This window comes from Tenrec ecaudatus, chromosome 7 (assembly GCF_050624435.1).
Source record: "Tenrec ecaudatus isolate mTenEca1 chromosome 7, mTenEca1.hap1, whole genome shotgun sequence".
NCBI lineage: Eukaryota > Metazoa > Chordata > Mammalia > Afrosoricida > Tenrecidae > Tenrec > Tenrec ecaudatus.
The window spans coordinates 34,471,998-34,544,086 of NC_134536.1; positions in this window are offsets into that span (position 1 = coordinate 34,471,998).

Genomic DNA, 72,089 nt, shown 5'->3' on the forward strand with positions numbered 1-72,089 from the left:
CCTAGAGATTCCTGGCCCACAAGCGGGGAGGGGGTGTTTCTGGATAAGACCAGCATTTCAGAAAGTCAAGGAATAGACAATGAAAGCCAATGAGCCCATTGTCTGAGATTCATCTCAGTGCTTGACAAGGCTAGAACATTGTTCTACAGCCTCAATAGAAGCCCCACTCTCATTGCATCTCCTGAAGGGCAGATCAACATCATCTCACCAGGAAGATCGAGCTCAGCTCACTGACAAAGAAAGGACATTTTTATTGTGCTATGCTCTATGTCGGTGCCAGATTACTCTAAAAGCAAGGTAAGCACAAGCTTGCTTGCACTTGCTTACTCATCTATAGTAAGCAATTTCACTTAAAAAAGTATCAAAGATTCTGCTTTTATGTATGGCTGGAATCTGTCTCTCTCCTAACCGCACAACAGCTTCCTCCTCAGTCAAATCCTCTTTTCAAATTATGATCCCTGGCAGAGATGAAAGAAGCCCTGGTGGCACTGTGGGTTAAGCACCAGGCTAAGTGGTCCAAAGCCACCAATCCCTCAAAGGGGAGGAGACTGAGGAGGCTGTCTGCTCTCGTAAAGATTTACACTAGCTGAAAACCTACATGGGTAGCTTGGATGTGAAATGGACTGACTGGTCATGGCTTTGGTTTTGGAGGAGACAGAGTTGGAATCCACTAAGAAGGGCAAGTGCAAACTTTCCTGTGCGTATTTGCTAATCTGCATGGAACATTTTCACATGGGTTTTGCTGCTACTCGCTACAGATTAGGGAGTAGCCACAAGTAAGCCCATACTTATCTTGCTTATTGAGTAATCCATCCTGGTGTTGGTTCAATGTCAACCAGTGGAACACATACTGGCTCATCAAGCCCCAAGGGCCGGCCCCACCACAGGGCATGACGTCCCTCACTGACCCATATCATCACAGGGACAACACGGAGGCACAGTGAGATAATTGTGCCCGTCTCACCCTACCACACTGAAGCAAAACGCTAAGATGTGCAGCAGAGCAGCAAGGGGAGCAAAGCAAGGAAGTCCAGGGGGAATCCCAAAAATAGACTTTGGGGCCAGGGCATGACACCCCACCGGACACAGCCAGAAAACACTCATAAATGTCAACAACAGACCTGGAACTATTGACAAGCTTTTCTTTTTGTCATTTGTTTTGTTGTTGTTTGGTTTCTGTTATCTTTTTTGTTTTGTTTTGTGCTTATTATTGTTTTTGCATGTCTATCTAGATAAGATAGGTGGGATAAACAATCTGGAGGAGAAAACAATGGAACCAATGGCTCTGGAGGGATGCAGGAGAGGGGGAGGCCAGGCAAAGGAAGGGGGGTGTCAACCAACACAGAGACAAAGCCAGGAGGGTGTAGGATGCCTGGTGGGGCTTGATCAAGGACAATGTAGCTGAGAGGAATTACAGAAACCTGAATGAAGGCCAAACATGATAGTGGGACAAGAGGAAAGTAAAAAGAAACAGAGAAAAGAACTAGGAAGCAAAGGGCAATTATAAATACTAAATATAGACATGTACATATGTAAATATATTTATATATAATCCTAGGGAAATATATCTGTTTACATATATTTATATGTTAAGTAGATGGACATTAGGCCTCTACTCAAGTACTCCCTCAACACAAGAACACTTTGTTCTAATAACCTGGCATCCTGTGATGCTCACCTTCCCTACATGATCGCTGAAGACAAAATGGGTGCATAGCAAATGTGGTGAAGAAAGCTGATGGTGGCTGACTATCAAAAGATATAGCATCTAGGGTCTTAAAGGCTTAAAGAAGCGACCATTTAGCTAAGAAGCAACAAATTCCACATGGAAGAAGCACACCTGTGTGATCATGAGGTGTCGATGGGATCAGGTATCAGGCATCAAAGACCCAGAAAAAAAATCATATCAATGTGAATGGGGGGGCGGGGCAGAGTGGGGACCCAAAGTCTATCTATAGACATTTGGATATCCCCTTATAGAAGGATCACAAGGAAGAGACAAGCCAGTCAGGGTGCAGTATAGCACCGATGAAATATATAACTTTCTTCTAATTCTTTAATGCTTCCTTTCCCCCCCTAACCCACTATAATGACCTCATTTCTACCTTACAAATCTGACTAGACCAGGGAATGTACACTGGTAAAAATAAGAGCTGGAAACACAGGGAATCTGGGACAGATATATCCCTCAGGATTGATAATGAGAGTAGCAATACCAGGAGGGGAAGGGAAAGGTGAGGGAAAAGGGGAAGCTGATCACAATTATCTACATATAACCCCCTCCCAGGGGGAAGAACAACAGAAAAGTGGGTGAAGTTAGACATCTCATCAAGGGTTCATAAGGGAGTGAGGTAAATGAGGAACTGATACCAAGGTCTCAAGTAGAAAGAAAATATTTTGAAAATGATGATGCCAACATATGTACAAATGTGCATCACAAAATGGATGGATGGATTGTGAAAAGAGCTGTATGGGCCCTCAATGAAATGATTTTTTTAAAAAGAATTTGAATCCCTATTCTGATGCTTACTTTGACTAGGGCTCAATTATTCAACAGCAATAAAGGCCCTCTTTCCTGCGTATAAGAAAGAGCTTTATATCAGAGTAATTAAATATTAAGAAAATATCACAGCCCAGTCCAGATCAAGGCCCTAAGGCTGATATTAGCCCATATGTCTGATACCAGTCTTTAAATTCCTCTTCCGGCTCACACAACAAATGCAAGGGTGCCAAATGCAGGAAGATCACAGGTCAGTGGGTGGGAAGTCTTGTGGATCCAGTGTCAGTGAAAGTATCTCAGTGCTGGCAGGGGTTTCCACGTGGCTCCTTCAGCTCCAGGCCTCTATCATAGTTCCCTGAGTCTTGTCACCAGGAAGAAGAAGCAGAGAGTGTCTCTCTATAGCTGGCCTCCAGTCAACTATTTATCTCCATCGAGCCTCCAAATGAGGTCATCAAGGTGTGACCTGATTGACAGGCTAGACTCCACCCCTTCTCAGGTTGACAGGACATTACATAACTCCCACATGCATATCTGAGAGTTTGGCTCAGTGTAGCTCAGATCCTTATCATCTCCTGCCTAGATAGTAAAGTAGTTCCCTACTTGCTCTTTGCTTCGTCAATTTTCAGTCCTTTTCAAATAATTCTTCCACATTGCTAACTAAAAGCAGGTGTAATTGTGTCAGTCTTGTGGTTAAAACTCCACCTCCTAAAAAACAAGGTTAAGCCTCCTTGACATCTAAGACAACCTTTGCAAGCTGTGTCTTTCTCTCTACCCTACCTCCTGACATGCTCTTCACCTTGTACTTTAGAAACAAGAACACTAAAATCCGTACAACTCTTCCTCCCAAGGTACAACGGGGTTATTTAAACACATATATTCTGCTTCTTCCCCCCCCCCTTTTCTCTATTGGAAAGATTTTATACAAGATAAAGAGCATAGCAGGAGTGCTTTCAGTTCAGCCTGGAGGGGTCGGAACGAGTCCTGCTTCAGACCTCACTACCTCCCAGGAGTGTTTCTCTCAGTTCCTCAGCCCTTGCCCTCACGATGTCCCCCCTCCCCCTCTCCCCAAGTTTCATCCTTCAAGAGTTATCCTTCCCAGCAGCCCTTAGTTTTCCAGCCCAGGTTGTCCTAAAGCATCCTCCCCTGGGAGAAGGACACATGAGGGAGGAGCAGCAATCAAGGGCTCAACTACTGCAGCTTCAGCCAGGCTAGACCTCAGCAGGCCCTGGTTAAGCAGGCAGGGGTTGTACAGTTGGTCCCAGGGTGATGAAGGGCCCTCTCTAAGCCCAGTCACTCATCTCTGTCTGTGAGTAACCATGCAGTTCTAGAAGAGGGCAAGGCCTCTGCTTCTATGTGGAGGAGAAAAGGAAGGGGACTCAGCCTCCAAGAAAGTAACTCAGAAAGTTCCAGCTCATAAATGATCCTGTAGTATGGGAGAACAGATACCATGGGGACCAGTGGTCCTTAGCATGCCCTAGATCAAGTTCAATGTAGCAGAAAGAGAAAGCTACAAATAACAGCCAAAACCTACTTCCTAGGACAAGAAGTCTAGAGCAGCCTGTAAACATAAAAGCCTGTGAGTATCAAACTTGAAGTCATTACAATCAGATTGCTTCCAAGTCATAGAAGAGCAATGAGGGCTTTCCTGGGAAAGTAGAGACACAAAGATGCAAAGAACTGAGGGCAAGGTGGGTAGTTCGCAGCTGATCTATCTGGGAACCATGGTGGCACAATGATTAAATGTTTGCTAACCAGAGGTTGGCAGTTCAAGCCCCCTCAGAGACTCAGGTAGAAAGACCTATAGGAATGTTCCCATAACGATTATAGGAAATTCTCTGGGGAAGTTTTACTCTATCCCTAGGAGTTGGAATCGACAAAATTCTCAAGTCCTTTGCATAACATGATTTCTCTAGAGCACAGGTTCTATGTGCATAAATTGTCAATATTTAATGTACAACATTAACAACTATATGAGATTGCCATCAGGCTAGAATTAGTTTGATTTTTATAAGACTAACTGGTTTTAGTTTCTGATAAGTCTACTAAGCACCGTGGTATAAATAGGGCCACCAAAAAGACTGATGTGGTTTTCTTCTGTGTGGTAGTTACATACTCTGGTGTCAACTTGAGACTATTAAGGGTGAAGGGTGGAAGTTAGCCCGTCAATCAGGTAGCTGCTTGATGACCTAATTTGGAGGCCCTATGGAGATAAATAGGTCACTGGAAGCTTGACACATTTTCCCTGCAAGATATTCCTGTTCACAAGGCACATGGAGCTACCCTGATAGAGATAGAGCCCTGCAGGTGGAGAAGCCACGTGGAGACCCACACCAATGCTGAGATACTTCCACTACCACTGGATCCACAAGCCTTTCCACCCACTGGCCTGTGATCTTCCTGCATTCTGTATCATTTCATGTGTTGCGTGAGTCTAAAGAAGAATTTACAGAATGGTATCAGATATATGGGCTAATATCGGACTTATGGACTTGATCTGGATTGGGCTGGGATGTTTTCTTAATGTACAATTACTCTTTATATAAAGTTCTTTCTTATACACATCTGAGTGTCTATGAATTTGTTTCTCTAGTTAACCCGGAATAACACACTCTGTAAATAGAGATGCACCTCTGGGCAGGGAAATCTAGGTTTGGTGTTTGGGACAAAGGATTGGCATCCCAATTCACTTTCCACAGCTAGAACTCTCTAAATGGAGTGTGTTTGGAGTGCCCAGATGGAAATCATGGCAATTAAAGAATGGTCCAAGGAAGTTAAGGTATGTAAGTTGGAGAAGAAATGGTTCATAAGAAACTTGAGTGATGCCCAGGGTATGGAGGGACACCATGAAAATAATAGAAGTAGACCTTGCTTTGTCTAGATGTCCACACATAAATGTCTAGAAATTAAATAGATATCTACAGAACAACAGGTTCCTAGAACAAGGTATTCAATCAAAGACCAGGGGTCATTTGGTGGCAATATTTTATTTCAGTATAAGGAACCCTGGTGACATAGTAGGTTATGTTTTTGGCTCCTAACCACATGTGGTAGTTACATAACCTCGTGTTAACTTGAGGATATTAAGAGTGAAGGCGTGGAGTCTAGCCTATCAATCAGGTTGTAGCCTGATACCACCTTGTGGGTGTGGCCTTCTCATGGGGATTCTGGGAACTTCCGTATTTCCTCTCTGGAGCAGGACACACTCCCTCTCTCTGCTTCACATTCCTGTTGCCAACACACATCAAGCCACACTAAAGGCAGCCAGACCCCTGGAAATGTGTCCACTGCCATTGGATCCACAAGACTTTTTTACTCACCGGCCTGTGATCTTCCTGCATTTGGCATCATTACAAGTGTTGTGTTAGTCTAAGGAGGAATTTATAAACTAGTATCAGACTTATGGATTTGATCTGGACTGTTTACTCAATATATAATTGCTCTTTTATATAAAGCTTTCTCAGAAACACATATGAATGTCTCTAGTCAACCCAGACTAACACACCCCAAGGTTAGCAGTTTGAGCCCTCCAGCAACTCTTCAATTTTCAGGAGAAAGTTGAAGCTGTCTTCTCCTGTACATATGTACAGCCTTGGAAACCCTAGAAAGAAGTTCTGCTCTACCTTATTTGGGAACTAAATTTCTTTTGTTGTTTTGTACAACTATGATTCAAGAATCATATATTAAATGAACTTAGTGGATCATTAGCAATATTCCCCCTTAAATAAAATATAATAAAAAATATTAGAATTCTGTGTAAGTACCGTATATACTCATGAAGAAGTCGAGTTTTTCAGCACCTTTTTAATGGAGTTTTTGTGATAAAATTAGGTGCCTTGGCTGATATTCGGGTCGGCTCATACTCAAGTATATACAATAGATACAATGCATCTTGTATTATTGTATCGTATTTTTGTATTGTATACAATACATATAATGTATTGCATAATATTGTTATTGTGGCACTTTTGTTCCACACATGTCAGTGGAAATTGAGTGCTGGCTCTCATGATAAGACATCTCTATTCTTGTGGATTGCAATTTTTAAAAAGTCTCAGTGTCACTGTTCATAATTCTCAAGATGTATTTGGGTGTCAGACACTCCTGAGCTGGCATCTCAGCTCAGCACCTTCCAGTTTGGTGATTTTGCAAAATTATGTAACCTCTCTGGCGTGAGGCAACTTGTTTGGAAAATCAGAACTCTGTCTGAAATTTGATCACTGTTACACTTTAACATGAGATCTCTCACTGCTTACATTTATTCTAAGGCTATGGGAAGTGTTTGCTTGGCTCTTTAATTCTGCACAAACATAAGTAATTTCTCAGAGCTTTCTTTGCTTTTTCTTTTTTTAAACCTCCTTCCTTGCTTCCCTCTCACACGGACACTGGCAGGCCCCAATACAGGTGGCCCTGAGAGGATGGACTGACAGGACAACATCCTTGGGAACAGGTTGGGGGTGTGGGCAAGAATAACAGAGCTGGTGCTCAGTTCCTGAGTGCAACACCGCGGTTCATTCCCAGACACCCAGATGTCCTTCCATTGCATTCTGCAGGGGGTTGGAGGGAGAGGAAGTCTTTCCATTTTTCCTCAATGGTTCTTTTGCCACCGCTAACTTTGGCTATGGGTGACTTCCCAGCTGTGATTGCACATTTGTGTTCTCAGAGAACTGCACATCTCAGTCCCTCGTGTGTAAGGCTCATTGTCTGTCATGGACTGCTGTGCAGACTGCTGTGGGTACCATGGGTGCTTATTGCTGTGTGGGTAACAGGACGAAGCCTGGTACTTTTGTGCTCTTCAGACACCCGTGTTATTCACGGGCACTGTTTATACCAGAGGAAAATGTTCTCACAGTGAGACCAATAATTTAGAAAGTATTTAAACGGGAGATTGAATCGTTCTTATTAGTGCCTTAAGTCATGATCTCTTTTTCTGAATACAATGTAACTTTGTTGTAGAGAGTTCTTCGCCACCACAGATTTGGTGTATTGCAAGCCAAGTCTTGTTTCCCCATGAACAGAGCAAACGCTCTATTGGCACAAGACAAAAAGTGTAATATGCAGAAATCTCATTCCTGGCCTCTGGAATAAGAAGATGAGCTATAAATGAAGGTGGGGGTTGGTGTGGAAATCAGTTCTCATTTTAGAAGATGAACCAACTAAAATAAACTAAAGCATTAGATGTCATTGCAGGTGGTTTCAAAAATGCTATCACCCACTAACATGAAACATACAAATGGTTTCCAAACTAGAGTACTGAACTGAAACATGCAAAAGAGATTTATATATAATCAGAGGAATATCTGCACGTCCCAGGGTGTGTGAGATGGAGAAATTCCTCTCCACTTTTGATTAGAGACTGCTAGCAAGACATGGGTTTTTAAATGTCATTTGCAGCACTCAGGAGCCTTGGTGGCATGCATCCGTCATGCCTGTTGTGCAGCTAACCACATGGTCACGTTCAAGCCCACCAAACGATCCCTGGGAAACAGATGAGGTTGTCTGCTCCCGTAAAGAGTTTTAAAAAAATCAAACTCCTTGTCACCAAGTTGATTTTGACTCATAGCAACCTCAGAAATCCTAGGGAGCTATCTACTCTGTCCTCTAGGGTCACCGTGAGTCAGAATTGCCTTGATGGCAGTTGGCTTGACTTAGTTTTAATTTTGGGTGTTTGGGAGATAACGATTCTTCAGTCAGGTATGCAGAAACAAAACCTCTACAACTGATGCAATGCTTATCCTTAGCCTCATGATGCTGGGTTGTGTGTATGCCCTGGGAGAATGTTCACACTGCAGTGAAAATGAATGATGGCATCTGGTCCTTGAGTTCTCTTCCCAAGCAGGCATCTCTCGAGTCATCCCAGAGCCATCTGCCCGATTGGCCCAAGCAAACTAATGTTGCTTCATCCTTGATTGGAAGGCAAGGCCCCAAGGGCATTCAACTCTCTCCTAGGTACTTCCCTGACCTGCTAGGGGGCTCAGGGTTCATTCAGTGGCTCCTAGACATCGCTGATGAATTTTCTGTTTTCTTCCCAACCCCCTTTATATGTGTGATCTGTCCTGAATGAGGGCAGTGTGGGAGAAAAATGAAACTCGGAATCAGAGTTCTGGGTTACAGAATTGGCGCCACCCTGACTAGCTGTGTTGATCTAAGGAAAGATTTTACTTCTCTGAGCCCTCATTCTTTCTGTCTATAACAATCACACTAGTGCTTGTGTCTTAGGTTTGAGGGAAAGGTGGGGGGGGGGGGGGTTTCTATGCTGTGAGCCAGGTGAAGATTAAACGTTGCAATCATTATCACCTGGAGGTCACCGAGTCTCCCTCTGGGGAAGGAGATGGCTCTAAAAGAAATCTGGGAACCCCAGGACAGCAGTTCTCAACCTGTAGGTCACGGCCCCTTTAGGGGTTGCTTGATTCATAACAGTAGCAAAATGACAGTTATGAAGTAGCAACGGAAGTAATTTTATGGTTGGGGTCGCCATCACACGAGCAACTGTATGAAAGGGTCATGGCATGAGGAAGGTTGAGAACCAGTGCTCTAGGAGGTGGCCAGGCAACCACCATCCATTCCGCATTTCTCAGTTGCGGCATCTTCCCCAACACAGATCTATGGGTGGGAATGTGCTCTCCAGAAAGATATGCGAATATGACTTTGTCTGGAAATTGAGTCTTTTGAAGATGCTACTGGTTAGATTAGCATGAGATCCTACCAGAGCCAGCTGGTGGCACCTTGTGGTGGAATCCAAAGAAACAAATACAACTGTGATGTAAGGGGCTTAGTCTGGTCGACCCCCCTGCTGAGAATGTGTATTGCTACCCAGAGACAAGGCTTTATAATCCTCCTGTACCAAGATCATCCAGGTCATTCTTAGAGATGTTGTTACATTTTGGGTCCCTTCAGTTGAACTGGGGTAGAAATGTGCATTCTCAGGAGGACTGGAAAATGCTGAACCTTTCCTTCTCTGTCAGGTTTCTACCTTCCGTAGATTATGACTATCGAAGACTTTACTGTACAGGCAGATGCATACTATGGCAATACCTGCAATTTTGCTTTTAGCATGGATTAATCATGATCCTCTCAAGCTCTTCTCTGGCACCTTTCAGTTCTTCCACTGATTCTGGTGAGGGTTTTTGTTTGAATCGTGGTAAAGACGTGCATGAGACATTCTCCATCTCAGCAGTCTTCAGGTGTACAATGCAGTGACACGCTCTACTCCCGTAAAGGGTCACAGTCTCAGAAGCTCGCAGGGAAGTTCTAGTCTGTCCTACAGGGCTGCTGAGTCACCACCGACTCAATGATGGTGAGCTTTGAGTTTGATCGTGCTGTGTAACCAAACGCCGTTATCCGCCGCTTACAGATTTTTCCCTTCACCTTCCACAGAATCAGAGCATCCCCTTGGCAATACATTTCCCCTTCCCCTTGACTGATTCCTACCTCTGGCAATCACTAATAAACTTGGATGAGCAGTTCTTTAAAAAAAGTTTTTTTAAGAAGTGAGTATATTAGCCTAGGATAGATTGTATCTGATATAATTTGCATCTCTAAATGATTCAAAGAAAAATGCTTTTCAAAAGGTCAAAAACCAATGTTTTAAACATAAGAAACAAGGAAAGGGAGAGAGAGAGAGACAGGATGAGCTAAAAGTTTGGGCTTCACTTTGCCATGCTGAACAATTAAAGTCACTCAGATATTACTGTTTAGGTCTGATAATTAAATATATTTCACACCTCAATTCCCTAATGTTCACAGAAATGAAATGTACGAAGGCAGATTTCATAGCAGCTGGCTATTTCTAAATTGCAGATGAAAAATAAACAAAGGATGAGTTCTAAGCTACATTGCTATTGTTAGATGCTGTGATAAATTAGGTTTAATCTCAACCTGGGTGGGCCAGGAGCCTCCTACAATGTGCTCTAACATTGAACCGTCAATTCCATGATAGGATCTTCTGGAAAGTAGCCAAGCAGTTAATCTGCTCTCGATCTGGACAAGACTGAGGAAGGCTTCATTCTGGGTGTAGCCTACTCACAGTGTACATGGACAGGACATGTAGCTTACATCGGCCGCTGGGTCTGCATCCTGAATCTAGTTCATCAACCTCCTACTGTATCATTTCAGATCCTAGAGCTGCTGACCTTGGATTCACTCGGTCCAGCTCAGAGTCACTCAATTCTGCATCTTCCAGGCTGTCATCTTCCTGATTCCTCTTCCGGCTCCCCATTCATCGGCCCCTGCAGCAACAGAAGTCAGGGCAGGCCTTCAGTTTACATCTGATCCATGGACTTGAACCATGGACTAGCCACTTTTACAACTGTGTGAGCTGTGTCTTGAGATAAATCGACACACAGAGACACACATGAATTACTTCTCTAGAGAACCCAGACTATCACAGCTACCCTGGAGTCCGGACTAACTCATAGTCATCGGATGTACCACAGAGCAGAACACAGTTCTGTACCATCCTTACAATCCTTGGTACATTTGAGCCCATTGCTGCATTCACGGTGCCCATCCATTCTGTTGAGAGTCGTTTCCCCGACACTCTGCTTTATCAAGCATGATGACCCCTCCAGAGACTGGTCCCTCCTGTTCACATGTTCAAAGGATGTGTTTATGGTTAGGGAGAGTATTTGTTAAGGTAGCTGTGTCTAAGAAGATAACACGTTGGGTGATTAAAAACGTTTCTCCTCTTTGGGAGACAACTGCATAAGGCCTTAGAAATGACCCACACCCCCTGGCCAGGTGTTTTGGAGTAAAGGGAGGCTTCTCAGGCTCCTTCCTCCAGTGGGAAACCAGAATTCAGACCAAAGGGCCCAGCGTGATAACTAAAGTCAGATGCCCCGGTGCCTAAGGCTAGCACTGGAGCCATTGGAAAAGGACCGAGGTCCAGGGTTATCAATGCGAGATGAGGTATGTTTGCAGAGCTGAAAGGCATCACATGCGATGAGGGTGGCCATTTCTCAGAGGTCCTTGAATGCAAAAGTTTGGACATCCTTGCATCTAAGGAGCATTCTGGCATCCTTCTTCCAGGGGGTTGTTCTTTCTTTTGACAGTCCACTCAATATCCTTCGCCAACACGATGCCATACCAGGTGTCAAATGAATTCACCTCCATCAAAACATATATCTATGTATCATTTTCAATATTTGTCCCTTTAAATTCCAGGAGCATGTAGTAAGCTAAGAATTGCATTCTGAATGCTACCAGCAAGTCTATTTTTCCAGAATATAAAAAAAGCTAGCATACACAGATAGTCCAAAACAGATGAACTAAAAAGGGGGCTAATGACTCAACATTGTTTGACACTTACCAGTGGGTTGACTTGGTTTCAGTTCCAGGCACGGGCAAAGGTTCAAGTTGGATCTCATTTTATTCCAACTGACTTTCCCACCATCTTTAGCTACAGCGTGACAGCACTCCCCCACTGTGCCTCAAATACCAAGCAATTTGCCAATACTTTGATTAGATTTAACAGAGAGACCTCAAATAAACACTTCGATGCCCTAAGAAGCCAATCTTCTTCCTTTTAAACTCATGGCCCCTTTCTCCCTGTGCCTTCTAGGTTTTTAGTCACCGATGTGGGCTTGAACTCAGACAAGACCATGCCTTTTTGGAGGCCCGGTGATGCACTGCCCTGCTCACCAAAAAGTTGTCATTGGAGTTCACCAGCCTCTCTGTGAGAGAAAGAAGAGGTAGTCTGTTTCCATAAATCTTTGAGGCCTACAAATGGCTGTGTGTCAGTTCCACTCTGTCCTCACAGGTTCTCTGAAAGAAGACATCAGCTCCATCACCAGCCAGGCTGCTGGTGGGTTTTTATCAACTGGAAACCTCTGAAGGGCAGGTACACTCAGTGCACCGTCTAGTCCTTTTCAAACTAAGCTCTAAACTACTTAGTAATAAACACCATATCAGCTCTTTCATGTATTACTTTCACTAAGTGAACAGGGCAGCATTTCTTAAAATCTGCAGTCTGGAAGATGCTTCCATGTCCCTGTTATTCAAAGAGAGACAAATGACTTCATCTTGTCTGAGAGCCCGGAGGCCACGGAGTCTACCAGGAAGGAATACAGTAAAACTATAAACGGCTTTCCCCCAGCAAGGTTTGCCAAACTGGGTTTGTTCCAACAAAGCCCGGGTCTCTGGACTTACTTCTTGATTCCCCAATGTCTTTTTAACTCTATTCAACCCACAGAGAGGAGAGATCAGAAAGTTTTCATTGTCAATCACAGCATGAATATAGAAGGAAGGAGTATTCTCCAGTAAAGTCAATTCATACTTGAAGGATGAAAGAAAGTGAGCTAAGAAATATTTTGGTTTTTGCTTTAATTAATCCTTGAATAAAGAGTTACTGTCTTTAAGACAACTCTGGTGGAATTGTGGAGTAAACATTGGACTGCTATCTGCAAGATCAGCACTTCAAAACCACTACCGTTGCTCCATAGGAAAAGATGAGACTGTCTGCTCCTGTGAAGGTCTGCAGTTCCAAGACAATGAACTTGCTCTGGTCCATCAGAGTCAGGATCCACAGTATGGATGCAGCAGTACATCAAGGGGCTGCCAGAAATTGAGTCCACATTCAGCAGAGGATGAGGCATGAGGGATATCATTTCTGTATCAGATGGATCTTGGCTGAAAGCAGAGAATATCAGAAAAAAAGTTTATTGTGTGTTTTATTGACTATGCAAAGGCATTCAACACTATGGATCATAACAAACTATGGAAACAATTGAGAAGAAATGAAATTCCAGAATTCATTGAGCTTGTGCAGAACCCATACACGGATAAGGGCACAGTCTTTCAGGCAGAGCAAGGGAATACTGAGAGGCTTAAAATCAGGAAAGGTGTGCATCAGATATATCCTTTTGCTATACTTATTCAAACTATAAGCTGAGCCAATAATCTGAGAACCAGGACTGCCTGAAGAAGAACGTGGCTTGAGCATTGGAGGAAGACCTGCAAATGACCTGCAGTATGCAGATGACACAACCTTGCTCGCTGACGATGAGGAAGGCTGGAAGCTTTTGCTGATCATGATCAAGGACAGCAGCCGTCAGTTTGGATTATGACTCAATTTAGAAAAACAACAACAAAATCCTCACAACGGAACCAAGAGAACTATCGTGATAAACAGAGAAAAATCTTAACAATATCAAGGATTTCATTTGGTCTGGATCCACAGCTGATGATCATGGAAGTAGTTGTCAAGAAATGAAATGACCCACTGCATTCGGCAAAGCTGCTGCATGCCAGCTTTCTGTGAAGAGTTTTACCATAGCATTTTTTAAAAATGAGACAGAAGCATTTCACTGCCTCATAATATTCCCTATGCTCCAACAACTCATTCTTCTACACTCTCAGAACCCCAGACAACCACGGAATGTTTCAAAATGACCTCCACCCCACTGCCTTTCCCAAATATTATGTACTCGTGTCATACAGCATGCAGACATCTTCCAGACTGGCTTAGTTCCCTTAGCAAAGCATTGAATGTATTGAAGATTCATCCATGACTTCACTGCCTGATAGCCCGTTTGTCTATTTATTGTGGATTGAGTGAAAATTCTCAAAGAGCTTTCCTTTTCCACTCAACAGCGTGACATTGATCGCAATCCCCACATTGAAACAACATTCCTCTCACCTTCCTGTCTTCTGAGTTTCCAATCAGCAGTTTCCCCCTTCTCTTTCCCACATTTTGAGATTTCCTTTTGGGGAAAGCACTGTCCTGTGAGTCTCATGTGGCTGATTGTTCTATGTAGTATATTCCGCCCCGGTGCTTTTGTTCATGTAGTTGGCCTGTCTACTCTTTTGCTGAGGGTTGGTCCATGGTTACGTGTACAGTTCCAGACTTGAAGAAAAATATCTAAGGGCCACAATGGGAATCCAGATAATAGAGTGGGCTATGCATTGGCAAAGGCTCAAATCCTTCAATTGCTCTTAGGAAAAGGATGAGGCTTTCTGCTCCCATGAAAATTTGTAGCCTCAAACCCCCAAAGAGTTCATTCCACTTGGTCCTATAGAGTCACTGTGAGTTAAAATCAATGCAATAGCAGTGAGTTATGAGTTTGAAGGATTATAGTTGTGTTAGGCAGAGTTCTCTAGAGAAACAAAACCAGGACACATATATTTATAGATTTATAAATAGGCAGCAAGAAGGAATATAACAGCTCATTAGTCCACACAGCAGTACAGAGGACTCAATTGAAATCACTTCTGTGGAACATATAACATACTGGAAGCCCTTTAACTCACATGGGTTGCTGGGTCCTAGGTCAAGAAAGCAAACCTTAGAGGCCTCCCTCAGGCCAGACAGGCAGGGTCTGCCCAAAGGCAGCAGACAGCAGGGTAGGTCCACAACAGTCAGTAACTCGGGTGTTTAGCAAAACAGACCCAACTGGGATATCAAATGCAAGCAATTCAAGGTGACAGGATCCACCAGCCTCAAGCTCAAGTGATGTGTGCACCAGTCGCATGATGAAGCAGGTCTCAAAGAAGTCTCAAGCTCCAGTGACACGATCCATGGGTTGGCTGGGCCCACAGGTGTTGTAGCACACAGGTTGAGGGGGAGAATTAGCTCACACAGCAGCATGCTGGTCCATCACCAGAGAGCAAGAGAGAGTGGGGCGGGTCTTGCAGGGCCATTTATCCCTTTGCCCTCTAATCAAACTGCAACCTGATTAATGCCACGTTTTCTTATTGGCCAAGTTAGCACAATAAACCTAACTATCACAATAGTCTTAGGGTTCCCCAAGTCTCAGTCAGATCAATAAATCTGGTATTTTTTTACTATTATTATTTTTGAGTTTTGTTCTAGTTTTTTTTCCATTCTATCCAGGCTAGTCTATTGTGATCTCAAAGTGGTGAGTCGTGGTACCCAGGCAACAACTAGTTCTTCTGTTCTCAGGGTAGTCGAGACTGAAGTGTGCATGGTTCATTCGGGTAGTTTGATTTCCAGAAAGACTTACAGGTTTGACGTAAGAGGGAGAAGTCATTGGGGTACCAGGTTATGCTTTAGTGCATTTCCCCCCAACACATTTAATAAGGAGCTAATTGAGGCATCATACTATTCCATAGTGCAATCCTATCAAGCAGTGTTGTACAACTGCTACCCAAATCGTTTTCAAAACATTTTCTTCTTCCTTGAACTCCTTACTATCAGCTCCCCTTGCCCTGCGCCTCCCCACCGCACCCCGGGGGAATCTTTATCCTAGTTGTTGTCTCTATAGGTTTAGCTATCCTCTATAGGTTCACCTTTCCCCGACTGCAAAACATAGACAAGCACATAGCAGAGTCAAATGCAGTTTGAGGTTCTAATTTTTCCAGTTATGCTTTTCTTAGTTAAAAGTGCAGTAGGCACAAAAGTTCACTGTTTTGCCTAAAGAGCTGCTAGATTTGTGTTAATTGAACTCACACACATAAAACATGTTGGACTTTTCCATAAATGTGGGATCACAGTTGAAATGCATGGCATTGGTCTGGCACCAGGAGGAAACATAGCTATGGTGTGCATAACTCCTGCACAGGAAGTCCCCCTTTCCAGTTTCTATAACCTGCCTTTTGTTTTGTTTTAAAAATAGTAATATTGTCCGTTTCTTTATAATTGCCAGAAAATTTTCAGTGCTGCTGCTGCTGTTTCTTCTTCTTCATCTTCTTCTTTTTCCTTATCCTTCTGTCTTGACATTATGGAGCACTAGGTGTTTGATTATGGACAAACAGAGGCTTATGATTTGCAACACAGGTCTCTTTTTTAAAATAAAAACAATATTTGTTAGAAAATATACTTCAAAATCCACTAAATGGTTCTTTCTCCATTGGCAAAGTCAGCAAATGAGAAGTCCTGACAAAACAAGGACCTTTCTGTTGACCACAGCCTATGACCAGTGTTTTATCTCACTGAGTATTTTATCTTGAAAATAGATTATGTCTGATGTAAGGTAAGACTGATGAAAATAATAAGAAGGTCTGACTTCAGGCAAATGACTCTAAAATCCAGCCATCATGATTCAATTGTAACGTGTTCCAAAAGTAAATGAAGGGACAACTGTCTTCAATGGGTTCTTTCATTATTGCTAAGAACTACACTGCATTGTTTGCACGTTTGGATACGAATTTCATATTTTATATTATGTAAGAAGACTCTCCATCTTCATAAATAAGAAATATATGAGTTTTGGGAAGGAAATAAAATGTGAAACAAGGCCCAAACTCTCACTGCAGGGAAGTGTTGGTGTACTTTGTGATCTTAAAGTATTTTTAGCTATGATGAAAACATGACTTTACTAAGCATCATTTATTGTTCTAGAGTATGAAATAACAAAATTGTAATGCCATAGACAATATTGATGTTAGAAGAAATTGAAGGAGTTTTGATGATATTACATAACAACAGATGATATTATATAACAACACATAAGCCATATTTCCAATATTCAAGTTCTTTTGAGTAATTCACACTCAAACCCTATGGTCAGAGAGTTATCTCTGTCTTCTAGTTGAAAGCACTGCTCCATATTAAGTTAGACTTTCATCTGGATATTTATTCAATTCTTTTAGACTCTGCCTTTCTTTTCCTCAAACTAATTTCAAAGCCTAACAACTTGAAGTAAATATGAACTATTAGATTAAAAAGAGTCTGTACTGTAAATAAAAGTAAATCCAATGATCAAAATGGAAGCGTATTACATGAACATAAGGCCTTTAATTTCCAAATCCCTCTTGCTTCTGTTTCAGCAGTTTCTGAGTGGGCGAATGTACTGACATCGCCCACTTCACAGCTCCCTTTCCAAACCAGCATCCTAGGATTAAACCGACTGCACCCATGTGCAGAGAAGCAACAATACTTCAAAGAATTTCTAAATCCAATCATCAGGCGTAATCCTCATTCCGATACCTTTTATCAAGTAAAAAAATTGTTTCCCTGAAAATGTTCTTATACTACTAAGTTCTACCCTTCAAGATTTGTTTATCATATCTCTGCCTTCACATTCCTGCTTGCTGGCAACCCTGAGAGCTGCGGGAGTCCTACAGTGTTTTCCACAGACCTTGGATCCACACGACTTTGCATGCACTGGCCTGTGATATTCCTGCATTCTGCAAAAAGATTCATCTCATTAAAACGGCAGCATATATAAATTCATGTGCCTCCACCGGTGTCCCCGGCTTTGAATGTTGTTGTTAGGGGCCTTTGACTCATAGAAACTCCATAGAACAAAACACAGCCCAGTCCTGCACCAGCGTTGTAATTGTTGCTAATATTCAGGCCCATGTTGCAGCCATTGGGTCAGTCCGGCTTGTGGAGGCTCCTCTCTTTCCTGCTGCCCCTCTACTTCACCAAGTATGACGGCCTTTTCCAGGGTCTGGTTTCTCCTGATAACATGTCCAAAGTAAGTGAGACGAGGTCTCATCATCCTTGCTTCTAAGAAAATTTATTGCAAAGAAACATAAAAATTGTGTTATTTATTTTAAAAATTGTGTTCTTAGAAGAAGCATCCCGGGAATAATGGTGCCATTGGACGTATAGTACTGTTTAGTGACTACTTAGCCTGCTTTGACAAGTGCCTTCATCATGACAATTTAGTCAATTCCTCAGTGATTTTCAGACTCGGGTTATGTTTATGAGTTGATAGGATGAAGATGAAGTACTAGCAGTAAATAATACACCAGCTCTTAACAGTGGGCTAGATTATCAATTCATATCATGAGAGCAGACTAAGAATCAGGGATACTGAGAGGAGTAGGGAAAGAGAAGTCAAATATGTAATGGACTTCACTGAAGGAAGGTGATTTAATATTGGTGATTCATTCTCAGCTATGATGTTAAGGAAGTGATTGCGGCAACAACCAACCCATGTGCCAGTAGAACTAGTACGGGGACATCTCAAGCACATATGTTTTAAGGTTTATTGGAGGTTTTAAGGCTTATTGGAGGCCCCTTGCTTCCTTTCTCCTTGCTCCATCTATCTCTATTCCAACTCCTACAAACCAGGGTGTACCACTGTTTAGAACTCTTTTTTAAAAATAATCCTTTGCTGTTATATCAACGATTTTGCATTTACTTATGTTCATTTATTTGTTTGATGCTCTTGCAGCCACATCTTGAAACAATTTAAAGAGTCATCTAAGGAAGTACATGCGAGGCAGTGATCCGTATGTTGAAGATGTATTTTTTGAAGTTATATTGGTGTGTAATTCACGTATCGTATAACCTAACAGTTCATTCCTATTAAAAAGGAGTTCATCTCCACAATCAACTTTAGAACGTTTCGCTGCGCACTCGGACTCATTGTCATCAGTGTTCCACCTCCCTCCAAGCTTCCCTGCCATAGCCCCCCAGAAGCAATCAACCCAGCTATTGGCTGTGTAGCTCTAATTTTCCTTGATTTCATTTACAAAAAAGTATGTAGAAAACAATATACAGAGAAACAGAACCAAGCAAGCCCCCTGAACTCTGCATGACAGCAAGGCCACTCATATCCCTGGTCTTTGGTCAGAAGGAATTCTCTAGAGGCTTCATCCATGTGTGAACCCTACAAATGCTTTTTGGGGGCTCCCACTGTCATCCATAGCTAGCAAACCAAGTGCTTACAAACTAAGCTCTGAAACCATTCTCTCCTTTGGGTTTGGATTATATTATTCGTAATCCTTGGATGACACAGTATATTAGTCTGAGTAGACTAGAGAAAACAACATTTATATGCATGCATATGCATATGAGAAAGAGCTTTATATCCAGAAGCAGTTGAATATTGAGAAAACATCCCAGCCTAGATCAAGTCCTTAAGTCCGATACTGGGCCATGTGTCCAATGCCAATCTATAGATTCCTCTTCAGACTCACGAAACACATACAATGACGCCAAATGCAGGAAGATAACAGGCTAGTGGGTGTGAAATCTTGTGGATTCAATGGCATCGTAAACCGCTCTGCACTGGCAGTGGTCTCCACGTGGCTTCTCCAGCTCAGGGCACTAGCATAGTTCCATGTGTCTTGTCAGCTGCAATGTCTCCCAGGGTGTGAGCATGTGTCCCCACCTCCGGTGAACTATTTATTTCCTTAGCACCTCCAAATGAGGTCATCAAACTGTGACCTGATTGACAGGATAAACTCCACCCCTTCACCAGCAAGTCTCAAATTGACAGCAGATTATTTAACAACCACGCAGAGGTTTCTTCATTGTGGGCTTAGTTGACACCTCATTCAGTTGGTTGCTCATTCAAAGGCAAGCCTTTAAAACCCCAGGGGCTGTTCTTTCTTTGACATACTTTGCTAGAGCACCCATATCTTCAGTGATCTCTTCAAGAAGGTGAACATCAAGTTGAGCCATGTCATAAGAACTGATTGTCCTTAGATTGGGGCTAGAACTAAGTGAAAGCCCCAAATTCATTTATGTATCTCTGATTTATACATGTCTCTGGTTCACTTTCAAGTAATAATGGTCATTTTATGTTAGACAACGTTGTCAATCATCTTCCTGGGGCAAAAAGTAATTATATTAGAAGATGCATTATTCTTAGTAGTTGACTAAAGATCTCAAGCACAGCATCTCCTGGTGCAATTAAATAAGTTTCAGTATAGAAAATAAATGAGAACTTCAGACTTCGATATGGAAATTTTTGGTCAGTCTCCATCTTCACTATTTAATAGGCAAGTGCTCTTTGATAATGTACATGTACTCTTCAAGTCTCTATTTTCTCATAAGGAATGTCATAATAGAACTAGATTCATGAGACTGGGCCTAATATTGAATTAGCTCTTTCAAGAGTAGCTGTTAACAAAGAATATGGCATGTGATAGACACACAATAAATATTACTATTTAACACAAAAATAAGCAAGGGACTTTGCAAATCTATAACTAGAAAGAGAATGACTATTCTGTCTACACGAGCATAAAGTGGTTCTTTGGCGTTCCAATGAGGGGTTGGAGGTCAGCCGAAATACATCTGTGAATTAAATGCTGAGCAGGCAGCTTTCAGGCATCAAATCATAAATGAGAGCTCACAGCACAGTAGTTCTGATAGGGTGTGGAGCAGCATATAATCCACCATGCTCAAGGGATCAGAGAGGCTTGTGGTCCTCTAAATGCCAGTCAGTATTAATTAATTTGGATTCTAAAGCAGAAATCTATCCTGGAAAGTTTTCAGGTCACCAGGTGAGTTTCCCAGGCTTTTACCAATTGCCATTAAAAAGCAGATGGTTCATCTTTGTGAAGTTCTTACTTATAGATCACCTTGCTAAAGCAGATCTTTCTGAAGTTTCTCCTCTAAAATCCTTGCATCTTGACATTTTGGTTAAATTTCATGAGTCAGAAAAAGAACAAAAGGGAAAGAATCTATGATTATTTTCTAGGCAAATGTCCTTAGCTAATTTTGAGGGAGGCTTGGGGAATGCTAACCTAAAGGTTAACAGTTCAAACCCCCAGCTACTTTCTACTTTCAGGAGAAGATGAAGTTGTCTGCGCCAGTAAAGGTTTAATGTCTTGGAAACCAAATGAGCCATTTTGCTTTGTCCTATTGCGTCCCTCTGAGTTGGCATTGACTCGAAGGCAGTGAGTTTTGTTTTTGTTTTTTGAAAGGAAAGGAACTCTGATGGGGTAGTAGGGTAAGGTTTGGACAGCTAACCAACCCTTGGTTGTGACAGCCCACCAGCCACTGTGTAGGAGATTCAATTGTCTTTTTCCATAAAGATTTTCTGCATTGGAAACACTATAGAGTAATTGTACTCTGCCTTATAGGACTGCGGAGAGTTGGGTCAACTTGATAGCACTGGATTTTGTATTATTTTTGAAGAGATTGCATTTTTATTCCTATTTAATCATAAATATATATACATGTATATATAAATTTAAAGACTAAACAATAGTTTGCAAGTTGTGTGCTAAGGGCTAGAAGTCCTCCTCAAGTGCTTAGTGCTCACGTTTGTTCTTTGTGAGCTCTGGGAGTTGTGTGATGCAGGGTCAAAGTAGATCCCCCACTGGAGCATTTATTCCTGAGGGTTAGTAAATGTCAGGAAGAGAAATTAAATGCAAAACTGCTGACAGACCTTTGGGTTAATAAAGCCATTAATTTTTGAGAAGAAAGCAGCAGAACTACTGTTTAAAGTGAAGTTTGTGAAGGACGCACTGTTTTTGCATAAACTATTCTTTCTTTTGACTCTTTTACCTCTACTTGTCAAATATAAATAACTCTCCAGATGCAGAGGCTGAAACTGCTCATTCACGAACGTGGCATAAAATTGCATCCAGAAGGCCTTATGCTGGCTATGTAAACACTAGTCCTGCTTCCTCAGAACATTCTAGTTGAACACCTACAGAGGCATAGACGTCACGGAAACAGGAAAGTGGTTGTATCTGTTTTCTAGCGCTTCAGGTAACAGACTAAACTAACCAGGTGGTTCCTAAGAATTGAGCTGTCACAGATATGGACACCTTTAGTACAAATTCAGATGCCAACCCCGATCGATGTGGTGCTGTCGCGCTCTCCCGAGACGGACCTAAGCCGCGCCAGATGAGGGACGGGCATTCATGGCGAATGGGACCGCTCCTCTCACTCTGTCCGCGGGCCCCTAGCCTCTTCCCCCACCATTCGCTTGTGGGTGCGTGGGGAAGGCAGGGGTGCGGAATCCGGTTCGCCCTCGCACGCTTCCTCCTCTTGCCTCACGGCGTGGGCTTGCTGTGGGGGCGTGGGTCTGTCGGCCCGAGAGGCCATCCTGCGCTCGATTTCTCGGCGATGGGTCTTCCCCGTGGCGGGGATGGTCTTTCCCTCCTGCTTCACCGTGCACCTGCCGAGGTCTGCACGGGGTTGTGCCTGGATCGGCCCTTTGCTGGTGCCCCTGGAGCGCTCCAGGTTGTCCCTTCAGGTGCCTGAGGCCAAGCCGCGGTGTGGTTCCCGTACCTGGTCGTTTACCCCTCTGGCCCACCACCACCCTGGTGCTGTTGGGTGCATGCTGTGCCGGTTCTCTTGAGCCGGAAGCACTCTGTTGGGGTGTCGAGGTGGTGTGTCGAACCCCGTGGGGGGTTGGGTGCGTCTCGCGGGAGGCGTTGCCTTCTCTGCCATGTGTCCCAGCGCTCTCTGGGAAGCCATGTCGCCTCGCCTTTAACACTGGACACATGTGAGATCCCCATCGTGGGAGTGCTTGCGAGAGCGGGCTGGGAGATCACGTGCTGTGTCTGCCCGGTGTCTCGTGGGAAAGTCGCAAAAACCCAGTTGAGGGCTCCCGACGCGTCGTCGCGGTTGTGGGGAGCGCCCCCCTAACAAAAACAAATTCAGATGCTGGAAAACCTTGTTCTCTTCAAAGTTTCCAGGGGAGAAATTTGCCCCAATCTCCTCCAGCTTCTGGTAGACCCATACTTGCAGCCACAACGGAGCTCCATCATCTTGTGGACTTCTTCTTGCTATCTCTCTGATGGTTCTCTTTTGCAAAAAATCACACAGATTTGATAAAGATGCATCTTATTCTGGTATGGCCTGACGTTAATTGATGACATCTCCAAAGATGCTGTTTCCAAACACATTCATATTCACAAGTACTCAGTGTTAGAGATTCAACATATCTTCTGGAAACACAATTCAACGCAACAGTTAAATGAAAACTAGCTCCTTTGACTTAATTCTGGTGCCACGATCATTACAAAGTGGGCTGCTAACTGAAAAGCCAGCAGTTCAAAACCACCAGCCACTCTGTGGGGGAAAGATGAGGCTGATTGATCCTGTAAAAACATGCAGTCTCAGAAAGCCACAGGGGCAGTTCTCATCTGTCCAAACAGGTTCGCTATGTGTCAGAATTGACTGGATGGGTTTGGTTTTGGTGGGTTGACTGACTTACAGTGGCCCTGTGTGTGTCAGAGTAGGACTGGGTTCCATGTGGTTTTCATTGGCTGATTTGTTAGAAGTGGTCACCAGGCTTTTTTTCAGAGGTACTTCTGGGTGGACTCCAATCTCCAACCTTTCAGTTAGCAGAGTTGCTCATTAAACACTGGCACCCCCCAGGCATGAAGCCACTCCATGCAATATCCGTATTTTCACAGATAGCTTTCCTAACGTGAGCTATGTTCTGGAACAAGGCCCTCTAAAATGATGGCGCCAAAACTCAAAGAAGGGGAAAGAGCCATTCTTATATAGGAGCACGTCTAGGACCTCTCAGCAAAGTTCTGCTGTAGCCCAGCGACCCTTACTCCCCTTTGAAGACTCTTAGAACAATATTCAGCCTCTTGTCTCCTGCACGGTTGCATCTTGCTTCCTGCTTGTCAAGGAAGCCTGCTGGACCAGAACTTCCTCTGTACTAAATTAAAAATAGACACAGGAGTCATCGAAGACACGCAGGCGCCTTCCCTCCTGTAGTCCTGTGGACATATCTCTGCATTTTTAAATGAAGGCCTCTCTGGCCTTATGTTATGGGTTGAATTGCGAGTGTCCCCCGCCCCCACATGTTAGTAATCTAGCCCATACACCTGTGAGTCCCATCCCTTTGGGGTTTGGACTATGTTCAGAGGGAAATCAGTGGAAGGCGTGGTCATAATTCACTTTTGAGCTCTAAACAGCGCAGCGTAGACATAGAGGAGAGAAAACAAATGGAAAGAAGACAGCATCACGGGAAGACCATTAAGGAATCATGGAACTCTGGGGCTACAGTTGCGAATGCAAAGATCTTCTCCTAGAGAAAGAAGTGTTCCTGAAGTCCATGCCCTGGGTTTGGATTTACTGCCTCCTAAACTGTGTGAAAATAAATGTCTATTCTTCAAATCCAACCACAATAGTACTAGGAAGCTATCTTAGGCAGAGTTTTCTAGAGAATCAAAGCCAGTGACATATACTTGTGTATATATAGAGATGTTTAGATCATAAAAATAGCTCGCACCATTGTAGAGGCAGCAAGTTCCAAATCTGTGGATCATATGCCAGGCTGCAGGCTTCTTTTGATTGACAGGTCAGATGACAGGCTTCTGGCTGCAGGCTTCTTTTGATTGACAGGTCAGATGACAGGCTTCTGGCTGCAGAGGCAAATGAATCCAAAGTTGACAGGTCAGATGACCCAATGCTGACAGCTCCCAGGATGAGCAGACAATCCTGAAGGCCACTGGTTCAAATTCAAAGAATGACAAGCTAAATGACACGCCTGATGTACTTTCCAGGCTGCATAAAAAGAGAGCAAGCTGAGCTGCCCAGTTATTGAAAAAAGGCTATATCCCTACAGAAACCTTCATTCCATTGATTGGGAATCCCAGAGCATGACATTGTGCTCATGCAGAACATGTACCTGGATTGAGAGGCAGTTGCAGAAACAGTAAAAGGGCATATGATTTGGAGAAAGGCTTATGAACAACCAGATGACACAATCTTGCTGAACTGAGGCATGCAGGAAGCACTTGCTGATAAAGATGAAGTATTGAACCCTTTAATATGGGATATGAATTAATCTAAAGGAGACCAAAATTCTCACAACTGGACTAAGCGTAACATCTTGATAAACAGATAAAAGATTGAAGTTCTCAAGATTTTGTCTTGCTTGAATACACAATAAATGGTTATGGAAGCAGCAGTCAAGAGACCAAAATATACATGATATTGGGTAAATTTGCTGCACAAGATCTCTTGAAAGTGCTGAACAGCAAAGATGTTACTTTGAGCACTAAGGTGCACCTAATCCAAGCTATAGCATTTCCAATTGCCTCCTATGCAGGTGAAAGTTGGACATTGAATAAGGAAGACTGAAGAACAATAGACACATTTGAATTGTTGTGCTGGCAAAGAAAGGTGAAAGTCACACAGCCTGCCAAAAGAACAAACAAACCTGTCTTGGAAGAAATACAGCCAGAATGCTCCTTATGAACAAGGATGGAAGGACTTCAAGTCACGTACTTTGGACATATTGTCCAGAGAGACTGATCCCTGGAGATGGATATCATGCTCACTGTAATAGAGGGCCAGACAAAAAAAGAGGAAGGTCCTCTGGATAGAGATTAACACAGTGCCTGCAGCAATGGGCTCAGACATAAGAACAATTGTGAGGAGGGCAGCACAGGACTTGGCATCAGTTTGCTCTGTTGTACATAGGTTGCTATGGGTCAGAACTGATGGACAGTCCCTAACAACAACACATGTCTTACCTGTCAACACACTGAGAATCCTGGTCTGGTTAGGCTTCTGAGAAACCTTAGCGATCAGAAACTAAGACATTTTTGAAAAATCCTTTAAATTGTATTAGTTATTATAAATTTTATAAAGAATGGTTCCTATAACCCTTCTTAGGTCTCATTTTCTAAACTCACATTGTTCTTTGGATCATTTTAGTCATCTTTGCTAATGTTACTTCCCAGAGAGCAAATTGTGGCTTTGTTAGATGCTCCTGAATTGATTCCAACTGATGCTGTCTGAGGTACAATGGAATGTAGCCGTGGGCCGTCCTCAGAGGGGTTTTATGTTTGAGCCCCTTGTTGTACCGACTGTATCGGTCTATCTTGTCCGGTGCCTTCCTCTTTTTCACCGCTCCTCTACTTTACCAAACATGATGTCCTTTGCAGGGGCTGGTCTCTTCTGATAAAAGTACATGAGAAAAAGTCTCGTCATCCTGCCTCCAAGGCCCATCTGGCTCTAGTTCTTCCAAGAAGATTTGTTTGGTCTTTTCGCAGTCTCTGGGACTTTCACTGGTCTTTGCCAGCACCGCAAGTCAAATTCAACAACTCTTCTTCAGTCATCCTTATTCAAGGTCCATGCTTATGAAGTCATTGAAGATACCCTGGCTTGGGTCAGAGGCATCTTAGTCCTCAAAGTAGCATCCTTGCTTTCAACACTGTAATGAGATTCCATGCAGCATATCTACTGACTACAATGTGTCTTTGATCTCTTGACTACTGCTTCCATGAGGATTGATTGTGGATCCAAGCAAGACGGAATTCTTGACCACTTCAATCTTTTCTGGGTTTGTTATGATGTTACCTATGTCTAGTTGTGAGGATTTTTGTTTTCTTTACATGGAGTCATAATCCATGATAAAGGCGGCAATCCTAGATCTTCACCAGCAAGTGCTTCAAGGGCCCCTCACTTTCTGCTAGCAAGGTGCTGTCACCTGCACATTGTAGGTTGCTAACAAGCACTCCTCCAAAGCCAGATGTCACATTCTTCTTCATCTAGTCCAGCTTCTCTAATTATTTTCCCAGCACACAGACTGAATAACTATGGTGAGAGGATACAACCCTGACACATGGTTTTCGTTACATTCAACACCGCCGTATGCCCATGTTCTGTTTGCACAACTCCCTCTTCAACAGAGGCACACCTGCTTCGTGTGCAGGTTCCAAATGAACATAATTAAGTGTTCTGGAATTCCCCTTCTTCTCAAGGTGATCCGAACTTTGTTACGATCCACACAGTCAAACTGTTTTGCATAATCAATAAGGCACAAGTAAACATCTTTCTAGTATGCTTAGCTAAAAGCCACGCAATGATATCCTTGTTCCATGTCATCCTCTGAATCCAGCCTGAACCTCTGGCAGCTTTCTGTCAATGCACTGGTACAAATGTGGTTGGATGATCGTCAGCACAATTTTACTTGCATGTGAGATCAGTGATGTGGTTCTATCATTTGAGCATTCTTTTGTGTCACCTTTCTTTGGAATGGGTACAAATAAGGATTTCTTCCTGTCTGCTGCCCAAGTGGTTGTCTTCCAAATTTCTTAGCATAGATGAGAGTCCTTCCAGTGCTTCATCAGCTTACTGAAACATTTCAATTGGTGTGCCATCAATTCCCAGAACCTTGTTTGGGGCTAATGCTTTCAGTGCAGCTTGTTGCACGTCTTCCTTCCACCAATTGTCAGTTTCTCATACTGTGGTGGCTTGTGCGGTGCTGTGATGCAAGAAGCTATTCACTTGTCCTTAAAATACTCTCAGGGTCACCCCAAAATGAGCAGGTTTCAGCAGAGCCTCGAGACAAAACTGGACTATCGAGAAGGAATAGGCTGTCCACTTAAAAGGAATTAGCTATGGAAAACCTGATTGATGGAGAGCAAGTGTAGGCACTTTTATTGTGATCTACCTTCAAAACCTGAAGAGTCTGACCTTCTCCCTTTTCTCTTGCGCTCAGATTTCGTTCTCATTGCAGAACTGACGTTAGGCCATGGGTTTTTGTCGAAGTCCGGCTGGTTAAATTCAAAGTCAAAAATAAATAAATAAATGCAAGAGTCAAATCGTTAATGCTAAAAGGGCATAACTTTGGGGTATGACTAAATGCCTAATTTTAGATATTATTAAAAGTGCATAACCAACTGGTCAAAATGCTCATAATGTTTTCTCTATCTTCAGTAGGAGTTGTCTTTTGTCACCTTTAATAAGTCTTTGGTTCCAGTATGGTCTCAGCACTGCCTTTTCAGTTTCTTTGATCCCCAACCTGATGCTATTTTATAATTCTGGTCTTCATCTCAGAGAGTGCTGAGATATAGTCTTCTGATTCACTTTATCAGTATCTTAATGTAAGCTTTAAAAAATCAAAACAAAAACAGGGCGCACTTCATCCCCAGACTGCGCATGCACACAATGCCTTTCTCTGTTTCTTACTTGCTTTTATCAGTTCAGGAATTGGAGGCCCTCAGATGAAGCTTAGAGCTTAGGTTCTCTTGGGCTTCTGGGTCACTATGAGTTGCAATCATCTTGAGGACACTGACTTGGTTATCGGTCTTAGTAAGTCCCTAGCAGAAGCTCTGTGGCACTATGGTTAAGCACTAAACAGCTAATAGAAAAGTTGAGTTTGAACCCACTACTTTACGGGGTAGAAATCAGCCACTAAAACTTTTGTGGAGCACACTTTGACTTTATACACACGAAGGGACCGTAAGTTGGCACTGATTGATGGCAACTGGTTAAAAAACAACTTTCCCCCTGTTGGTCCTTCTGTCTAGAATCTGTTCCCTTATCTTCTTCATAGACAGAATTTCTGTTCAAGCTTTAAACATCACCAAGGGCCTTGCCTCCTCTAGATGTCTTCCCTGGTTCCTCCCAAGGTGGGCCAGGTCGTGTCCTATAGTCCTGCTATCCTGGCTCTCAATGAACCCACGACAGACTCGTTTACATGGGCACTTTTTCTGTTGATGGGATGAGCTTCAGACCAGTGTGTGTGTGTGTGTGTGTGTGTGTGTGTGTGTGTGTGTGTGTGTGTGAGAGAGAGAGAGAGAGAGAGAGAAAGTGTAGTAGTCCTGGGCACACAGCACATATTAACATGCTTGTGTTTGGCCTGAATTAGAGGTGCCTCAATCTAATTTGTGACACTTACATGGCTCTTGAGATTCTTGCCTACTTAACTACATATGCATTTAATGATAAGTACCCCAACTCCAAGCCAATTGTCCAAGAGTTGATTCCAACTCTATGGAAACTTTATAAGAACAGAGACGTCTTGTTCCTTACAGTTTCCAAGGCTGAAAATATTCCTAGAAGCCGACTGCCACGTCGTTCTCCCACTATTGGGTTTGACCTGCTCTCGCTACATCTAGAATCTGGTGCTTACCTCACTGTAACAGCATGGCCTCTTCCTTAACAGAGCTCTGAGCATTGCTCTTGAGGGGCTTTTAAAGTCACTGAATCTTAAAACTGGCAAGACCCACAGAATATCCAGTTCAATGCTTGAAACCCTTTTTTGCGAGAATGTCAGCCACTGTTCATCCATTTTATTTTACCATTTAATTTCATTACACTTTTTAACCAGGAACAAGGGGATGTTACGGGGCATTAGTGCTTCGTGGTAGAATGCTTCCCTTCCGTGAAAGACACATAGGTGTGATCCCCAGCTAATGTATCGTGTAGGCAGCCATCACTCAACTCTCAATAGAGACTGGCCGGTGGCTGTGATCCAGAACAGGGTTCAGCAGAGATTCCAGACTAAGAGGGAATAGGAAGAGAGCTGGGTGATCTACTTCTGAAAATTAACTGCTGAAAAATCTATGGATCACAATGGGTGGGGCTGCAACTGACAGGATGCCAGACAAGGCAGCATTTCATTCCATTCAACCTGAGCTCAACACATGTCGGGCTGACTTGAGCACGCTAATGACAGCAAGGGGATGAGAAGGAAGAGCGGTTTCATACATCCTTTCAACTCAAGCCCATTGCTAGTGTAATTCTCTTCTCCAGAAACCGATTGCAGTCAGAGACAAGCGACGCAAGTTAGCAGTCAGAGGAAGGGTCAGTAGACACTTTTGCTCTTTCTAAAAAGTGGGCAACACTTTCCCAAGAATACCTCAAAAAAGAGTCCACAACATTTCAGGTATTTAAGAGTTCTGTAACTAAACCAGACCAAACTTGACCAATTTGACAGCTCCTAGTTTTCTTCCACCTCAAAGTGACTCTCTAGCAGAGTAGCTTGTACCATAGGCTTTCCAAGTGTGTTAGGCTGACCTTTCTAGAGAAACAAGACCAGTGACATTCACTTATGTATAAGAAAGAACATATCAAGAAAGAAAGGATTTTATTTCAGGAAAATGTCCCAGTCCAGTCCAATTCAAGTCCATGGGTCTGAGGCTAGCCAGAGCCTCCTTCAGACGTATGCAGCAGCTGCTGGGGCTGAAGTGAGAAGGTGGAACAGGAAACCGGGAGCCCAGCGGCTGGTGGGTGCCTGTGAAGCATGACAGGAACATGACAGGGTGCCAATAGCCCCGAGGGTCAGTAGGCCGGCCATATGGGCCGCTGACCCCAAACGTGACACATAGGACCCAGTCAAGCAGGAAGGTGCAAGTGAGCAAGCAAGGGAACAAGTTCTCCATGTCTCCCTGATAAAAATGCTATGGCCCCCCCTTCATTGGCCTCTAATCATTCAGACTCCACTCCTATTTTCACACAGGCATAAATTGCCATAAAATCTAACCATCGTACCCAAGCTGTAAATGTTTACCAAAGTAGACTGCCACATCTTTTTGCTGGGGAGTAGTGAGTGAGTTCAAACCATAAAGCTTTGGCTAGCAGGTTGACCCTTGATTCACCATGTCAAATATCTCATAACAGACTCAGCACCATTTCAAGTGTTTAAGGGTTCTGTTCATTTTTTTTTTTTAAGAAAAAAGAAAGCCATTTGAAAATCAGTATGGGATCTAGTTCATAAATTTAAAAGGATGGTAGCACTGTGGCTTAGGTACTAGATTGCTTCTTAACTGCAAGGCTGGCAGTTCAAACCCACCAGCCCCTGAGGGAGAACGATGGTGGGGTCGGCACCAGTAAAGATTTGCAGTCTTCGGAACACTATGTAGCATTGCTGTCTGCTGCAATGGACTAGATGGCATTGGCTGTGGTTTGGCTTTGACTACATTTTAACTAGAATTTTCATTTCTCTCTACTTCTTTGATTCAATGTATTCTTGGGAAAGCTACTCAATGTTTCATCAGTGTCCTGTGTCAGCCACAAGGATGACGTCTGTTCTTTATACAGCTAGAACAGGACACTGACTTCTGAGAAACAACTTCCAGGTTTTTCTAGCTTTTGAGTTTCAGTAGCTCTTTATCTATCTGTCATATCTAGCCTCACATACACCCAAAGACAAATGTAGGAACTGAGGCTCAGCTTTGAGTCTGGCTGTTTGTCCGCATGCCCGGGCGTCCACCCTGCAATTGCACAGGTGCTGGCCTGAGGACTTGATGCAAACACCTTCTCCATGGTCTCTCCAGTGATCTATGAAGTTCAAGGATCTCTCATCTTGTTCCTTCTCTCTACTGACGCCTTCCTTTTTTGGCCCCTTTAATTCCTTAAAAATCCTACCTAACTCTATCTAAATTGGGGAAAACCTTTCCCAAGAATATCTCAAAAAAGAGTGCACAAAATTCCAGATGTTTAAGAGTTCGGTTACTAAACCAAACTAAACCTGACCAACTGGACAGCCTTCAGTTTGTCAGTGAGTGTGAGAGGTCAAGGGACAAATTCGCGCAGAGTTAAATGTGCTATGAAGGAGAGAAATGTCATTGGGACTCTCCTATCCATATTGCGAGTTAGCTGTTGACCTCCTTTTGTATTTTCCAAGGGTTCATCCTAATGAGATGGGGCAGTGAAGGGAAGTCAGCACTGGACATGAGAGTGAGAAGCAAAGTCCCTGGGGGGACAAATGATTTGCTCTTGCCTCCCAGCCAAAGAGGTTGACCGTCCAAACCCACCCGGCAGCACCATGAAAGAATGACCTACGGAGAGGGTGGTTATGAATTGGGATCTACCTGAAGCCAACAGGGTGTTGTTGTTGTTGTTGTTGTTGGGAAGGAGCTCTTTGTTTTTTCTTCTTAATAAGGAGAAAAGTGAACTCAGATTCTCTTGACCTTTCTTTCTCCCTTCACAGATTGAGGTCTTTCCTTAAGCAAGGGAATCTTAATTGCATGCGTAATTGTCATCCCTGAAAAATGAAATGTTCAGTGATAAAACTAGCACAGTGCAGAAGAGAGAAATTTCTCACCTCTGAATGGACACCGTAGATGACCCCTGTCCTTCCCAATTTTCTGTCTTTCTAGAATCAGAATTTCCCAGGAGCCGCTGCTCCTGATCAGGTTCTACTGGACAACTTAGTACTGAGCCCCACTGCTCAGTACCACCATTTGTGACATTATGCCCAACTGTAGTAACAGACGACTTCCTGTTCTTCAGGCCATCAAGCAAGTGTGTGCTCCCCAGGGGTCACCAGGGTGCCTCGGTGTTCCTGTAAGCACATAGCGTGTGTTCCTGTGCTCCCTTGTGAGCCAGGATGGCGGCAGACTTGTTTCCATTTTATTTTTAACGTTCCTTCTAGTCCCCAGACTCGCTGGAGACAGGCTGACACATAATGCTTTGCCCAGCACAATACGATGCCCTTTACCTAGTCCAAGGGTGTCTCATAAAGGTGCCGTCTTCCCCACTGGAACAAACAACGGAAACGCATCAGGAGAGCCCAGCTGCAGAGAGAATGCGCATCATAGGGCAGGAGCCTCAACTGGACCCCTCTCGGATGAAAGCCGATTTCAATGAACATTGTGTTTCACAGGCTGCTTCCTCTTGCCCTGTAAGAGCGGCAGAAGGAACATCCCACTTGCGTCTGCTGACACAAAGGAATGCTGTGGCGGGGAGATCTTATCGAGCCTTCCTGCGCCCCAGCAACAGAGGGCTGGTTGTGTCTTAAAAGAATTGCTCATTGTTTTATAAGGATGGCTGGCTCCTTTGGGTGGGATCTGATGGCCTTTCACGAAGTGGAAGTAGGTGGTGAGGGAGGTCAGCTACCCTCAAAACCCAGCTGGAGCATTGGGGGGGAAGTCAAGGGTCGATACAAATTTCACTGAAGTCTATTGAATCATTAAACCTTGAGGATTTCACTATTAAAATATGCATATACTTTCTATTTAATAATGCCTTCCATCTGTGAGTTAGAGCAAAAAAAACAAACGCAGGCACTGTGCAGTTACTCTGTTGGAATAGGCTGCCTTTTCTAGTTTTTTAATTAATTTATAGAAAATGGTTGGATCTCGATAGAACTGAGAAGAACTGGGAAGGAGAAGTGTTTTGAAAATAGAAATTTGATTATTGGGCACCATTCCTGGATAATTCAGATCTAAGATGTAAATTCATATAAGCATGTATGATATCACCTCATAAGTAAATGTTTACATTATAACGATGAACTTCACTATTTTGCATGGAGAGAGTATAAATTAATAACATCAGTCATTAAATATGGCCAGTTCTACATGTTTTTTTCCTTAGAATATTTTGGCTTTTGGGTGGGGGAACCTATCTTATAAGAGAAAAATGATAGTAACTTGTTCTGACATGAAAAATAGATGCAAATTTTCTTCCCTTTCCTCTTCTTCCTACTTGCTACAGCAATTAATATAAATAATAACTGTATAGCTGGTTGTAAGGAAAATATATAATTGGTATCAAAAATTTTAAAATCACAGCATTGTGAATGATGGGGAGTGCAGAGTGGGTACCCAGGGCCCATCTGGGGGAAATTGGACATCTCCTTGCAGAAAGGCTGTGGGGAGGTGACGAACCAGTCAGAGTGTAGTGTAGCAATGATGAAACATACAATTTTCCTCTAGTTCTTGAATGCTTCCTCCCCCCAACTATCATGATCCCAATTCTACCTTACATAACCGGCTTGACTGATAGACGTACACTGGCATGGATAGGAACTGGAAATACGGGGAATCCAGGACAAATGAGCCCCTCAGAACCAGTGATGAGAGTGGCAATATCAGGAAGGTGGAGGGAGGGTGAGGGAGAAAGGGGAAACAGATGACAAGATCTGCATGTAACCTCCTCCCTGGAGAATGGACAGCGGAGAATTGGGTGAGGAAGACGTCGGATGGTGTAAGATATGATAAAATAATAATTATTTTTAAATTATCAAGGGTTCAAGGGAAGGGCAGAGTGGGGAGGGAGGGGAAAAATTAGGAGCTGATACCAAGGGCTCAAGTAGAAAGCAGGTGTTTTGAGAGTGATGATGGCAACATATGTACGAATGTGCTGGACACAAATGATGTATGTACGGATTATAAAAAAGAGTTGTATGAGCCCCTAATAAAATGATTAAATATATATTTATATATACATGTAACTGGTGTCAAAGAAAAGAATGACAGCAAGTTTCTGATTAACCTTTTTATCCTTATATCTCATGTTTCCATGCTCTAAATGGACTCATAATAAGCTACAAAGAAAATTAACCTACTTACTTTTCTCTCACTGTGTGCAAGGTCCCGGAGCTCAAGGTATGACTAATGCACCGTATCTTTCTTAGCATATCCATTGTAGAAATGATCCCAGGTTGTAATTCATTATGTACACGCTGTCGGGGAATTCTGAGCATCTCGAGGCAGGAACTGGATCATATTCCCCTTGCTTGCCCCAGTGCTGAGCCCACTGTCTGGTCCACGGGAGTGTTTGGGAAACGTGTGGTGTCTGAGTGGATGGGCGGATGGCTCTGCTCTAGGGTTTTTGTGCCGTTATGTGGATTTGACACATGGTTCTTGACATGACCACACAGGCTAATCCCCTGGGCCTTTTAGAGACAGAATGAAGAAACGTGCAAGATGACATCACCCAACTCCCTCATTTTACAGTTGAAGACTCTTTAAGAGAGAATCGAATTCAACTATAGTTACGTAGTTAGTAAATGGAGACTGTGAGATAAAACCCAGGATTGTTCATGTTCAATCCAATGCTCACTGCATGATGTTGCTTTTCATGCCATATTTGGAAGCTTGAAGGCTTCCATGGAACCAGCTGTCACTCCTGGCTTGTCTGGGTAGTGTAAGAGCAGATGGCTAGAACAATACTAGGTAAAAGAAGCAAATCTGGAGGTTACTGAATTCATATCAGTTGATGGTGCTGGATGTTTGGTGGAACAAAAGAGACCCCAATCTCAAATACATGTTAAGGAGAACATATGTTAAATCTTAAAGGGCACCAAGAAACTATAAAGACACAGACACATCATCAAAATGAGAGAGGCCCTTAGTACAAGGTAATAATGGCATGCAAGCATTCAATCGGGACACTACTTAAATAAGGTGTGGAACAAAGAAAACTGTCAAAAATTCATGGCTGATGGCAGATCAATACATCACAGTTACAGGTGGAACTACAGAATTGGGAATGCAACAAAGATTGGGACATGTACATTATGTTAAATTAGAAGAATTTATAAGATTGCCTTCCAACCAAGGCAGTCAGGGTAAGACTGATAGAGCATGAATCATGACCATGTAACGCCCAGTTCTGTCACCAGTGCAGTGATCTCCATCAAGGACACACCCTGGCAGACCTCAAGGAGAGATTGACCCTCTCAGGGTTGGCTGGAAGTTATCCACTTTGCAAAGTATGGGCCTGCAGGCAAGACTATAGCTTTGGTTAATGATCCGAAGGATTCAGTGGAGGCTTGATCCACATGGGGACTCTGCATATCAATTTGGGGCTTTCACTCTTATCCAGCACCTTGTGCAAACGGGGTAGTCAGAATTTAAGCTCTACTACAGAAGACAGCATGAACAAAGTGACATCTTATTTAGACTGACGCTGTTCAATGTCTCTCTCAGAAGAGAGCACACTCAAAATTCAGGAGAATCAAGCTCCCAACCGAGGGCCCCTCACTGACCTCCTAATCCACTGACCATGGCTCTTTATCAACCTAGATTGTGGCTCCCTTTGAGAAGCCCTTTCTAAAGCAGCTTCTGCTCATTCACAAAGTAGTCACAAGTATGGCTGACGTACAAATACCATCCCTAGATTCGCTCTACGATGTAAATCCTATGAAGGTATCATTTCTAATTGGCTACGTTTTTTGTGTGTTCCTCTGAATTCTGCTGAGTCATCCTAGATCTAAATGCTTGAGATGGACTTATTAAATGGACTATTGTTCATCTGTGGATTGGACCTTATAGAATAAACCATTTTAGAACATTTATGGATTTATATGTATATGCATTTATGACAAACAGATGTATCTCTAAATAATCAGGCTGAGTAAAAGCTTAAACAAAAATGACACAGCGAGTAGATGATTCCACTGGAGTCGAACTCAGGCCAGTCAAGCTGGTTCTGACTCACTGACCCCAGAGGACAGGGTGAAACAGCTCCCGGTGGGTTTCCAGGACTATCAATCTTTATGGGGGTGGAAAGCCTCCTCTTGTTCCCATGGATTGAGTGGTGGTTTATAACTTCGGACCCACTAAGGCTTCTAAGACTTGGGACAAAGGATTGGTAGGAGGAAGGAATGTCAAAGGTCTACAAGAAAACATTTAAGGGGAATAACTTTGATGACCCTTTTCATTATAAGATGGCTTTTTGGTGCTATCCATCTAGTCACTTCCAATTCAGAGTGAAGAAACCTTTGCTGTACAACAGAATGAAGCACTACATCCATCACCCTCACAAGTAGAACTTTGCTTGAGCCCAGTGTTGCAGCTATTGTGTCCATCCATCTCACTGTCCATCCATTCTTGCTTTTTGACTTCATCCTCTACAAGATAATGTTCTTCTTCAGAGGACAGTCCCTCCTGATAGCATGTTTAAAGTACATGATGTGGAAATTTGCCATCTTTGCTTCTAAGGAGAAAGCTGGTTGTGTTTCTTCTAAGACAGATGTGTTCGTTTTCTGGCAGCCCATGGTATTCGATCATCTTCAACAATGCCATAATCCAAAAATCGACTCTTCTTTGGTCTTCTTTATTCATTGTCCAGCTTTCACATGCAAATGAGGTGATTAAATATACCTTGGCTTGAGTCAGGCACACCTTAGTCCACAGGGGCCATCTTTTCTCTGTAACATATTAGAGATGTATTTTTTAGTATATTTGCCCAGTGATCTACATTACTTGATTTCTTGACCGCTGCTTCCATGGCCATTGATTGTGTATCCAAGGAAAACGAAAAATAATCCTCGGTAATCTTTTCTCCGTCTAGCCTAATGTTGCTTATTGTGCCAATTGCGTGGATTTTGGTTTTCTTTCTGTTGAGAGGTAATAGATACTGAAGGTCTTCGTTTTCAAATTTCATCAACAAATGCTTCATGTTGTCTCCATTTTCTTTCTTCACAAGCAAGGCTGTGTCATCTTCACAGCACAGGTTGTCAGTGAGTCTTCTCCTATTCTGATGCATAAAGATGGACAAAGTATGGTGACAAGCTATAACCCTGATAAACATCTTTCCTGATTTCTAAGTCATGCAGTATCCCTTTGTTCTCTTAGAGAATTGTCAGAATGCCATTTTCAACTGTCAGAACGCTAATTGAGGTATTCACACAAATAGATACACCACTGGAAATGTTCACATGGAATACAAATATCTACACACACACACGATTTGGTGAGGCCTATCAATGTACTTCTCCTTCAGATCTCCTTTTCACCAATTTTTCAAAGATGTCCCTTCTGTATACCTGACCATCAAACCAAGCCATCAGCCAGGGCCCATGATTTAATATAGACTTACATGTCTGGACACTTCCTAAACATTCCCCCTTCCCAGAGTAGACTAGGACTGTTGTGCTGAAATGGTTTTTATCTGTCTACATTCTAATGATGTCTGCTTATTGAGGAGAACTCTCTGTAATCCAGACACAAGTTGTTTTTTTTCTTCCTGTGTTACTTGGTCAAAGGAGGCTGGAGGCGATTGAGAGTAAAAAGATAATGTAGGCAGGAGACTCCTTAGTAAAAACTCTTCCTATGTGGGCCACTCACCCTCAGGGTCTGCGCATATCAGACTGCGCAGATACCACTTCCATTGATAAGAGAGTATTGGTGTAAATGCTTTACTTTATGGCCTTGATCACTTAACAATAAAATTAGTTGATGGACTAAGAGCAGTTGTTCCTCGCTTCCCATGCAGACTTTCAGTGAATCATTCTGATCCCTTCACCCCCCACTAGTTTGACCCTTACATCTTTAAAATCTCAAATAAAGTTGACCCGTAGGATGAGTCCATGTTAGGATCATAACCTCGAAAAAAAATGAAACAAAGGTAAAAGAACACAGAACTGAATGGAGTTATGGAAGATTTCCATGCATGGTCTAGACATGCTCCCTTGCAAACAAAGCTTTAGAGCCAAACTGTATGTTATTAAAAGGGGGTAAAGCACTTGTTAAGCGCCTACAGAATAACAATAGTGCTTCTCTTTTTCTTAGCCTTCCAAAATTCCCATGCTGGACTGTTGACAGGGAAAGTGGTGTTATCTGTTTACAAGTGTTGATTTCCTTTGTGGAACCCAAAACTTTCAGCTGCAGTTTGAAGCAAGTGGCCCCGTGTCAGCAGCTCTGACCCTGTGGCCTCCCTTGCCCTAACCATCTGGTGCCACCGCTATCCGGCCAGCACACGTGACGGTGTTTGATTGGGTTGTCTCCTGTGGACCCACCGGGCATGTTTCTCTAAGGCACAGACTGTCTATCCGGCTCTTCAACTGACGAGCGAATCAGTAGAACCCCGCATCTGCTCTTTTCCTTGCAGTCTGCTCACACGATTCTGTAATGGGCCAGGTAGTCCAGATTTTGGAGCCAGACTCAGTCCTGAGGGCCTTGTGTACTTTCTCCCATGCATCTTCACCACTATTTCAAAAACAAACAAGCAGCTTCACCGCTACTAGCACCACCAGGCCGCCACCACTACCAAAGGTCTCCGGGTCATTTAGCTCCTCATTCTAAAACAATGTTGTTTAAACTCTGTTGCTTCAAATTAAGCACTCAAAAATGGATAAGGCAGTGTGAAAATCAGACCACCTGAATTAGGGTCAATAGTCTGATTTTCCCCCCTATTTCTTAAAAATTGGATACCTTCTCTCATCCATCTTCTTTTGAATTTGACTTTCAGCCTGCCAGGCCAGTGAACAGCTAGCTTGTGGCCTTATGGTAGAGAGTACTTTGTGCTTTAGAACTTTCAGAGAGCTCTGAGGCTGAAACAATCTCATCTGATGCCTCCGAGAACTCTCAGCAGTGGATGGTTGATATTCTTTTTTTAAAAATCATTTTATTGGGGGCTCATACAACTCTTATCACAATCCGTCCATCCATCCATTGTGTCAGCACATTTGTACATTCATTGCGCTCATCATTCTCAAAACATTTGCTCCCCATGTAGGCCCCTGGCATCAGTTCCTCATTTCCCCCTCCCTCGCTGCTCTCCCCTCCCTCATGAACCCTTGATAATTTATAGTGTTATTTTGTCATATCTTACACTGCCAACATCTCCCTTCACCCATTTTTCTGTTGTCCATGCTCCAGGGAGAAGGTTATATGTAGATCCTTGTAATCAGTTCCCCCTTTCTATCTCTCCCTCCATTCCCCTTCGCCACTCACACCACTGGTCCTGAAGGGATCATCCACCCTGGATTCCCTGTGTTTCCAGTTCCTGTCTGTACCAGTGTACATCCACTCGTTTAGCTGGATTTGTAAGGTAGAATTGGGATCATGATAGTGGTTGGGAGGAAGCATTTAGGAACTAGAGGAAAGTTGTATGTTTCATCGTTGCTGCCCTGCACCCCGACTGACTGGATGGTAGATATTCTTATCACCAGATCCCATTGGAAGAAAGAAGGGTCAATATCTTACCTGATGGGGCTAAGGTCACTCAGATTTTCTGTGGTTGAACCAGATTCTAATCTATATATTGGGTCTCCAGACTATGTTTTGGGGGTTTGCTATCTAGAATTTATTTTGTATGTTTGTTTCCTATTATACTCAGCCATCTCTGGGAAGGAAAGATGCCCACATTTTCCTAATTCAACATTTCCAGGGTAGATACATGAAAATTTATATTCACAAGTTTGCTATCCTCAGTAGTTGTGTTGATTGGGTAGCCATTTCTTCCATACATTTTTTCCCATCACTATTTTATTTTCATCTCTACCCAGCCTTCCATTTAGCATCCCCAATGACAACATTCTCTTCCAGAATTTCTCTCTCCTCCTGTCTGTTTCTTTCACCCGCTACCTTTCTCCCACCCTTCTACCTCTGCCACTTTCTTCTCCATTTTCTATTTTGTCCCATGAGTGTGGTACTGGAAGTCACAAACGCTGGGGCTATAAGAGAACTAAGCTTGAGATTTACAGTTTGGCAGAATCACTATGGGATTTATCTTTTCCCCTGAAAAAGTGTTTTCCCCTAAATAAGGCTTTTTTCCCCTTCCAGACTGAAGACCAGAAAAGGAAATATGTGATTTTTACCTTAATGAAGTGTGTATCATTTTATAACCAAGAGCTAACTAATTCAACTTAGTAGGTGAGACAATGAAACCTATATCTTTCTTATTAGCCTTGTGGTGAAGTCAAATTACTTGCTATGGTCTGTTCTGGCCATTACTACTCTATCTAGTATTTATAATTCCTCCCAGTGACTGGGTGGAAGAAAGAAAATAAATTGTAGAGAGCTCTAACTCGGGGATTAGTCATTTTGCCATTCTACTGATTTAAAAGCGAGCCATCTCAGGTGTAGGAAAAGAGACTCCCAAGACCATTCGAGAGAAGAAAAGCTCACGTGTGAAGTAGGGGTGGCCATAGGAACACCAGAGGCCAAAGTGCGAAGACCATGAGCCAAAGCAGGGAAGCCATGCTGAGACCACGAGTCCGGGTGCGGACTTCACCGTCCACATGCCAGAGCATAAAGCTGCACGCCTGTGAGCATGAGCTTGGCTTTTGAAGGGAGGTCATCTTTGGGCATTTTTTCAATGCTACATTCACAGTCTCAGAAACCCACATTGTGCTGTAGGGTCATTATGAGTCAGAATCAACTTGATAGAAGTGAGTTTGACTTTTTGTTTAAAGGAACTTAGTAACACTTGCCTGAGCAGGATAGAGATACAGGGCCGTGTGGCTGAAGGGCTGAGGGCCAGAGAGAGAGGTGCCTGCTACCCTGACCAAGAAGAGGAGCTGCTGTAGACGGAAGAACGAAATCCTTAATATCTTCTCATTCTAACTTGTGACCTCTTAACTGTGCTAATGAGCCCCATGCTCATAAACAGTGTCTGTGAGTTTTATGTGGCCTTTGCCATGGATCGTTGAAGCCAGGGAAAAAGTCGAGTGCTGGGGGAGGGCTGGTTAGTGTCCCACTAAGATAAAGAAGTCCTGAGGCTGAGTGCCTGCCTCACAGGAATCACGCTTGGCCATATGTGGAGTCCCTTCTCCCTTGTGACGCCAGAGGAGGTCAGATGTGGCTCCCCATACCATTTCCTGAAGCCTCGCTGATTAAAACAAAGCAAAATGAGCATTCCCTTTTGAGCTGATTCTGACTCAGATCTTAGTATGCTATGCCACGGCGGATTGTCCATAATTTAGAAAAAGAAAGAAGTCAGAACTTTGACAAGCCGGACCCCTCTTCACCAGTTAATTTCTCACATCGATGGTCATTTGTCCTTTTGTTCTGTTTTAACCCAAACCTGACAGCCACCAAAGCAACAGCATCAAAGGAAAGAGCGATGTGAAGGTGGTCCTTCTAGCACTCTCCTGTGCCGACTTTCCTTGGTACATGTTTAAGCACTGACAAGAAGCGAGCTGTAGTTAGATACGTACAAAGGTCTTTCCTCGGATGTCACCCCTTTATTTAGCTCTATAGCCAGCACTCCACAGGCGTGTGTGCTCTGAGCACAGCTGCATAATTAGTAATCATCATTAATCATTTCTACTTCTGTACTTTTATCCCAACAAAATTATAGCAACCCATATTTTTAGTAAACTTTAATTGCAAGTTTAATGTGATATTTATTTATCACTTTAAGAAGCTGTTTGCTGAGCTGATTACACAAATCTAAAATGATGTGTCTGAAGATAGAAAGAAAACTTCTCACCGGGAATAAATAAGATTTTCAAGAGAAGAGTATCTTCCTCTTGGGGAGTGGGGGTGGAACTAGGTTTCTAGTCTTCTCCCACCTTGAATGTCAGAGTACTCACATGGGATGGATTGAGACGACCTACTGGAAAATGCATACCAAGTAAGAGATGTATAATTTATGGAACTGATTGCTTCAAGCAGAGAAGCTTAAAAATGGGTTTTTGCAATTCAGGTTGTTCTGCACACTAGGCAAACAAGTGCTAATTTTTTCACAATCGAAACCTGCCTGCGAATTTCCAACCAAAAGAAAAGAAGCTCAAGGAACTGTTTGGGAAGTAACACGTTCCACCATTCTCAGAAATGTTTTCTTGTCTGTACGAAAGGACCCACAAATCAGTTGCCCTCTAACAGATTCCAGCCAAAGTGACCCCGTCTGTGTATCAAAGGGGAACCAGAGAGCTCCATGGGGTACTCAGTGTCTGGTTTTTCCAAAGTAGTTTGTCAAGCCTTTCTTGTTCAGTATCTCCGTGTAAACTTGAACCACCAACTTACCAGCTAGCACTTGAGCAAGTTAACTGTACACCAGGGGCTCCAGGGAGGAATCACATGACTGTTGGTATGCCTGACGCCTTCTGTGAGGCTTGAAGGGAGGAGGCTATGTCCTCGGACCTCCACACCTTCTTGAAGCGGCTCACCGGGGGAGCTCAGGAACATTCTCCCAGTGAGGCTCGGGATGTTAAGGGAGACAGAGCTTATTTCATCTGTGAAACTAAGCCACTAGTTGACTCTGGAGCAGATGTCCAACAACTAATGTGAATAACAGAATTACCACTGGCAGGTGTGTTTGTAGATGTTCTGTGTATGAAATTCAGGAGGGGTAACACTATAGAGTCAGTAATTGAATTATTAACTATTCAGGGGAATGGCAGGGAAGGTTTGGGGAAAGTGAGGAGCTAACAACGAGTCTGAGAAGGAAATTTTCTGAAATTGATAGCGATGATGTTGGCACCACTCTTAATATGATTAAATGATCAATTTTCATGATATGTGAAGTATATATCAATGAAATGATTTTTTTAATTGAGGAAGTCTCTTATAGTAAAGATTTAATCATTTAAGAATACCTTTTGTCATAATTTTAGTGATATGTAAATTATATTTAATAAAATATATTTTTAATATCTTCGAGGAGGGGAGTCAAGTTACTACTTGCTAGCAAACTGAGGGATAGTAGGAAATTCTCCTATGAAGCACCTTGTACAAAATGTCCTGAAATCTGAGACTGAGAGTGCGGAAGTTCTCTGAATGCTTTTGATTGGCACATGAGGAAAGAGTGGGGAGGGTTGTTCTCTAACGTAGCTAGATAGCTTCAATCATGTGCAGGAACTGGCAACTTGAAAAAACAAACCACCAAGCGGAGCACAGATAAAATTTCACAGGAAATCAGATTGATCGTGATCAGCCAAACCCAACACTCCTATAAGAACACGGAGTTCCAAGATGCAATATGCTGGACTTGTAAGTGTCCTACAGGTAAAGAACCTTAATTAGCACCTTAGTTTTCAAGGTTCTTAGTTTGAGGCATGTTCTTTTTGGTAACCTTTGTTTTAATGTATTCCATGGAAGGAATAAATTTTTCTCTGATTTCCAAAGAAAGAGGGATGACCATCAAGAACAGACTAAATAACGTACCATAGAATACTCAAAGAATGAATCAACTCCTAGCTGTACGCAGGGGCTTGGATGAGTCTCACAAATGAATGCATATCATTTGATTCATGTTATGGGGAGACGGCAGGACCAGAGAGTTAGATGCGATAAGGAAAGAGACATGGAGTGTGACGAACCCCTCTGGTGTTGGCCTCCTAGTTGTCTGTTTGACTGCTTTCTTTAAACTGAACATATATGCCGTCATATCATATCTTGTAAATGTTGAAGGGAGAGGTGTAACTGGCTTTCAGCAGAAAAGAGGAGTCAGTTCTTAGCATGTCATTTCACTTCTTCAAATCCTCCTTTGTACATTTCCCGATGCTGCTCTTTGCCCAGAAGTCTCTATGAAGAAACTCAAGATGTAGACCGTTCAGGCTTACACGCCATGCTCGCCCCAAGAAGTTTGTGCCATGCTGGGGAAATGAAGTTTTAAATAAGTAAATATAAGTCCGGGTGGAACAAAATTCGTAGTTGAAGGGTATTGGGAAAGTTGGCATCTGTATTCTTTCCCTGCCGCAGCCTGACACCCAAGGCCATCTAACCCAATCTTTTTTCTAAGCATGTCTCCCAGAACTTTCCTGTGTGGCTTCTTCCGGGGTTAAGCAGGAGTCTCTGAGCCGTCTTTAAATTTCCCACCTTTGTACTTTGATGTTCACCCTTCCACTTACCAGCATTGCCCCTGCCCCCCTCTACCCCCGGAGGGTTGATCACCATAGTCCTGCCTCGTCTGGGAAGCCACCATGATAGCTTCCATCCCACTGTCCTGGCTCTTTCCTGAATTTCTTTAACAGCTCTCTATTTTGTTCCTCTGATAGCCCGTCCACCTTGTGTGTTTGGTAGCCTCTCTGCTTCCACAGACCAGCCTCCTTCTCCGCCTGGGCCCCGAACTTGAATGCATTCCCTACTCTCTTTTCACATACCGTCAGTAAGCTCTGTCCAAAGAATGAAGACAAGACACTGTACCTCCTTAGGCAGGTCTGCAAACAGGCCACAAAACCCCCACCATCTTTCTTCTTTCATCGGCGGCTGCTTGCAGGGGTTGGTGGGGCGTGGGGAGGGGGCACCGTAAAGCCTTTCAGATCCCTGGGGAACGGACAGTCACATCACACTTCTTTATTCCCCCTGTAACAGATCAGATCATAAATGTTCAGGCTTTATAGGTCACATATGCTTTCTGTTGTTGCAGCTGCTGGTTCTTGTTTTTGTTGCTTGCCAGCGTCTTCTTCCTTTACAACCCTTTGAAACGAAGAATGCTGTCTTAGCTTTCTGAGCGGCCAGCTGGATGCCTGCCACTGGAGGGTGACATTTGCTGACCACTGTACTAGGTGGCAGGGTCGTAGATTTTTGAACAGTGAGGTAAAGCAGAGCCCTCAAGCAGGACTGCTACCTCCCACACCACCCAAAACGACACCTTTGGACTATGATGTGAGAGAGGAATACTTTTTATCCCCTCTTGTAAAGCTTTCTTTGAGCTATCGCTGTAGGGCTTACTGTGTTCAAATGAAGTAAAGTGGTCAAATTCATTGTCAAATTCAAGTAGTTTCAGTGTAAGGAGTTTGGAACCCGTCCATCCCCCTTGTCTTCTTCATTCCAGGGTTTCAGGTGTTAGCTAGATCTTATTTATTATTCTGGGAGCCACAGTGGTTCAGTGCTAAAAGTCTTCCTTCCATGTGTGTGGCCTGGGTTCAATTCCCTGACACAACACTTCCAGCCCAGTTCGTCTGTCAGCGGAAACTTGGGTGTGGTCACGATGCTGATCAAACTGCAGAGAAGCACACAGAGCAAGACAGACATTTGTGATTGGAATGATCCAGAGCCAGGGCAACGCTAACAATGATAACATTTCTTACACTGGTTTCCCTTGCTCATGTCTCTAAAACCATCATGACCAAATCCATCTGCCTGGGTACGGAGCAGGCGTTTGGGCTTCCTCGCTTTAAAATGCAGCAGAGGAATTCACCAGGTGAGAGGAAGTGTCAAGAGGAGAACCTTAAAGAACAAAGCAAGAAGACGCTTGCTTCCCCACATACATTTCGTCTGCACAGCGTCTGGGAACTCCGGGCGTGTCTGCCTCACACTATACTGCACTCTAAGATACCCGATCTCCTTGCTCCACTTCTCCCCTTTTCTGAAATAGCCCACACCTGGGAAGCTGATCCTCTTGCTTGTATTCTCCGGCCCCACCGAGGCCTGGAACGAGCTGCAATCAGCATGCCTGGACAACCTCTGGTTGAAAGTCAGAGTTTCGTAATAAAAGGTTTTGGGCGGAAAACGCCCACCGCAGACGGGCTCACTCCAAACCCTTGCCAGGGCCGTGCAGTTCTCATGTGAAGAAAGCACCCCTTCTCCTGTAAGAACAAGTTCCCTCCCCAACACCAGACTGGGATTGCCCTGACAGGACGGACATGGCGATTTCCTTTGATTTGTTCCGTGGAACTGCAGACTAACTCGAGAGCGAGTGTGGGGTCTCCCCACCCCAGTAACACTCTCAGCCTTTCGTTACTTTTCACGCGCCCAGCTAGAGAAATAAAAACTGACCACGGATAGAAGCAGAAAGCCAATAGATTCTGCTCCCCATTATCTGTAAAGCATTTCTAGAACCGAGGGGATAATGCAGGGGCTCGGAGGGGCACAGAGGGGGAATGAGCTCTTGCCACCCCGCCCGCACCCCCGAGTGAATCAGTGAACATGACCGACTGATGCTGGCCCAGAAGGACCCAAAAGGATTGCATAGAATTGATTTGGGCTTGAATCTCTCACTGTCTCCAGGCCAATGAAATTACTTGAACTATAGCTCAAAAGGGGGGAGGGGGGCTCTCCTCTTTCAAATGCAGCTCTTCCATTTCTTGAAAGCTCTAATTGACAGGAAACTTTTTTAATTCAATTAGTTTTTCAGGATTAGTAGCATGACATCCAACTACCCCTCCAAAAAACGGATGGAAAAATGACTATTTTTTAAAATTTGAATATTCCTGGCCCTTGTTAAGCTTTGTTTAGATGGGTACATAGAAAGTTACTGAGAAGCAACCATGTTCTCAGACAGCTACTTACTCAAGACTCACTTGGGTCAATTCTGAGGTTGGCCTGGGAGCTGGGTGCGTTTGTTCTTTCTCACCATCACAGATTCTGACATGTTATTTTACAAGTTCATAGTCTTTTTCTAAAAATTGATAGGGATATGGAAAATTAACAATTCTATGAGTAACATATACTTATATCTGCAAGCAACAGAGATGAAAAGGGATGTCCCATTTTAGAGTCTCCCTAAGAGTATTAAAAATATAAACCCCAAATTGCATATAAAGAAAGCTACAGAAAGGTTTGGGCCTGACCTATCCTCTGTAATACTTCATTGTCATGCCTCCTGGAACTGCAACAGGTCTGCTTCCGGCTTTAGACCCTCTGCTGTCCATACTCTAGGGATGTACCGGATTTAAAAGGGGAAGGGGGCCCTGCACAAATTCGGTATCTGTTAAATATATCTATCGCTCATGGCAATGTCTGGTTATAGCATCTTTTCTGATCCAGCAAAGATAAATGTGAGGATGGTGGTCCTTACGTGATGCTACTGAATCTCATAAAGGCCTGGACATCTAGTTCTGAATAGGAGCCGGTGACTCTCCTATGGGTCAAAACAATCCCATCTCCTTGCACATGAAGTTGCCGTGAAGGGTGGGCGCATTGACAGCAACAAAAACTACGTAGCGTAGATGCCTATTAGTGACTGTGAGTAGCACCTATTCGTCTCTGCATTCGCTTTCAACACCTCATCACAATAACTTTTCAGAGCTATTTGTTGCATCTGCCAAATTACAAAACGTTAGTTCACACACCACTGAATGGAAGGTCCACTACAAGCCAATGCGGAGTGCTTTGGAGCGGTGGTTCTCAACCTTCCTCATGCTGCGACCCTTTCATACAGGTCCTCATGCTGTGGGGACCCCAACCACAAAATTATTTTCGTTGCTACCTCATCACTGTCATTTTGCTACTGTTATGTATCATCATATAAATATCTGATAGGCAGGATGTATTTTCATTGTTATAAATTGAACATAATTAAAACATAGTGACGAAGCACAAGAACAATTTGTCATTATATATTGTGAAATAGTTATTTCTAATGACTAATAAATTAAATTTTGTCTTGAAGCCTGGTGTAGCATGGGTAACAGTCTGCACATGGGCAGACCTGCCTGGAGGTGGACAGAGGAGTGCGTCTCGGTTCCTAAGACCATTGGAAATATGTGTTTTCCAGTGATCTTAGGCAACCCCTAAAGGGGTTGCGACCCACAGGTTGAGAACCCCTGCTGTAGCGTTTGGGAAGACCCATTTCTTACATCACCATTCTAGCTTTCCATCATTTTCATAGAAGATTGCCTGCCCAGTGTTGACACTGAAGTACATGCATTTACAGACAAATTAAGCAATGGCCGCCGCTGCGTGAGGATAGATTTTGCCATGACCACTAGGACAAGGGTAGGTCCTTTATAACTTGGAGACCCCAGTGGTTGTTTGTTTGTTTGTTTTGCCTGGAAACCAAATTCTTTTCTCTTCATCTTCGCACAGCTGCCTCCTTCTGTCACCTGTGAAGTCACTTTAAAGCGAACTCTCTGATCGTTCTCGCTAAGCGGCTGCCTTAGTATATAATCGTCCACTTAGCACTAACCTGATACCCTGTTTGCTGCATGCTAATCTCTGTGCACTTGGAGAACATGAACTTTGCCTATCGCATACATGTGGTGATCTGCACACCAAGAACAGCGCTGAGGACGTGAGTGGTGGCAGCCCCTAGTCCACTGTAGGTAGGTTTCTCTTGCTGGTGGGTGTCTATCTCCAGTACTTACGCCTGATCATGGACAACAATGTGCCAGGATCTATAAACAAGTTTTACTGCTTCGCACGCTCGACCACATAAGCAGTCATTTATCACGTTTCTTCTTTTCATAGGCTGATGGACATTTCTCTTTAAGTTCCAGGTGGGCAGATTCAAAGATAGGATGAATCAGTGTCCAAATGGCTGGGGCAGAGGGCTGGGGGTGTGGGCCATGGGGACAGGAGGGTGGAGTGTATTCTGGTTTTTGTTTCCTTAGGTTTGCATAACCAAAGTTGTTGTTGCTCAGATAATACAAATTCAAAATGTGTTCATTGTTAAAAAGTAAGGCAGAGTGATTGCTCTCCTTTTACGAATTCTGAAATCACAGAAAACCCTTCACATACCTATTTGTTGTTATTGTGCCTGCCATTGAGTCCATTCTGACTCACAGATCCTCTCTTCCACGGGACAGAGGAGCAGAGCCCAAGAGGGTTTTCTGGGTTATAGTCCCTACCAGGGCAGATAACTAGAGCTTACCCTGAGGGAGCCGCAGAACACCCAACCTTTCAGACAGTAGCCAAATGCTTACATACATGTGTGTAGCCTTTACAAGTTTAAAAATTCTGCTAGGCGGACATGGGTACAGATCAGAGCTCGCAACATGGGGAATCCAGGACAGATAAACCCCTCAAGACCAATAATGAGAGTAGTGATACCAGGAGGCTAAGGAAAAGGTGAGGGGAGAGAGGGGAGACCGATCACAATGATCGACATATAACCCTCTCCCAGGGGGATGGGCAACAGAAAAGTGGGTGAAAGGAGACAGCAGTTGGTGCTAGGACATGAAAAAAATAATAATTTATAAATTATCAAGAGTTCATTGGCAGGGGGATGAGCTGATTCGAAGGACTCATCAGAAAGAAAGTGGTTTGAGAATATGATGGCAACCTGTGTCCAAATGTGCTTGACACAAGGGATATATGTATGGATTGTGATAAGAGCTGTAAGAGCCCACAATAAAATGATTTTAAATAAAAAATCTGCAAGGAGATTCTTTGTATGATTACTATGGGAGGTGGTTTAGCTTATGCCCAGTATTTTTCATAACTCCTTGGTTAGCTTCTCAGTTATTCCTTGATACGAGGAGAGCAATATCCTTAGCAGGCAGGCATGTAGTAGCTTCTAATTGCAGTTTGTCTCTGTCTCCTTATAATTGCAGTCCTTTGCTCTGTCTCTTCTGGACACACAATGCACAGAAGTAAGCACTCAGAAGCAAAGGATGCACTGCAAACAAAGGGCAGACGTTGCGGGGAGCCATGTGCAGGGTCGGAGAGCATTTCCTGTCTCGCAGGAAGCAGTCACATCGTGACTGGCCAGCTCTGCTGTCGGACCCAGTGTCGCCTAACTTCCTGGAATTAACGCAAATGAAGCAAAACAATAAAAATGGATATTTCTCTGCTTTTTGGAATTCCAAACTTGTCTGACTGGAATGCTAAATCTTTCAACCCTGTGGGCTATTGTGTTTTCCAAAATTAACAGAATTTTTATGACTTGTTTTTACAATATAGTCCTTCAAGGTATAGCTCATATAGAAGAGCAATTTGTTGGGAAAAAAATTTTTCCCCAATTCTATTAATCCTTTTGTGAAGAGTGACATACTGGTTTGTTATTTAAATTAACTTTATATCTTAACAAATGACTAAGTAAAACACATTCTCCTTTGAATGTCAGTTGAATTTTAGATATAGACAAATAATCAGAAAATATGTAACATAAAAATGATCTTTCACTTATTCTACTAAATTACCCTTCTGATCCTCCAACTGGACTTGTTTCTTCTTGATTTCCAAGTTTGATGAATGATTTTCCTCACCTTCCTGTACCATGTAGTTGGAATTATATCTTATCAGCACCATCATGACCAACCACAGCCCTATCGCCACTTTTTGTATTTGTAGGGAAAAAAAATCTACTATTTCCTGCCAAACTGGCAAGCTGTCAAAAGGGGATTAATCATTTACTGGGAAGAGCTGGATGGATGTTGGATTCTTGTCAGGTCTGAGAAAGTCTGTGTCATACGCTTTCACATGAATAGAGGAACAGATGTCTAAGAAAAGACATGAGAACTGCTGCTTCTCCAATGTCGTTGAGTGTACCTGGGTGAATCCTGTCATGACGTAGATATTTCCAGAACATAGGGATAAAGGAGAGCTGCTGGATGGGATGACGTGAATGTAGGAGAGAGATATCTTAAGTTAGTAGAGGATTTTAACGTCTACTATTTGAAGAACCCAAACAAATTCAGATTATGGGAGCAGATGTGAGATTTTCATGATGTTTTGAGAGGATATTTTCAAGTGGATTTCTGTTTGGAGCAAGCATTCAGAACCTTAGGAAAGCACAGGTACTCCTCAGAGAGAGTGTGTATTTGGTTCTAGACCACCACGATAAGGCAAATATCACAATAAGGCACGTCATGAATCTTGAGGTTGGGGGCATGGGCATATGTAAAACATGCATTCTGAAAGCATGTATAGTGTTGGGGAAAGGACCAGAACATGACAGAGACACTAGGGAGGTATAGTCACTTGGAAAAAGATGCCAATAGACTTGCTCAGCACAGAGTTGCTACAAACCTTCAATTGATAAAAAAAATTCAGTTATCTGTGAATTATAATAAGTCCAAGCACCATAGAATGAGCTATGCCTGTATAGATTCCTTCAGCCTCAGAAGCGTTTAAGATGCACCTAATCCAACGGGTCTGTTATACTGACAGGGGAATGGCAGTGACACACACAATGATTTGAGCCACCGAAATCCAGGTGTTCTGACGGCCGAGGCTCAGCTGCAATTCATAGCACTCTGCGGAGAGAGGAAATGTAAACCTAACACCGATTGCACCCACGGGTCAGTCTCAGTGATAGTTGTTGGGGACTGCCACCATGCTGGAAGAAGTGAGGAGCCCATCAGCAATGTGACTTTCTCAGTTGAGAATTGGCCCCACCTCTGACTGCCTGTGTGACGCTGGCTGGGCCACTGAAGTTCCCTGATGTCAGTTTCCGCCTGTATAAAGGAGGAAGGCAGATGAGTCTTTCTCCCAGAAAGGATGAGATGAGGTAATCTCGACAAAGGGCCTCAGAGAATGTGGCACCTAAATATTGACTCGGTCGATATTGCATCCATAAATAGAAAATAAAGAAGATTTTCAAAGCATCCCAAGCCAGCAGACCACTTTGCATGTGGAGGCAGTGAGGGAGGGTACAGTGGGAACGGCTTAACAACAGGGCAGTGTTCCTTTCGTTCTAATTACACAGGATTGCTAGGATTTGGGACTGACTCCATGGCGCCAATGAAGCCCAAAGACAGATAAGAAAAATCAGGGTTCAATAAGATGCAGTCACTTGGCACGAGTCTCAAAAGTAGATTGTGAAGTTGTATCTTTTGTGCCTGCGGCATCACTGCGTGGCCTCTTCGTAGGGTGGGGCGGTTCTGGACAGAATGCAGAGCCCAGCCGCTGGGAGAATTGGCTGCGGTGGCCCTGCAGCATCCTGAAAGCTCGCTGGCTGCTTTCCAGCTCTTCTCACCATCTGCGGTGAGTGCTGCCCAGGTTGCAGAAGCAAATGGGACTATTCAGGTGACAGTGCAAATCTCACTCCAGGCTGAAGTCTGGAATGTAACCTTGGCTTCCTTTAGCTAATTATCAGTCTGGTCTCAAGGGCACGAACTTCACCCTTTCTCCAGAACCAACTCTCCCCAGGCCCAACACTGTGTCAGAGTGTGCTCTAACTCAGCTTTGCCAATGACGTGGCACTGGCTAGGCTACTGACCCACTGCCATATCAGTGATTCAAACCCACTGTGACCCTATGTAGGTTTTCTGGGGCTTTGAATCTTACTGGGAACAGATAGCCTCATCTCTCTCCCTCTGAGACTGGTGGGTTTAACTACCTACCTTGAGGTCAGCATCAACGCTGACCCAACAGCCGAACCACCATTCCTTATAGAATCACCAGGACTCCTTCCACAGACTTCTCCAAGATGGCCACTCAAAGGCTGAATGTTTTCTTCGATTCTTTGAGCTTGAGAAATGGCAAGCAAGTTCCTCCCTTCTGAGTTTCTAACTCCAGGTCTCGGGGCCCCTTCATTGTAATGCTTCTCTTTGCTCTCTGAAGCCACGCTTCGAAGTGACCTGCCCAGCTCTTTGACCGCATCGATTTTTATAGTTGTTTTTGCATTTCTACCTTCACCAGCAAATTTCAGAGTTTTTCCTGACATCCCTTGTGGTCTTTTCTTTCTTTCTTTTTCTTCTAAATGACCTATGACTTCATGCATGATGACACTGATGTCAGCCCACAATTTGTCTGGTCTTCAGTAAGCAGTGTCTAATATATCAAATCTGTTCTTGAGTTGGATAAAAAGAATCAAACAGTACATGTTCTCTTGGATCTGACTCCTCCCACTCAACAGTCCCTTTGTGGGATTCCTTCATGGTTGAACGTGCATTTAAACTTTGTTGGTTTGCCATTGATATTTAGTAGGGGGTCAGAAAAACATGACTTGCAGATGAACTGTATTTCCCGTTTCCATTAATCCTTTTTTTTTTTTCTGATCTATTCTTGTCTTCTAACATTCCCGGGGTGAATTCTGCCTTTTTGATCTCAGATGGTTGATTATCCTAAGGAATGTGCTCCTCCCTGGTCTAATGATTCACCTTGTAAGATTGTTTTTTTTACTGAAGTTGGAGACATGGGGGTGAGTTGAATTCCAGGCCTGAAGAATGAGTAAAGGTCAAAGGCTAGGAGGATCCACAAGTGTCTATCAGACCAGTAAGCCTGGTTTTCTTTAGGATTTGGAGCCTTGTTCCACATTTTCTTCAGAACCTTCTATTGCGCTCCCTCGAGGGTGGTGATTCTGGTAGTAGAGCATCAACTAGTTTCTCCTAGTTTCAGAGTCGTGGAGTCCGGCGTTCATATCATCCAGTAATACTTTGGATGGGTTGTTTCAACGTGTTTTTGGTTTTCTTCACTTGGCTCTGCACAGGAAGAGAAAAACAGTTGTACCTTAGCTTTGAAGACTGTAGTCACTGCTCACCAAAGTAAGATGTCTACATTGTGCCATTGATGGTGAGGTTGCCAGAGCTATGGTTCTGAATCTGTTCTATTCATGATGGCCATTTGGATTGTTGAGCTATCACAACCAATGTTATTATGACTGTTCTTGAATATCGCCTGTTTTTACATAAATGTTCATTTCTCGTGATGGCATGATTGTGCTTTGTTTTATAGTGTTTAACCCCTAATTGATTCTAATGTACAGCTATTTGGTGAATTTTTGCTGTTAGAGACATAAAATTACACAGATTTTAAAATATCTTCTAGAGGGGCACATAGAAAATAATTTCCAGAGTTGAGGTTGACAACCAGTTCCTGCCTCTTAAAGCAATTCTGTTTTTCTACTACGGTGTCTGTGGCTACCAACTTGAGAAAATTAGATTAGAAGGACCCTCAATTGTCCAAAGTCATTCATAACAGACTAATCATTTCATCAAAAAGGAGTTTGGGGAGGCATTCCTTTTATTTTGTAATACAAAAGATCTCAATGTGCCTGTTTTTTTGTTTGCATTCTGTATTATTTTACTCATTTAACTTACAAAAATAACATTAATTTTTAACTATTTAATGATTTTTAAAGTCTTGAAAGTAAATTTACTAGCCTTTCTTTTCAACTTCTAATAGCATGATTCTCTTTTGGTGATTACTCTTAACAATTTGTTTTTTATATGCATCCATATATAAACATCTAGAAACACATATAACTATAGGACTCTCTATTTTTGAAGAGGAAGAAATAGACTAATTTTCCTTGACCCAAGAAAATTTCTCATTTGTGACTGCATCTCATCAGGCAGGGAGAGACTCCACCTTAATCCATTTGGGTACCCTTTGCCTGTGGTCATTGTTGTTAGGTGCTGCTTGGTCAGTTCTGACTCGCCAAGACCCTAAGTACAACAGAACAGAACACTGCCCAGTCCTGGGTCTTCCCCACAGCTGTTGTTCTATTTTATCCCTGGTTTGAAAACAGCTCCTGATTTTAAACCAGGCAGTATTTCCTTGCTCTGTTTGTACAACTGCCTCTTGATCCATGTTCCTCATAAGCACAATAAAGTGTGATGGAATTCCCCTTCTCCTCAACGCAATCCATAGTTTGTTGTGATCCACACAGAGGATTTCCATGGCATAGTCGATGAAACACAAGTAAACTTCTTTCAGGTATTCTCTGCTTTCAGTCAAGATCCATCTGACATCAGCAATGATGTCCCTTGCTCCATATCCTTCTCGGAATCGTTCCTGGATTTCTGGAAGCTCCCTGTCAATGTACTGCTGCAACCATTGTTGGAAGATCTTCAGCAAAATTTTACTTGTGTGTGAAATAATCATATGGTTTTATAATTTCAACATTCTTTTGGAATAGTACAAATGTGGATCTCTTCCAGTCAGTTGGACAAGGAGCTGTCTTCCAAATTCTCTGGCACAGATGAGTGAATGCTGCCAATGCTTCCTCAGCTTCCTGAAACGTTTCAATGATTATTCCATGAATTCCTGGAGCCTTGTTTTTGGTTAATGCAGCTTGAACTTCCTCCTTCAATACCTTTGATTCTTGCTCATGCACTATCTCCTGAAATGGTGCAATGTCAACTTGTTCTTTTTGGTACAGTGACTCTGTATGTTCTTTCCATCTTCTTTTGATAATTTTTGCATTATTTTATATTTTCCCCATAGGCTCTTTTAATATTAGAATTCAAGGCTTGAATTATTTCCTTGATTTCTTTCAGTTTAAGATGCGTTGAATGGATGCTGCCTTTTTGTTTTTCTAACTCTAGGATTTGCTCTGTTTCTCTCACTAAGACCATAGCTTCCAATTAATCTCCCTTCATCTTTGGTTCCAAATTTTGCATAACAGTTGCTAATAATTATCAAGCCATCTTGATTCTGTGATTGATCAATTCCAGACCGAAGATATTGGTAGAATTTTTTATTTTCTGCATCACTAGCCTTAGAGTGTGGTGAATAAACTTAAATAAGAGTTGTATTGATTGGATTTTCTTGGCTGCAGATAGCCATCCTAACACAGACAGCATTTTGCTTCAAGTTAGATCTTGAAATTTCCTTTTTGATGACAAAAACGATGTCATTCCTCTTGATTGTATCATTCTGGGCATAGTAAACCATAAACTTTTTTATTCAAAATGGCCAATAGTAGTCCATTTCAGTTCATGAATGTCTAGAATATTGATCTCATGCATTCTATTTCATATTTAACGACTTCAGTTTTCCTAGATTTGTACTGCATACATTCCATGTTCCAATGATCAGTTGATGTTTGCAGGCATTTATTCTCACTTGGAGCCATTTCCAATCAGCAAATGGAGCTTCCAGAGTCTTGGCTCCCACAGGCTTTATTCCACGGTCAAGTCCATGTTCAGATGACAGCTCTTCACTCATCGTTTGAGTGCCTTTGGACCTGACAGGTTCATCTTCTGGCACCATCTCTGACAATGTCCTGCTTCTTTTCATTAGGTTTTTAGTAACTGGCAATGTTTCCATGCTATCCATAGGGTCTGGGTGGCTAGTTCCTTTGAAGTGGATACCCCAATCCTTCTCTGTAGTCTGTCCTAAGTCTAGAGGCTTTGCTGAAACCTATTCCATTGGGGTGACCTCACTGGCCTTCAAACACCGATGGCATGGCTTTCAACCGCATAGCAACACACGTTCCACCCAGTACGACACACTGGCAGACACGTAGTAGGAAAGTCTGTGTAGAGCCAAAGAGATGGGTGGGAAATAGATTAAGGGAAGCATCTTTCTTCCTATCTGAATGTTGCCCTACTGGTCCCCCAGATGCCTGGTCCCCGGTTGTCAAGATGGGTGGGTTCTGTGCCTTTGACTTTGGAATAGGATCTCTGCCAGCCGCCTGGCCCTGCTTGCCACCTCCTCACCACAGCTGTGTCCTCTGTGGGCGCTTGCCAACTTTCCTCATAAAGGCTACCTTTCTCCTGCTCCAAATCCAATGAGCCTATCTGGAATTTTCCACTGCCTCAACTCTATTTGTGGCTTTTGGGATCAGAATCATTTTCCAGGATCATCTACAACACTCACAGCTTTCCCTCCAACACACTCTCATCATTTGGTTTTGGTTTCATCTTAATACCAGTGTATAGTTAGGTGTTTCTTTTATGGAGTCACTATGTGGATTTGAACTACCAATCTTTGGGTTGTCAGCAGAACGTTTAACCATTGTGCTACCAGAGCTCCTTAAAGATGATCTGATTTGTTTTATTTCAAAATAAAAGTTATACAGCATACCAACACCCTAACTTGCATTGTTTCGTTTTTCTTCAGAGTATAACCTGGGAAAATACTCACGTGCACCTATGTCTCAAAACTTTGATAGTTTCTTATAATGCATAGTTTGTTCAAGGGGTTTCCCTGTTGCTAGGCATTTAGATTGTTTTCAGCATTTGTTATTACAAATAGTGATGATGATGATAATAATAATAATAATATAATTATAATATGGCCTGAATCCAAAACGACAGCTCTCAGACCTACTGCCATGGATAGGATTCGAACTCATGGTGACCTTACAAGTCAGAATAGAGCGGCTCCATGCAGTTTCTGCAGCGGTAACAGAAGCAGACAGTCTCTTCTTCCTCCCCTGGGGCTGCAAGGTCTCTCCCACTGACCTTGAGGCTAGCAGTCCAATACTTAGCCCACTGGCCACCACGGCTCCCTCGTGACATTACTAGTCAATATCTTTATGGTCTTCCTTACACCAGACTCTGGTCAACAGCATTTGGCATGTGTCGTCTCACTGAGTCTTCCCCAAAAGCCTATTAGGTGGCATTATTGTTGCATTCTTACTGAAAGAAATTCTGAGTTTGAACCCCAGACAAAACCTAATGCTAAACCATTTCACTGCATGGTCTCCTTCTGTTGTCAGCCACCACTGTACACATAAGCTCTGTGCTTACGGTCTTCTTTGTCAGGTAACTACTAGAAGTGAGAAGTGTAGGTAAAGTGCATGTGTAATTTTATCTTGTAACAAAATGTTGACAGATCCCTTTGGGGCAGAAGCCATTTATGTAACCAGACACATTGTTAAAGAGTAGAGACTCTCCCAAGATTTGCACCAGATCTGAGCAGTAGAATTCAAATGAAGTAGGACCATGGTGGGAAAAACTGACCAGGCCCAGGTGTATCTGATTGACTGAGTTTCCACACCCTAGATTAATAGCAATGGATGTCAAACAGTTTTTATTGGGTTTTGGGGGGTGTTTTTTTGCATTTCCTTTGCTATAGATTGCTTGTTCACACTTGTTTTTTAAATTAAAATTCGTGTTTAAGAGCTTTTTGTGGCTAAGGGATATTAAGCCATTGTTTTATATGTACTGTTAATGTTTTGTCTTAGAAAAACATTCTTTGCTTCGGATACATAGACATTCCACTTTTATGTAATCAATTTTATGATTTATTTTGTCGCTACAAGGACTCCATAGTACTAGCAGTCTCTCTCCACTGCCCCACCCCCAATCAATTGCCTTGGGCTTCCTATCTTGCTCAAGAAGGCTTCCTTCATTGGGGTGCTATACCAATATGTTCTGGAAACTTCTCATGATAGCGATATTCTTGTCCATTTGCTACGTCTAGTTCCTTAATATTCGGGATTTCACTTTTGTTATGTGTTCTAAAGTGGAGGTTGTTCTTTTCTCACATATGTATAGCCCGTTTTCTCAGTTCCTTTATTGAATATATTTTGTATTGTATGTAAAATGAGCATTATATGTCCTTTCTCAACGACCTCTATGCTCAAGTATATTGGGGTCTATTCCTGAACCTGGTCTATTCTATTGATTTATCTATTTATCTTTTTAATATTCATACCATTCTTTCTGAATACAGTAGCTTTATAAATAGGTGTGGATATCTATTAAATGAAGTGATTCATGTCCTATTTCTGAAACAGGACTACACAATTCCTTAGGCACTTTTTTTCTCTCGATATTTAGGAATAGTCCCATACGTCAGGATGTTATCTTTCTTGAACATTCATCTTCTGGGACTAAAAATGTTATCAACTGGCATCCTTTAAATTTAAGCTGTCAAATAATATTAAGATGGACATTGAATTTAAGGTTCTAAATAGTATTTTCCTCAGTTTTAGACATTGTCTAAAGTCTGACCTACCGGAAAATTAGTCAATCAAGAGGGAGGGATGATATTAATGACTAATAAAGGCCATTATCTTACTCAAATAGAAACAATGAGTTTAACAATAATTTTGCTGAAAAGTTAAACTGTTATTGCTATTCTTTGATACTGATTTTTGCACACAATTTTTATTTTTCACTTATGTCTATGGTGGTGTATTGGGGTTATAAGTAGGCTGGTTAATCACAAGGTCAGCAGTTTGAAACCACCAGCTGCTCCTCAGACAAAAGATGAGCCTTTTTACTCTCATACAGATTTATAGCCTTGTAAACTCAAAGGTTCTATTCTAGCCCTGTAGGGCAGCAGTTCTCAACCTGTGGGTCGTGACCCCTTTGGAGGTCAAATGACCCTTTCACAAGGGTTGCCCAATTCATAACAGTAGTAAAATTACAGTGATGAAGTGGAGAACCACTGTTCTGGGGTCTCTGAGTGGGAATCAACTCTATGACAGTGAGATAAAGATAAAGACGATTTCATAGGACCTTTATTCTAAGGTTCATTATAGATGTGAAAGAGCGGTGCTTATTATTTCTTTTAAACATCAACACCTTAATAATGTTTCACTAAATTCCATGGGAAGTTTGTCTTTTGTGCCCTTTGACTAGGCTGTTCTTGTTTTCTAGTATAATTACATAAGTAAATTTCTCAAGGCATAATACCGATCCATATAAAAATACTCCCAATAGAACTACTCTCCATAAAGTGTATTAACCAATGTATACTCCGGCATAGATGCAGGGCTCATTCACGTGTTCTAATGACTTTACGGTCTCATATTAGAATTAAGAAACTATATTTGGAGAAGAATTCTGTCTCAATAGCCACTGCAGTGGGGTTTGCCCTCATTTCCTTTGTACTTTTTCTGGGTGGTGTTTCGCTGCGACAAGGATCTATTTTTGCTGAGGACACTGTTCTCTTCAGAGAGGAGGAAGTGAGTGCCTGAGCTTTGTCTCCAGCTCCAAGGCTGCGAGACAGATCAGACAGGGAGCCCTGTCAGACAGGCCCCAGGAAGGCTGCTCCCCTCGGATGGAACAACCAAACAATTGTTACTATTTACAATGGGCCAGATACAGAAGTATTCTTGGAACAATACGAAAAGGGAAAGTCTGCCAGCGGGCCGGAAAGAAAGCTTTAAGCAACATCAAACTCACAGAATGTGAGTACAGTTGAACTGTAAACGGCTTGCCGCTGCCCTTCTGCAGACAACAATGCACCGGGTGCTGACCATGCGCCAGGCACTGGACCGACCTCATTATCTCTAATCCCATAACCACCGGGCCAGATAAGGATGATCCCAAATGGAAGACAACACACACGTTTTCACGGCTGGTTCAGGTGGCATTTAAATTCCAACTTGCATGATACAGAGCCCATGCCTTTATTCTTTCGGTCAGAAAAACAGACCAAATGTATACAGTTCTTAGTAAGTGAATACAGAATTGAGTTACAAAAAGCCGAGGGCAGGACCGAGAGCTCCACTCCTAGTTTGAAGTCGGCTCTTAGACTTTTCGATCACTCTCAGCGTTGCAGAGTCCATGGGAGCCTGGAGAAGCCTTGCTATGGACGACATGGGATGACGTGACTGTTGTCTGTCACATGCATACTAATCACTCCGAGTGGCACAATTGATTAAGTGCTCCATGACGAACCCAGAGCTTAGCAGTTCCAACCCAGTTGGAACCATCTCAAAAGTAAGTCCTGACAGTATGATTCTGGAAATTTGCCACTTTGAAAACTCTATAGCATGCAATTCTTGTCCGCAACAAATGACATTGCTATGAGTTACAATCAACTCTGTGATAAGAAGTTTGGTTTTTAACCTAGGAAATTTTTATTAATATTTGAAACATACTTAGAAAATAGAACATATTCTGCCTAACTGTAAGTGTATCCCTAACTGTACAGGTCAAACACAAAGATTACTCAGGTTGTTATCTGAGCAACAAATTCAGAGGTGTTTGGGATTACAAAAGTAGTCTGAGGCTCACTACTAAAGCCAGACTAAATTACATAAACCAGATTTTAAAAAATCTATCAGTGCTTTGTAACTCTGAAGTGGATAAAACTCCTGACTTAAGTGTGTCATGATATAGTAAGATATTGTTGGGGAGGGGGGGTTCTCAAGAAGGGCAACATCAGGAAATGATCTTATTGATCATTACCTTGAAACAAATCAAGCACCATCTCTCTCAAACAATTAACACACTTTCATGTGTTTGAACGTATACAACTTCCTGAATATTGGAAGATAATTTTTTAAAAATTTAAATATAACCATGCCTAAGCACTGGACATCTATGTACTCTATTTGGGTCCAAATTTCCTTGCTCCAAAATTTTTACCATCATATAGGGATGTCTTAATAGTAAGCTTTGCTAGTTTCCAGGTATGTTTTTGAGTCTACTTGTAACAAAGGTAAAACATTTAATAATTATGTACTACATCTAGTAGTTTTTTGTGAACAATAGTAGAATTATATACCTTAATTAACCTCATAACCAAAATTGTATTTGCAACAAAAAATTTATTACAAGAATTTAATTAATACCAAAGAAAGATAATCATGGGGACTGGGGGATAACTTTAATCTAAATAATTTACAAACTGTATCCTCTTGATATCTTAAATTAGTTGTATATTAAAAAATTATATTTGGCCTCACTGATGAAACCTGTATAGAATTACAGACTTTTAAAGGCTTGTGGAAATATAGTAGCGTATTGGAAAATTTAATGGAGCCCTGGTAGTGTAGTGGTTAAGCATTAGGCTGTGATTCACATGGTCAGCAGTTCAAAACTACCAGCAGCTCCTCAGGAGAAAGACTGGGCTTTCTCCTCCCGTAAGCAGTTATAGACTTGGAAATCCATAGGGTATTGCTATGAGTCAAGAATGACTCAATGGCAGTGAGTATTGGAAAAACAAATATATAAGCTTTGCTGTATAGCCACAATATTGATTGTTAGAAAAAAATTAACTCATTTGTAGTCATTTTAGGATTTTCTTTTAAAAATGGACAATTTCAAAGTGATACTGTGCTGAATATAATATTTATGTTAAATCTGAGCATCACAGAATTATATTATTTTACCTGATTGGCCCACTAAGAGACAGGTTAATTTTGAAGCAATGATAGCTCAAAAAGGAAATTTAATTTTTATGAAGACTATAACTGTCAGAACTTAATTTTATGCATTAATTATGCTTATTTAGGTAAGAAGTATTTGCTCTTTGTTTCTTATCCCAAACTCTACCTCTAAGGGATTGAATGATTCTTATTCTGTTTGCAGTAACTTTAAATCTTGGAGACAGTGTGTATGGATTAAAGATCTAAATTAACGTTTACCATCACACTAAAACCCAATCGAACTGTACAAGAGCAATAAATGCATCTGAAGCATAATCATCTATCGTTTTGTGATTTTTTCCCATGTTGGTCTTAATATTCCATTGAAAGTTTCTATTAATAGCAGATCAATGAAGTAATTATTTACCTAAATTACATGCCATTTAAAATAGGCGAGAGAAGAAAATAAAGGATTTAAAAATGAGATGCTGACTATATTGCTTTTGGGTGGGCAGTAAATATGAGAGCAAGTCAGTGAGTATTGAGTTAAGGGCTATAACATTTTTCTAATGTTCTGTTTGCTTCTAGATGCAATGACACAAGGAATTTGAGACTTTTTTGCTATGTTTTCCTTAGGTTTCTCTGGGCCAAGCTGGACATACTGTGCCCTGAGGAGGGCTAGGGGCTATTTGTTTGGCCTCCCATGATGCCCTTGTTCTCACTTCCCAGCACCCCAACCTCCTTGCAGGTTAGGCACCAGTTCAAGGAATGTTCATCTTGTCGAAGGGTGTTCTCAATTACTTCGGGACAAAGAACTTGAATTTATCTCCATGTTCTTACAGCTTGGAAGTCTCAGAACATGAAGATTCATTTCTTTTCTTGTTGTCGGCCTTGACAAATTTTCATAAGCTACTATCCTCTCTCTTGGCTAGGAGTTCCTGGGTAAGAGACCTGGACCCTCAACCAGGCCAAAGACTCAGTTCCTAGATGAAGGTTTACAAAGAAGATCACTTTTCCATCCAACAATCCCTACACGTTGCGTTTTATTTTAATCCTTACAATGTCGCATCCTTAGCCTACCCTTCCTCCCTGTGTTTCTTACTTCCAATCATCCTCCTTTCCTAACCCTTCTCAGCTTTGTCCTTGGTTATATGCTCCATTTTCTGTCCCAAATGATTAATTATTCTAAAATGTGTGTAGGCCATTAGTATTCCTGCTCCTCCTATAAGACCTGTCTATTGCTTGGCTGAAAAGTGAGCTGCAGTGTTAAGTTCACTTCCAGATGTGAAGGGTGACTAAGGATCATAGTCTCAGGACTCCGTCAGTCTGTATCGTCCAGTAAGCCTAGTATTTCATTAGGATTGGATGTTTTTTGTGCACTTTTCTCCCCCTTTATGCATGCACGTTTATTCTGATCTCTTTCAGAGTAGTTGGTAGTAGTAACGGGCACCACCTAGTTCCTCTCGTCTCAGTGTTGTGGAGACTGATGGTCATGTGATCAACTGGATTATTTGTTTTCATGGGGGTTTGATGTTCACCCCTCTTCTTTCATCCACACAGGGAGAGACCAATCGTTGCACCTTAGAAGACTCTTCACGAGTTTTGAAGAACTCAGTCACTGTTCACCAATGGAGAATGTGAACATTGTCTTTGTGGAATAGGTTATGAAAATTGACATTGTTGTCCCAAAGACGGTGGTCTTAAGATTCTAGCCCAGTGACTTCTCTCAAAGTATTTGGTTATATCTAAAAAGTTTTCATACATTTTCTTCCAGTATTCTCCACCAAATCCATGGATATGGTTCCAGTAATATGTAAAAATATTCTGGCAAATATATATATATATATATATATATATATATTCATGGGTATACTCTCATTCCCCCACATGGATCCATTCAAAGTACATGTCTGATAATTCATGAATTTATGTGCTACCCTCTAGCCAGTGACTTAATCTCTCTGTCTGTGACAACCTATTGTGTCAACTTGGCTGGGCCAGGATCCTCAGCAGTTAAGGACTAGAAATCTCCCTGTTGTGACATGATGTAATCAACTCCATAATCGGCTCTGTTGTGAGCAGCCAATCAGCTGTAAGGATTAGGATGGAGTGCAAGCCCTTTACTCAGATCCAGCCCTGGTGCAAATGAAAGGGAGGTTCCTCAGATGTGTAGCCTACTTCCTATGAAAGCTTGTTTGATTGTTGGTGGGTCTGGATCCTGCATTTGTCTCATTGACCTGCCTTCCGACTACTGACCTTGGATTAATTTGCCTTCCCTGTCCCAAGTCTGACATTAGATTCTTCTACCTCTGTGGTGGCCAGCTTCTAGTCTTCCTGCAGATCTTGAGTACATCCACCCCTGAAGCTGAGCAAGTCAGAAGAAGCCTAACATCTGACCCACTGACTTAGGACCCAACAACACTCGTCCACTTCTGCAACCTCATGAGCCATTTTCTTGATACCCATTTCTCTATATATGCATATATGTGTCTGGTCTTGTTTCTCTAGAGAATCCAGCCTCAGAAGAAATAATATCAGTATTTGCTTGTTTAGTGTGAAAGCCTTTTTGAACTTGTTACAATAGTGATCTCGTACAATATTTGTGGTTGACCAATTTTACTCAGCACAATGTCCTGTAGGTTCATTCATATCATGGGGGTTCCACAGAGTCAGCATTACTCTTTAATCCGTATTATTGATAGGATTAAGTATCCACCTTTGGGTAACGTTGCAGGAAACACTTGGTGAGTGCAATTCTGGTAGCTATGGAAGTAGAATGGTCATCTGGAGAAAAATCTCTGGTGTTGAGCTCAAGGGTAAACTGGCTGCTTTTTTTCAGAAAAAAAAAATTTACTTTAAATAACAACAGAGAAACTGGCTATTTAGATTTTGGTGTTTGGTGCCATTTTCTTGAAAATGAAGAAAGTGAGTATTTTGCTTCAAAAAAATAAAGCAGGATTGTTGGTAAGCTTTCAGCTTTCCAGTGAATGTAGAATTGTCAAAAGCTCATAACTGTCATTGTGAACTTCACAGTCTCCTAAAATTTAAACTTCTTTTCCCCTCTGTTGACCTTGATGATGATATGAAAGGACATGATTTGGTTTTTGTACTCTATAATGACAAGTATCAATACTTTCAGATATCTGTGCATAGCAATGAACCAAATTTCCCAAAAGATCAATGCTTGATGATAAAATAACAACAATAAAAAACATAGTAAAATCTTTATTTACAGTGCAAGAGAGAGCAGTGGGTTTTTAAGTAACAGAATATGAAAATTTCATGGACACCATTTCAGATTTCAGCTACAACTAACCTTTAGGAAACGGTGGGGGAGAAAGGGGAAACCATGACAAGGATCTACATCTTACCTCCTTTCTAGGGGACGGACAACAGAAAAGTGGGTGAAGGGAGAAACTGGACAGTGTAAGATATGACAGAATAATAATAATTTATAAATTATCAAGGGCTCATGAGGAAGGGGGTAACGGGGAGGGAGGGAGAAAATGAGGAGCTGATATCAAGGGTTCAGGTAGAAAGCAAATGTTTTGAGAATGATGATGGCAACAAATGTACAAATGTGCTTGACACAATGGATGTATGCATAGATTGTGATAAGAGTTATATGAGCCCCCAATAAAATGATTTTTTTAAAAGAAGAAAGAGTTTTGGCACAGTATTGAAAAGCACTAGTCCCAGTATCTGGGAAGGTTACTGAAATACTACTTCCTTTTCCAGAACCATATCTGCATGAAGCCCAACTCTCCTCACATATTTCATTGAAAATAATCCAATGTACTAAGTTGAATACAGAACTAGATATGTGAACACAGTTCTCCTTTCAGGCAAACATTGAAATGTAAAACAAAGCCATATTAATGCCCAATATTACTTTCAGAAAAGAAAGCAATTTTTCATAAAATGTGTTATTAATGTTAATGTTATTTTAAAATAAGTTAGCAATAAGTCTGTTTAAATGTTTTCTTCATCTTCAGTATAATTACATGGCAGTAGGCATAATCCCCATAAACACAGGCTGTTTGCATTCCTTGATAATACTTAAGAATATAAAGGTAGCCTATGACTAAAAACATCTAGCTACTTGTTTTTTACTCTTCCTTCTTAAAAATAAAATACTTTATTTATGTTGCATCTTAAAGAATTAGAGACCAAAAAATGCAGAAATGCCCAAGTGGAAAGTATTTTTTGGAGTTGAGATCAAAGTTCTAGGTTATAGCTATCAAAAGTAAAATAAACAGAAACCTCAATATTCAGAATACATTCTGGCACCATGATATCATGTTAGCTAGGAAGCCAGTGTAGCATATTAATTCAGAGTCAGCTATTTGGTTATATTTGAATTAAGACAATAATTGCATAAACAGGCTTAATCATTATAAATACAGACTAATTCATCTAATGTGAATCAAATGAGAGATTAATCCCATTTTAAAATGTATGTTTATTCATTAATATTAACAGATTTAGTTGTAAAATAACTAAGAACTAAAGAAAAATCTTATTTGTATATTCATAGGAGGGAACTTTAAAAAATATCCTGGAAAAAAATCCATTATCTTCTAATATAATTTTCCATGAGCTTTTGAAACCCCTATTTATTCCTGTACAATGTTCAGATAACAAAAAACAAATGCATACTTTTAAAAGTTATGAAAGAAGCAAGTATCTACCATTTCTTCTGATTTGTAATATGCAGAAGATTATATTTTGGTGAAGGTGAATGTTTCAGTCATATTATGTTAATAAATTTCAAAATAAATATCTCAATCACTGTTTCTAAAATGTATCCTGTTAAATATTACCAGAAAAAGACTATGACTGGCTCAAAATACCTTCATTATTAAGAAATATAAGCCCCGAAGACCAAATTCACTGCCATTGAATTGATTCAACTCACAGTGATCCCTTATGGAGTCTCTGAAGCAAACAGCCACTCTTTCTCATGGAGTGGCTGGTAGATTTGAACCACTGACCTTGTGGTTAGCAGCCCAACCCCTAACCCACAGAACCATCAATGCTACACACACACTCACACACACGTGCACACGTTTATTAGATTCTGAGTTTGAACAATACAAACACATATATAAAACAAAACAACCCAAATCACTGCCATTGAATCAATTGCAATTCACGTTGGCTCTATAGGACACTGTAGTGCCACCCGTTGGATTTCTGAGGCTATGAGTCTATGTGGAAGCAGAAGCCTCACCTTTCTCCCAGGGTGTGCCGACCTTGTGGTTAGCAGCCAAGGGCATAATCCACTGTGTCACAGGGATCTGTGTGTGTGTGTGTCAAAATCATAGACATCCTTATTACACAACAATATCAAAATGTGAAACTAGCGTTTCTTGCCATGCCATCTATCTAGGTCGATCTACATTTGAAGTTGGAGTTGCCATTTCTCTAACTCTTCCCCAGGGAATTCCGCACTCTTTGATGGACACCACGCACACCAATGGACAGGTTTGACATCCAGGAAGGACTCAAACGGCGAGTCCTTTTCAGCAGCCTTTGAGTTTGGGAAACAAAAGGGAATCTGAGAGGGTAAGGTCAAGGTGAATGGGCTAAAGCTTCCCGGCAGAATTCTCTTAGAAGCGCCTTAGCTACCCTCAAAGAATGAGCAGGTGCGTTAACCTAATGGGGAAAATGTTTGTGGTGCAATTTTCCTGATCTTTTTGCTCACTAGTGCAGTTTTAATAGAACTTTTTCCTAATAAGCCCCTGTGATCATCTTTTTGTCTTTAGAGGAAATCTATCAACATTACCCATTCAAAGCACATACGACACAACAACAACAAACACTCAATGCCTTCCAGTCAATTCTGACTCAAAGTGACTCTGTAGGACCAGGTATCACTGCTCCTGTGAGCACCAGAGACGAATTCTTTCCAGAGTAGAAAGCCCTATCTTTTGCCATTGGATGGGGTTCATGGCTTTGAACTGCTGACCTTGCAGTTAGCAGCCCTATGCATAGCCACTGCCACCACAGTCATCAGCCTTCTGAGCCTACCTCCCTCTGCCTGAGCTCACCGGCTGCAGCAGTTCTCAGACACCACTGTTTACATTACACCATTTTGAACACATCTTATGGGACTCAGGCATGTGTATTACTGAGAGCCTTTGTGTCCAGCCACCTGCTGATCACAAAGACGCGGTGAAACAGGTTTGATCTGTAATAAACCCAGGCATGTGTGAACCGGAACCCTAGTAGAACACATTTGTTTGTTTGTTTTTTAATGTAGCCTCCTATACCCCTTGGAGTTAGTGGTCACTGAGTTCCTGTGACTGTGCCCATTTAAAAAGTGACCACACGGATGAGTTTAAATACAATGACCATATATACTTGAGTATAAGTCAACCCGAATATCAGCTGAGGCACCTAATTTTACCACAAAAACTGCATTAAAATATGCTGAAAAACTCAGCTTACATGCAAGTATATACTGGTGTATTGATTTTCAGTTTCCCTAGAAATGAAAACACAAATGTTAAAGTTTGGTGGAGATGCCGAGTGGCCACAGAGGCCAGTGTAAAAGCAATGCCTCCCAGCCCCGGGCTGCAGGACGGCTTCTCAGAGTCCATCCAGGAGCTGGGAGATGCACGAAGCTTCCTGAGCGCTTCTCCCCAAAGCGCGACACCATGGAGGGATCACTCCATCGTGAAAGAAGGTCTGCCATCTCGGGGAAGGGAGATATGTCGCTTTGATTCCCATGTTCCAGTAGAAAATTGTGTACCATTTCGACACCAAGCACTCTCTTACTTGCCAACTCCACGCAACATACTAGTAAAAAATTCTAGCAACATGTTCCCTCTTCTAAAAATCCAAAATCATTGATTCCCATCCAGCAGATCAGGAGCTCTGGGGATGTAGTGGTTACAGCTCATTGGGCTGCTAACTGCTGTTCGAAGCCACCAGCCTCCCTGAGGAGGAACGACACGGCTTTCTACTCCTGACAAGAGTTGCTGTCTCTGAGAGCCAAAGGGGCAGTTTGACCCTGCCCTAAGAGTCCCTATGAGTTGGAACTGACTCAATGGCAGTGGGCGCGAGTTTTTGAGACCTAGTTGATACATATGCACAGACTAGAACTCAAGGCTGCGTGACCTTTCAAAAGCTTATGGCCAGGTCTGGTTCCCAACAGGTAGGTCCACACGGAGAACCTTTCAGATAGCAGTCAAGCACTTACCTGTATGTGCCCCCCAGAGACACCTGCAGTCCAGTGTATCAGCCAGCAAACTGAGCCACCTTGGGACCACAGTTGGTCCACTGCTTACTTTTGTACAAACATGAACTGAGACTGGAACAGTTTCAGAGATTTGTAGAAAAAGAATATGCACCAGAGATCATGTATGACTGTGATAATTAATGTATATTGTGCGAACCTGGTCAATAAATACATGTGGAGTTAACTGAATGGCGGAGAGATAAATGGCTCGGTGAGCCTCACCTTTCTAGTTCTCGGATCTCTTGCTTTGTTGTGCTCAGACCAGGGTGCAGCTGTCTTATCCAGTTCCTGCTTCAGCTGGCAAGGGTCACCCTGAAAGACATCCCCAAGAAGAAGCCATATAGACCTGCCCCCATGCAGCCCGGGGTGCTGGAGAAGCCATGTGGAGACCCCGCCAGCGCTGAGATGTTTACATGTTCACTGATTTGGCTTACCTCCTGCAGTCGGTGTCATTGTGTGTGTTTTGAGAGATGGAGGAGGACTTTGTGGATTGGTGTTGGACATATGAGTTAAGGCTGGACTTGTGGGCATGGGCAGCACTGGGTTGGGATATTTTCTTTATGTGCATCTACCCTTTATATAAATCTCTCTTATACATGAGTTTCTATGGATTTGTTTCTCGAAAGTACCCAGACTGACACACTGACCTATAAAACATTCAAGTCAAGAAGAGCTACGAGGACATTGTTTTCTAACCCCGCATCTAAAGAACTGCTTCTCTTTAGCAAACAACATTAGTCATTATTTACGGGAGGGGTTAATATTATTGACACCCCGTTTGTATTCACTTTCTTCTCCATCCTCTTCTATTGGAAAATATATTTTTAGAGAAGCAACAAACCCACATGGAAGAAGCACACCAACCTATGCAATCATGCGTCAACGGGGTCAGGTAACAGGCATCAGAAGACTATAAATGAAGAAACAAACCAAAAGCCATATTGTTGAGACTGAGGGGGGTCAGAGCAGAGACCCAAAACTTATCTGTAGTCTATGGGACATCTCCTCACAGAAAGGTCACAAGGAAGGGATGAGTCAACCAGGGTGCAGTATAGCACCAATGAAACACACACCATTCCTCTGGTTCTTTGAAGCTTCCTCAGCCCCCACTCTCATGATCCCAGTCCCGCCTTTCACTGTGGGCTGTACACAGCATGTACATAGGTACAGATAAGAGACCAGAGCTCACAACACACAGAATCCAGGCATGGGAATGGGAGTAGCAATACCAGGAGTGTAAGGGGAAGGTGGGGAGAGGATGGGAGGAAGAGGGACCTGATTGCAATGATTGACACATAACCACCTCCTCCCCACACACCCCAGGGGGACAAACCACAGAAACCATGGGGGAAAGGAGACAGTGTAATATATGAAAATGATAATTTATAATTCATCATGGGGTCACAAGGGCGGAGGGGGGGAGCAGAGCTGATACTAAGAGAACTTAACAGAAAAATGTTTAGAAAATAATGATGGCAACATACATATAAATATGCTTGATACAATTGAAGTATGAACTGTCATAAGAGCTGTGAAAGCCCCCAATAAAACGATCTTTTAATAAAAAATAAAATATATTACAGCCTCAGGAAACCTACAGAGACGTTTTAGTTTTGTCCATGGAGTCGCTGTGAGTCTGAATTGACTCAACAGGAATGAGTTTTTGTCGTATCAAATTAAAGGCTCTTAATATACTGTGATGCTTGTTAGAGGACTCCCATCACTTGATCTTTTCATTTTTTAAAAACTAGAGTAAGCTCATCCACATTAATATCTTTATTTCTTTAAAAAGACTAAAGTGAAATATAGTCTACATTTTGACTCCCTCTCCTGTGGGTCCGTAACGAGGGAGAGAAAGAGACTTCCCCATTTGTCTTAAATGCCAGTGTTAAAGCCAAGCTATTCCTTTGCATGTCTAATTTACATGGCCATTTTCCTCCTTAATAATAGAATAAAAGTAGGTCACAACTTAATTCGTTAAGTTTGGAGATAAACTTGAAAAATGTTTAACCTGAGCCCAGAGCTTTCCAAATGGAGTAAGTAATTGCTGAACTCAGCGAGGGACAACTAAGCATTAACCTCATTTTCTAAATCTCTTTTCCCAAGAATTAAAGCATGAATAATATTTGTTTGGCAAAATCTAAATGGTTTAATACTCTCTAAGCCTGCAGAGAAATTCACTTTCAGAGCTGTAAAATGGTTTATAAGCTTCATTAATAGTCAGCTTTAAGTATGATTAAGTGCTTAGAATATTGTTAAGTACCCAAGAATTACTTGTTGTTGATTAACTATTATGATCTCTTTTACCTGACTCAGGGAGTGCATTTAAATAACCAAAGAAATGTCATAATTAGTCATTAAGGAAATACAAGGTGGTGGATCAGTATCTGGCCTCCTCCGCATCCACAGTGGGTTGTTGGGGGAAGAACATTTAAAACCAAGTCCACAGGGGACATGATCTGGCAAGGAGAGACATTAGGACACAGATTGCTGCTGACAAAATCTGGTTATGAACATTGAATTTGAAAGACTAAAATGAATTATGTTTTCTCCCCTGGAGGCAGATGGGTACTTGCTAAAGCTTCCTTAAGTAAGGAAGTTAGGATCCCTGCCATATTCTCCACCCCCTCACAATCTAAGCTTCCTAAATTCTGGAGCTCTCCACAGGAAGCAGGGAAGAGTCAGAGGAAGAGGGAGGCTGAGGTGCATGATGGTCTGGGGACTTCATCCCATTTATCTGTGTGCTGCCTACGGACTCAGATGGTGAGTGCCTCTCACCTGCTAAGGAATGAATACTGACCCAGAGGTTAGCCCCAGAAGCGCCTGCCTCCAGCATGCTTTCAGCATATTACTTGCCTTTTGGCATGAGCTCTAAGGCTACAGCCTTCAATATGCAAGGCACTGCAACATAAAGAAAAGAAACTGGTTCACAGCCAAGGAACTAAGCAGTATCACTTCACAATAAACAAAGAAGATTGACCAGGATAATGTTTTATTTCGATGCACCATCAATGCTCCTTGGAGTGGCAGTCAAGCAATTACTAGAGAAATCTGCTCCGTAAGAGCTCTTTCAAGTGTGAGCAAGCAAAGAAGTCCCTTCAGAACTTGGTGGGCCAGGATGTGTTCTACTCTTTCCTTCCCTCTTTGTTGGCTACTGTGTGCTCTGATAGATGATTGCTACCATGCTTTTGTATTATCCAGGCCCCTTGGTGCTCACCCTTTTGAGCCCAAGGATGAGGAGACAGGGTGTCAGGGGT